Source organism: Lampetra planeri, unplaced genomic scaffold (genome assembly GCF_965212315.1).
Source record: "Lampetra planeri unplaced genomic scaffold, kcLamPlan1.2.h2 scaffold_461, whole genome shotgun sequence".
NCBI classification, from domain to species: Eukaryota; Metazoa; Chordata; class Hyperoartia; order Petromyzontiformes; family Petromyzontidae; genus Lampetra; species Lampetra planeri.
Window position 1 is genome coordinate 1 of NW_027615284.1, and position 52,568 is coordinate 52,568.

A 52,568-nucleotide genomic window follows, 5' to 3' on the forward strand; every position below is an offset into this window, starting at 1 on the left:
GTATCATGATCAGTTGACATGGGATCTCTTCATGAGCACCATGAGATAACGTTTGTTCTCATTTGAGGTTTGTTCATAACTCATCTCCCGCTTGCTCCTGTTAGGGATTGCAGTTATGCCGGAGCCAATTCCAGCAGTCAATGATCAAATGAAGGAGTAAACCGGACAAATCACCACGTCATTGCACGGCCAACATGTAAAGACAGACAACCATTCACACTCACATTCACACCTATGGGCAATTTAGAGTAACCAACTGACCTTGCATGCTTTTGGAGGGAGAGGAACGCACACAGATGCAGACTTGAAAGAAAAACAAACCCTCAGACTATAGGGGTTTTGAGCTCATACGAACTATATCTTACCGTACAAAAACCCTGAAGAACCTCAATAAATATTAGATATTTTTCAGCAATAGAAAACATGTATTACGGGGGAATGATGGCGATGTTTAACTTTCGGCTTTAACTAAATTAATATAATAATAATAATATTTTTTATGTGGCATATTTATTGAATAAAATGTGTATTTCTGTGCAAAAATAAGAACCACAAAAAAGAAGAACCCATTCCAGTCCAGTTTCTCTCTCTCTCTTTTGCTTATGTCTTCACTGTCTTCAGATATTTCTCCTCTGTTTCTCTCACATGTTCAAAATAAATTTGCCAAATATTCCAGGGATCATATCAGAGCCACATTTCCAATGTCCAGCTTTTCTCTTTGTCGTTGGATGAGACTATGGAAAGGATCAGCTGGATGCTCTGCTGCATTCTCATATGCAGCATATTGCTTTTACTCAGCTCTAAAAGAAATTAGGTCAGCGCATGAAACATTCATAAAAGATACAAAATGTGTAAATGGCAGACAGATGAACTCCACTTGTGTCCTCCAGCCCGAGATCTCAGCCTCTGCATGCTTTATGAAGACACTGCTTTTGCATCCTATAATAAAACACTGATTATCATTTTACATGCAGATTAAACACATCTGAGCCGTCATTTTAAAATCCTACTGTATGTGTGTTTCCTTGTTGAGATCCAACTATGTGTAGTTGTTGGGGGAGGGGAAGCAGATTGTGTGTGTGTGTATGTATCTGTTTATCTGTGTATGAAGGGGGGCTTGGCAAGCCCCCCTTTGGACAGAGGGTACAGCAATGTGTGGACTGTAAATTCCATCGAGACAATTGTAAATTTGATGTTGGGCTATAGAAATAAGTTGAATTTAATTTATTTATTTTATTTGAACAAAAGTGCCACATTTTGTGTTTCTAATCCTTTTTACTTTATGAAAAATCTATACAGTGGCAATAAAGGGTTCTTGTTAGGAAACTCAGCTCTGTGCACCACTGGACTTCATGATACGTAGCTCTTCATTATGCTCCAACACCAACAAACACATGAATGCAGGGAGGTGACACAACCTCACCCATGGTGCCAAGTTCTCTTTTCAATTATTTTCCAACTGTCAGACACAATGTAGCAAAGCATGCTGGGAAACCCCACAACCGCCCTCTCCAACACGCTACACTGCCCCCTCCTAGATGGTTAGTCGTCCGCAGATGTTCTATTGGTGGCTTCAGGAGGTGGAATGGGCGAGTGGATGGGCTGGTACTCACCTCTGCCTCAGATTGGACCAAGTGATGGTAGGGTGCGAGCCTGTCACGGCGGAGCACTACCACACGGTTCCTTTTGATCAGCCGCACCCTATACACCACGCCCTGACAGTCTCTCAAGAACAGTAAAAGGTCCCACCCACTGGCTTTAGGGGAAAGACCCTTCTTCCGCTCAGGGCTGTGGACCCACACATGGTGCCCAGGAGCAACGTCCTGTCCTTTACAATGGGAATCATAAGCCCGCTTCTGCTACAACCCAGCATCAGAGAGGGTCTTACTAGTCATCTTATTTCACCAGCTGAAGCCATTCCCAGGGACTACAGAGGTAGTCCAGGCCAGGTGCACCCTCCAGCTCCGGCTCAGGAGGGGGCCCAAACACCAAGTCCACAGGAGTGCAGAGCTCATGCCCAAACATGAGGGTGCATTTTGTGGATTCCTGAACTGCCATCTGGTACGCCCACAGAACCAAAGGTAGGTGCCGGTCCCAGTCTTGCTGCCGGCGGCTGGTCAGGATTGCAAGCTGGGTGGCCAGGGTGCGGTTGAAGCGTTCAACCAGTCCATCACTCTGAGGGTGCAATGGTGAAGTCCGGGTCTTCTTGATGCTGAGCCTCTGGCAGACCTCACTGAACACGTTAGCTTCGAAGTTCCATCCCTGATCACTGTGCTGTTCCTCTGGTACACCAAAGCCGCAGAACATCTCATTGACAAGGTGCTCAGCGGTGGTGGATGCACTCTGATCAGGAACCGCATATGCCTCAGGCCGTTTGGTGAAATAGTCCACGGCCACCAGGACGTAGCAGTTCCCCAGGATGTCTACACCCACATTGGGGCCCCCACCTGGTTCTGGAGCATGTGAGCGCTGAGTCTGACCCTTTTGACCAGTGCAACAGTCACACCGATGAACATAGAGCTCTACATCCTGATGACACCTCTGCCAGTAGAATGGTGACCGGAACCGGTGTAGTCTTGGCCACTCCAAAATGGCCTGCCCCCACTGATCCACAAGCTGAAGGACCTTGGTGTCTCTAACAATCATGCCAGCTGTCCTTCTGGCTCCTTAAAGTTTAGAAGCCACGTGAGGGAGGCATGGTCAGTGTGCAGGAGAAAACTCCCGTGGTATGGCCTGAAGTGAAGGAGCCCAAGAACAACAGCGAGCAATTCCTGACAGGTGACACAATAGTTCCTCTCTCTTTGGTTGAGGGAGCAGTCCTCACTCCACTGTTCCAATGGAGTAATAGCGAGCTAATAGCTAATAGCAGTAATAGCTAACTAATAGCACTACTGGAGAACGGCTTCAGTAAATCCCAAAGCTTGCATCTTTGGTCCCTCTCCAGGCCCTCACAACTTCTCTGGTACAGGTCATCAACAGCTTGCGTGGTTTTGACTGATGACACTTGGGGTGGCAGCGATGTGGGAACCCCCTTGACTCTGGCTGGTGATGACGGCACGGAGGGGGCCCAAGTGTTTGGTTGTCGAGAGGAGACAACGCACAGTCCCTTTTGACTGTTGGGGTAAAGTGTCAAAGCCTCAGAACTCAGATGAAGTGTAGTTCCGTGAATACCAACCACAGCCTCCCACTTCGCCGACACATCCAGCCTGATGATGCATGGCTCTTGTATGTTGGCCAGCCAGAACTGATTAATTGCATGGTTAGCAACAGCCACCTGAAGAGATCCTATGCCCTGCATTCTGGTGCGTTCACCACTGTGGTCCCAGTACAGTCCATTTGTCTGGCCCAGGCGACCCTTGCGGCACTGGCATAAAACGGGGATCTGCAGCATATGCACCCAGACTCTCCCTCATTTCTCTCCGTCAGCTGACAAGCTTGTCTCGGGCATCATCGGCATGGGCGTGGCAGCCAAACGTTTTATTGCCCTTGGCTTGCCCATGGCTGGCTAGTTAAACCTCTTCTCAGGTTGGAGGTCTGTGAGGATCTGCAGGGCTTTTCCCTCCACGACGAAACAATGAGATCATCTATTTCCTGAAGTGTCGCTGCCTTCCTGGATCCCACTTCTGACACTAGTGTGGCGATCTTGGTTTCTTTTAAGTTAACTCAGCTAAGTGCACCACTGGACTTCATGAAACGTAGCTCTTTATGCTATATGCTCCGACACCAACAAACACATGAATGCAGGGGGGGTCATCACACAAACACACAACCTTACCCATGGTAAAGCGTGTAGCATGCTGGGAAACCTCACAACCGCAGATATAGATGTATATACGTATATGGTCGGTTGGTACAGGGCTGGGATTTTATCACCTCACTTACAATTCATTAATTACAGAATAAATGACACAACAAAAAAAATAATGCATTTAATCACAATTTACAGACAACACGGAATGTCTGTCATTTCCTGGACCACCAATCACACTGATGCACAAGACACGTTAGCTAACATGGAGGAGCCTGATGAGAGCATATTGCTTGGAATGATGGCAGTAAAGTGTTGTTTGAATAAAAAAAAAACCCTATGGGAGCATAGATAAGAGTGTGTTTTGTGCAAACTGTGACAGAAAGAATTCACATACCAACATCAATCTTACGGTACCATCTGAACGCGAAGCATGTTGCAGTGAGCACAGAAACCGCTGGAGCTGCTAGTGCTAGCTATCCTGGTCCAAGTGCGAGCAAGCGGTGTTGGCAACTCACACTGGATCAAATGAGTCGATTCAGGGCCAAGATTCGCTGGCGAAGTTGATTGCTCTGGACTGTAGACAACTTTTGGTGGTTGAAGATAAGGGGTTACGAAATGTGCTGCAGTTGGCAACATCTATTTTAACTTTTCAACTGCCGTGCAGAAAGACTATTTCGAGCAAAATCCAACAGCTTTATGAAAAGAGAAAGAAATCTCTCACAGAATCTAGTTGAATTTCTGGCTCTGACTGGGGATCATTGGACATTTGCAACTCTAATTACGTTGGTGTCACTGCATGATTGGCTGATGTCACAGACGGGAAATGGCATCTTCAATCTTCTGCCCTGACTGTAGAGAAGACAAACACCAGACACTATGCTGAAAACTCCGCTGCACAGTTTCTGTGGAACAGAATATGGCTGCTATGACGGCTGCAGCAAGATACCAACCATTCCAACGCATGCCTTTTTTTGCTCACATCTAGCAAAGAACCATCACTGTTAGAATAGATGACAGTGGGTTTACTGATGTGTTGACAAGACAGCCCAGTACATGATGCCAGTACATGATGCCTCGACCCACGCTTTAATGATTTAAAGTGTCTAGCAAGGGCAGAGCGAAAAGGGTTTTGGACCAACCTTGAGGTTCTGCTAAAGGAACAATGTAAGAGAGATGCTCCACACCCCACAGAGGAGCCAGCAAAGAAATGTCTTTCTTCAGTGTTTGGAGACTATGATTCAAGTCAAGCAGGGGTTTACCCACAGCTGTCTGTATCTGACCAGCCCTGACACTTTTGTCCCTTGTGAGAGTCTGTTCTCACTTGCAGGTCACATAGTAACAAAAAGAGCTGCCTTGAGATGTGAAAATGCTCTCACCACCTGCTCTCACCATGAAGTCAGGGGCCGTGGGTGTCTCTCTGACATAGTGTGTGACACCATCTGAGGTGAGTTGGCACAAAAACTGCGTTCTTTTGAATGACTCGCTCAGCCAAAAAGAATCAATGCTGCACCAAAGAACCAAGGACAAAACTCACTGGTCATTTATTGTCCTCGGTCAGATTCTGTAATTCAAAGTTTATTAGAATTTTCAATCTCATAGTCGGAAATTTGTTTGACTCGTCCATGTCGCATAGTTTCAACTCTTATTAACATTTGTGGTCCAAGAGTTCCCCTTTTGGGGGGACATGGAGAAGACTTGGCAAAAGGGCAAAATAATGCAAAAGAATATAGTGATGTGAAATATCTAATTAAAGAACCTGAAATAACAAGAACATGTAAGCCTTTTATACCTCTTGTTCTTCATTAGTAAGAAACACCCACATTTACACATCTGGACAATGAGGTATACCCATCACAAAAATTACCCCAGGCCGTCACACAAGCAGCAAGAGTTGGCCTTTGAATCAGCACTGAGAAGACCAAGTACACCATTTGTATTTTACTCCTTCGAAGGCAATGGATCTGCAATACCGTGAAAGAATGTTAGTTACAGGTATCTCTGCGGTACAACAATGCTCCTTAAGCTGACACCTGAAAATAATCAGGGTGATTTTGTTTCTGACCAGTCCTGATTACATGATGGTTCTTAACATGACACCAGCTGATTTTGTGCTGTGAGGTGTGTTTAGACTGATTCACCCGCCCTTAAGACCATCAGAGCCAGCTCAGTTTGAGACTGAAAATGTTCAACATTTACAATCACAAATGAGGTAAACACAAAACTCTGCATGATTTTTTTCCCCCACTGTGGATCTTCAATCAACAACTCCCCCACTTGTGTTTGTACACACACAAACACCTCTATAAAAAATGATCCCATCTGTCATTATTTCTCTTGATCTGGGATCCCCACCACCTCTCAGCTAGGAGGTCCCTGGTTCACTTCGTGGCCTGGTATCTTTCTCCGTGGCGTTTGTATGCTCTCCCTGTGTCTGTGCATCAGCAGCATACATCCCGCTACTCCCACCTCCAAAAGCATGCTCTGGTTAAACGGTCATCCTAAATTGCCCTAAATCGCCCTTAGGTGTGAATGGTTGTTTGTTCTGTGGCCTCACGATGACCTGGCGACTCGTCCAGAGTGGACCCTGCCGTTCGCCCATTGACAGCTGGTATCTGAGACCCATAACGAGAGCAGGTGGGAGATAATATTTATATAATAATATTAATGCATCAATCTTATATGTCACTTTTCTAGACAACCAACGACGCTTTACAGTCAATACATTATTCATTCACTTCACATTCATACCCTGATGGTGGTTAGATACATCTGTAGCCACAGCTGCCCTGGGGCAGACTGACGGAAATGTGGCTGCCTATTCGACCACCACATATATGTGTATACATTTTTTACATACACACAGAGTGTAAATAAATATGTAATAAATAATCAGGGATAAATTATATGAGCAATGGTAACTGCAGTGTTACTATCCCAGATTGAATACCCCAGTAACATGAACTGAAATTGCACATTTCAGGCCTGATATGATGTTTTGCCCGAATGTTCGTATAATTTAAGAAACAGGTTTATCAAGCAATAGAACAGGAATGGATTATCACAATAATGTGGTATGAGTAAGTATACGCACAAAATCACTGTGACTGTAAGTGAGAAACTTCTTCTTCACACATTTATGGCATTTCTATCTCCTATAGGGGGTGTTTCTGTCCATCATGGATGACAGCCTAGCCGTCATCGCCCCCCACACAAAGTGACACCTGTCTGACCTCCCAGTTGACTGGCAGAGCAGTCGGTGTTCGTTGCCGCATAGCATCTAAGCCATCTTTCTCACAATTATAGTAATGAACATCTGGCTTTCTAGCTCGATATGGAAAAAGGTTGGGTAGCAGCATGAGGTCCTGGTCTAAATATGAGTACCTGAATAATTAATTACTCCAGTCAACCAGACTGTCATGTGATCATATCTGAGAAACATTTACTCATGCTGTCAGTACTCCTTATGGCATCAAAAGGACAAAATAAGTTATCCCTCAGCATAAATGACATAAATTATAAATAAATAAAACAAAAAATTCAATAATGAAACTAAAATGTAAATCATCCCGTTGAAAAAGAAGTCTGGAGTGAGTTAAATAATTTGCTGACATTAACCCTCATGACAGAACCAGTGTTGCCAACTTAGCGACTTTGTCGCTATTTTTAGTGACTTTCTGGACCCCCCTAGCGAGAAAATTAGACAAAAGCGACTAGCGACAAATCTAGCGACTTTTTTTGTTGATCAGAGATCTCCAAGATCGCGGAAGGGGGAAAAAATAATTGCGCCGGGCGAACCCTTTCCCCCGTTCAGAGAAAGAGACAGAGAGGGGCAGTGGAAGAGAGACACAGGTAGAGAAGGGCGGAGGCGGAGTTGAGAACAGTGTGGACTGTCGCTTCCTTGCAACCCCCCCCCCCCCCACACACACACACACTCTCACGTTTGGATTGGACCGCTCGCTCGTCTAGCGACTTTTAGCGACTTCTGGGCGGGCCGATAGCGACTTCCGATGCTGGGGAGTTGGCAACACTGGACAGAACTGTTTTACTAACTTAGTGCCAGGATCAAAGATTTAAGGAGATGTCAAGGCTAAAAAAAAACCAATACACATATCCTGCACAGGAAAAGCTATGGATAAAGTCTGCTGCCGAAAAGGGTGAATTTTAGATTTTAAAGGAATGACCTATGTCACGAGCAGTTTAGATACCAACAACCTGAATTGAAGGCATGGAGACACGAGTATCTGCTGGAAGATCCCTCTGCAGTGTTCCTGTGACCTTTATGTCCAAACACTGGACATCCTGCGAACAAGACTGAGTACAGGCCCATTTCACAAAGCAGGTTTAGTGAAAATCCTGAGTTGGTAAATCCTGAAATGGGGAATCCTGAGTTATCACTTCTTTGACAAAATCAAAGTAAGCTTTCAACTACGTTGTGAAACTGGCCTGTGCAGCCATTTTCTGTAACTGCTCGTCAGTATAGTAGATCACACCGCGTCACCTGTTCATGTAACATGCATGTCTTTGGATTGTGGGGGGAGGCCAGTGTAAACAGAGAAAACTCATGGACACATGCAAACTCCACACCCTGAGTCGAAATCAAACCCATGACACATTGCTGTGAGGAAGGAGCGCTAACCCACAGCTAACCCACAACGTGCACCCGTGTTCAATTAGGTGGTTCTGTAACTAAGCCTCTTAATTGTATACGTTCCATGAAATCACTTAACTCTAATGTATGTCAGAGACATTGGAGCTGACAAAAGTTATGTTTCATATGCTTTCATACTGCTGCTGCTCCAGTGGATCATGGTGAATGTTTCATTACCATTTACACTCCAAGCATCATCTCACTTTCAAATACTCTAAGTAATGAATTGCATGTGTAAATAATAACAACAACAAAATGACCCATAAGTGAAGCAGACAAACACAGGGTCAGTGTTGGAGGGGCAAGCACTGCATTCTGCTATTTGAATCGCCATAGAAACAGTGAATACACAACAAGCACTGGAATCAGTTGCAACACACTGGTTGTTTTTCTTCATAATCATACAAAAATGGGCCCATTAAAATACACACACGTCCTTAGTTGTGGTGACTGACATCATGACGTGCAAGTAACCAGCCACTATATTAGGGTTATTCATCAGAAATGAGCAGTTTGTCTCTTGAAGCTGTATTGCTGCCACTAAAATATAAATAAATCCCATACGGTGCATGCGGATTCCTGGTACATCATGTCATTGTGAGCATCATCACATCCACACATGAAAGGACACACAGCAGCGCAGTGCTTGTGTGCTGGGAAATGACGCACCGTAATGGTGCGTAAATATTTAACGGGATCGTTCTTCGCATCGTGTCCTAACCACTGCGAAACCCGCAAACTGAAGAGCAGGCGACAAATGGCCCACATGCGTGTGCACCCCTTCCCTCCGTCCACCCTACCTGCTCCGTGCGATGCACTCAGGCGGACTTCGGTGATGCTGCTCGGGTCGCTCTGAGATCGTCCCCGCTGCATCACGCACTGGTCCTCCCGTTCGTCAGATGCAGCCATGGCGGAACAGTCAGTGGTTTGAGTCCAACAGCCTGCCGATCGGGCAAGGTGCCTTCAAGTGGTGGTGGAGCAGATGTGATGCTGATGCTGCTGCAGCTCCTGCTCCCCGTTTGAGAGCAGCAATGCCGTGGAAGGTAATTGCGAGCTTAGCAGCATCATGCCGCCTTCAAATGCTTTTCGTAAAACCCCACTTTCAAAAAAAAGATTGTGAGATAGGAAAATCTAAACTATTAATTAAAAATGAGATAAAAAAAATGACTAGAAAGACTATGCCACATCAGGTATGTATCTATTGTATCATCGCTCACAAATCCACCAAATGGTGGCTGTGTCTTTATGTGTCCATGTAAACATTAAAGTACAACTTAGTGTTAGAAGAGTCCATTTTCATGGTGTATCTGAGGTGAGAAGGTATATATACATATAGACAAATTCACCTGTGCAACAGATTGTTTTTCTCAGAACTAAAAACATCTTACAGTGAACAGTGAGTGAATCAGAGAAATCAGTTACTGACTTGAAGAAACAGGACTAAGGCTTCCTGTCTTTGTGCTGATGATGGGACGTGTCCTGGCGCTCACTAAAAGAAAGGTTCAAGACTTTCTGGTACCAAACTTCTTGACCCGTTTGGCCACTCTTCTAGTGGGAGTGGCCAAACTTATGGCTTAAGTGTCTTGCTCAAGGACCAGGATTCTAACCAGTAACTTTCAAATAACTGGACGACTGACCTGCCACAGCCGCCCACCTGCAGTCAAGTGTGTAGGAAAAAGTGGACATTGACACTTTTGATGACGCATTGATTGAAAATCTTGATCACAATGGAAGGTGCTGCTTGTGAGCTGATCCTGACTTCAGCCAGCGCTTCTGGTTTTGAGGGGGTTTCTTGGTGTCTTGGGAGTCTCCACAGTGTTGTTGCCAACGGGGTGAGATACTGAACTTTTAACCAACAGTAAACACATAGTGCTTCATATGTCACCTGTTGGTCTTGTACTTATCTTCTGTATTTGCACGAGTCCTTGCCACACCCTGCTAGGCACTTACATAGAACTGAGGTAAACTATGATCATGTGGTCTCTGGCTCCATCTGGTGGCCGTGTAGTGGTACTTACTGCATGTAGTGCGTAGGAGTATGTCTGCTGAGTAAGCAGTTAGGTTTGGTGCTTAGAGTGTTGCTGTTTTGATTTATGTGCAGTGCCGCAACTGAGAGATGTGGTGGATAGGGTCATTTTTTTGGGTGGCAGCATTTTGCCCATCCAGCTCGACAGGGCGGCTTCCTGTTCAGGGAGTCCAGTTGCTTTTGAATGAACTTTTGTTCCTATAAAGATTTATTTAGTTCTGTTCTTGTACTCGACCACAGTGGATGAACAAAGCAGCTTCTGTTACTTTAGACCTGTAGCAAATTAAAGTTTAGCACATGTTTAGCCCAGAAAGTAGCTTGGAAATCCAGACACACAATCAGCAAATTTTGGATTTGCTCATGGATGGAGCTCATTAACTATACCTAGAATTAGATAAAGACCAACCTTAATGGGTCGATCTGACAAAGACGGGCACAGAGCGATGTACAGAGTCTGTGGGCGGGGCTTAAAAGGACAAAAAGAGTGTTGCTCTGTTGAAGTGGTTTTGAACAAAAATGTCTGCGGCCATTTGAATCGTCAACCTCGTACTCTCACTGTGAGTCAGGTAAGTTTTAGCCGAGATGGAGTGAAACCAGTTTCCCCCTGTCCACCCACCTATCTGTCACAAGGTGCTTTGTAAAAATGCTTCACCACATGTTTTACTGGGCATTTGAGACATTGTTATTACACAACACAGCTTATTGTTATTACACAACACAGCTTTTGTTTTCTTTCAAGTCTTTTTTTATTTGTTTTATGTTGCTTACAGAAGACCTACACTTACTGGAACTTAGATGTCCCACCTAATGACATATAATGACCCCCTTACCATTTAAGAGTTACAAATCATGGCTCATAAAATTAACCCTTTAAAAGACATTGTTTGAGTTAAATGTCTACATTAGTGAACAAAGCCACCTCACAGTGAAATATCAAACAAATTCTGTAAAATCATGACAAATGATAATACAAATTCCTTATTCAAGCACCCTACACCATCAGATTAACAGCACCACTGCTTGCCGTGTTCAAGCAGCCAGTCAGCGATCACTTCCCTAAGGATAAAGGAACAAGAGAAAAAATAAGAGATTTCACAGTCCAGAGACATCCACCTGATACCAGATTGAATTTTAATACTCACAGTAAACTGGTCCAACGGTGAGATCGAATGGCATTTCGTTGGTTACAGAGCGATATGTCCTCTGGCTGCAAAACTGTGAGGTGAATGGTAGAATGATAAAACAGAGTTTAGAAAAAAAAGCACTGATTGATGGCTGATTGTTTGTGAGTAAGAGGTTCAGTGTTTGACTCACTGGAACACATCTGTATTGTCTCTTGTCACACAGGTTTAGTTTGCAGTGAATGAATAGGGGCTGACTGTCATCTGGGACTTCCACAACCACAGCAGAGAAGTGAGCACTGAGGGACACGCCATTCTCACTCACGCTGACATGTTCTGGGTTCAGTGGACACCTGGGAAAAAGTCACTGGAATTATTATGACTTTAACTTAACGCAACTTTCTTTAATGGAAGAGAACAGTATTCCGAGCACGTTCAATGATTGTGTGACAACCAGTGCAGCCTCCATAGTCGCATTGTACAAAAGGTTAGTGAAACCCCCAGAGATGGACGGCATGAAGAAACATATGGTTCCAGCAGTATTGTTGAGTCTCATGTGGAATTAGAGGCATACCCGTTCTGAATGAAATAGGTGTCCACGGGATCGTCTGGTTTTGAGGAGTGGGTTGTGTAGCAGTTCTCCAGAATAACTGCAAGGCTTGAATCACTCTCATCAACATATACTCCTACATACAGGGCAGAGCCAGTTGGCAGGGTGACCTGGCCTGCTGGATAGCTGGATGTATAGCTGGAGTCATGGAACAGATACATGTTGGCTGGGGCTTTGGCACCTGAACTGCTCAGGCTGCCTGCAACGCTGCAGAGAATATATGACAAGAACGAATGAGTGTCATCCCATGTGTTGTCAAATGTCTATTATTTGTGTTGATGCAGACAATGGTAACTTTGCTCACTGAATACTAGCGTCCAGGCTGGTGTCTGTTTCCAAGGGATAGGCACATGAAAATGGAACTATGTCAGGTAAATCAGAGGACTTGTTACTCAGGGGGTAGAAAAACAAGTTGTTGGAGTAGATGGCGTGGGTTTTGTTTGTCTGAAAGAAATAATTATTGATTAAAATGATGTCATATAGAAAACAGCATTTGACATTGTTCAACATACATCCCCTTATATGTCCTCATACCTTTGTGCTTGCTCTTTGACAGAAAGAACTGATGGCTGTCACTACTTCATGATTTCTGAATCAGTCAATGAATTGTTCAGTTGTCATTGGTTTTATGAACTTTGACCTTACCTTTGTGATTCACAGTGAATATAATAATAATAATAATAATAATAATAATAATAATAATAATAATAATAATAATAATAATAATAATAATAAAAAAATAATTGAAAGTTCATCTCACCATCAGCACATTTCCACAGCTGCCTGCCTGACGTGATACTGCATACCACACAACATCCTCATGCATTGTATGGCTGGAACAGTGAGCGACTGCCAGGTGACCAGAGTGTGCATTCAAACCCGCCCTCAACAGGCTTTCCATAGGTACACCAATCTTGATCTGATCCAAGGAGCAAATGAGCTCAGTAGATTGGAGAAGGAGATGCTGCTCTAAAAATATAAAGAAAAAAATAGTTTAAAGAAAGAATGAATTCAATACTGAAAGAGTTGGCAGAATATTAAATATACACAATTTAAATATAAATTACCTTCACAGATGACACTGGCATCTTCATTGTGAGCACAGTTGTGTGATCCATACTCCGAATGTGCACATTCTTTTATTGCTGACTCACTTCCTGAGCACTCAACATCGTCCAACCAGATTGGTCCACTTCCCTCCCCAAAATGTGCACCACCATGTGCTGACAGAGCTTTGCCACAGCCCAGCTCTCGACAAACCACCTCAGCATCATTCAGTCCCCAGCTATCATCACACACCGTCCCCCACTGGTTGTCGAAGTAGATCTCTACTCTACCAGAACATTCACTGTCAGAGTCGACCAGCCTCACCATAGAACTGGGTGGTGGTGGTGGTGGAGGTACAGTTGTGGTTGGAGGAATGACGGGTTCTGGTTGAAGACAAAGACAACTTACTATGACAGCGCATAATATTGTATTTTACTAAATCATTTTGACTATAGATCAGAATTTGCAGATGATGTTGTAATATTGCATTTAGTGTTGCTTATACCCCGAAGGATGTTGAATACAACAGCAAAGTCTTAATGGCAAACGAATGGGACAAGAGTAATCGTCCAGTTAAACTTTATGACTTAGATCCATCTTCAAATGTAGATCTACATAGATGTGAGCTGTGTTTAGAATTCATGGAATAATTGTCTAATCAGTGTTTGTAGGTAAAACAATACAGTCCGCATTGTGACCAGCACAGAGATGTACACACTTATTTCAAAAGCAGTCATCGAGAAAATAACCAAACAAACATTGGCTCTGTGTTTTTGTTCATGACGGCAGCACAGTACATCACGGCATATTGCAACAAAATCCCTATTTCAAAAATGTTTGTGTTGATGCTAGATTCATGAAATGGTTCAGCTACTTTTAACTTAAAAACTTTGAAATGGTATCATACTAGTTCATACTCATACGAAACACTTACCTTCACAGACGACACTGGCATCTTCACTGTGAGCACAGTTGTGTGATCCATACTCTGAATGTGCACATTCTTTTATTGCTGACTCACTTCCTGAGCACTCCACATCATCCAACCAGATTGGTCCACTTCCCTCCCCAAAATGTGCACTACCATGTGCTGCCAGAGCTTTGCCACAGCCCAGCTCTCGACAAACCACCTCAGCATCATTCAGTCCCCAGCTATCATCACACACCGTCCCCCACTGGTTGTCGAAGTAGATCTCTACTCTACCAGAACATTCACTGTCAGAGTCGACCAGCCTCACCATAGAACTGGGTGGTGGTGGTGGTGGAGGTACAGTTGTGGTTGGAGGAATGACGGGTTCTGGTTGAAGACAAAGACAACTTACTATGACAGCGCATAATATTGTATTTTACTAAATCATTTTGACTATAGATCAGAATTTGCAGATGATGTTGTAATATTGCATTTAGTGTTGCTTATACCCCGAAGGATGTTGAATACAACAGCAAAGTCTTAATGGCAAACGAATGGGACAAGAGTAATCGTCCAGTTAAACTTTATGACTTAGATCCATCTTCAAATGTAGATCTACATAGATGTGAGCTGTGTTTAGAATTCATGGAATAATTGTCTAATCAGTGTTTGTAGGTAAAACAATACAGTCCGCATTGTGACCAGCACAGAGATGTACACACTTATTTCAAAAGCAGTCATCGAGAAAATAACCAAACAAACATTGGCTCTGTGTTTTTGTACATGACGGCAGCACAGTACATCACGGCATATTGCAACAAAATCCCTATTTCAAAAAATGTTTATGTGTTGATGCTAGATTCATGAAATGGTTCAGCTACTTTTAACTTAAAAAACTTTGAAATTGTATCATACTAGTTCATACTCATACGAAACACTTACCTTCACAGACGACACTGGCATCTTCACTGTGAGCACAGTTGTGTGATCCATACTCCGAATGTGCACATTCTTTTATTGCTGGCTCACTTCCTGAGCACTCCACATCATCCAACCAGATTGGTCCACTTCCCTCCCCAAAATGTGCACTACCATGTGCTGCCAGAGCTTTGCCACAGCCCAGCTCTCGACAAACCACCTCAGCATCATTCAGTCCCCAGCTATCATCACACACCGTCCCCCACTGGTTGTCGTAGTAGATCTCTACTCTACCAGAACATTCACTGTCAGAGTCGACCAGCCTCACCATAGAACTGGGTGGTGGTGGTGGTGGAGGTACAGTTGTGGTTGGAGGAACAACATGTTCTGGTAGAAGAGAAAGAAATGATTTGAATCATTAATAATCATTAATTTAGTTATTAAGTTAGTTAGTTAAGTTAAGTTTAGTTATTAATAATCAATTATTACAATCACAGTTTGCGGATGAGGCTTAATACTGCGTTTAATCCTGATCAGTCCTGTGTTCATGGTGAATGAATGGTCAAAGGTGAATCATCCTATTAATCTTAATGACTTAGATCAGTCTTAAACTGAAGACATTGTGATTCTGTGAATTCCAGACACATCTAACTGTTAACTGCTCTAACTGAGCAGTACAATTAACATCAACATTTTTACAACACGGCATCTTGCAACATATGTTGTGATGGATAGATTTATGAACAGGTTAAGCTATTTTTATGCTCTCTACAATCCAGTCAATGTACCTTTGTCTCTATCTCATCAAACTCATTTATGCAGCAATTCACTGTCCGATTAACAGTCCAATTAAGTGTACTCAAAAGAAACATAATTACCTTCACAGATGACACTGGCATCCTCACTGTGAGCACAGTTGTGTGTTCCATACTCATGATGTGCACAGTCTTCTAGTGCTGACTCACTTCCTGAGCACTCAACTTCATCCAACCAGATTGGTCCAGTGCCCTCTCCAAAATGTGCACCACCATGTGCTGCCAGAGCTTTACCACAGCCCAGCTGCTGACAAACCACCTCAGCATCATTCAGTCCCCAGTTGTCATCACACACTGTTCCCCATTCATTGTCGTGGTAGATCTCTACTCTGCCAGAACATTTGCTGTCAGAGTCGGCGAGTCTGACCATAGAACTTGGTGGTGGTGGTGGAGCAGGTGTGGTTGGATGAATGTCACTATCTGGTTTAAAAGAAATAAAACTATGTGAAGGATTGGAATACTCCATGTGTTCAGTAATTATGTGGAAATATTTCTCCAACTATAGCACAAAATGCTAATCGATTTATCCATTAAACATGAACTATAACTGGACGTATCAATCTATAGAATGAAGCTTCAATAATAGACTATAAAAAGGTGAAAAGGGACTATTTTCATCACAGTCTGGGCTACATCCACAAAAACACCCCCATCCACTATTTCTTCATCAATTTGTAATGAATGGAAAAAACAAACAAACAAACAAACAAACACACAAAACCCACAAATCCTATGGAGACATTTTTCAATCATAAAAATAAATAATGAATGAAACTTTAGGAATATAACAATTTCTCCTTTTTATGATTTATTTTTTATAGGATTTTTATTTTTTTAGATTGAGACCATAACTATGTCCACCAAGTTTAAATAGTAGTTACTCTTTCTAGACTGCTTCCATTGTCAGGTAAATAACAAAGGCATTACCTTCACAGATGACACTGGCATCCTCACTGTGAGCACAGTTGTGTGTTCCATACTCGTCATGTGCACAGTCTTTCAGTGATGACTCGGTTCCTGAGCACTCAACTTCGTCCAACCAGATTGGTCCAGTCCCCTTCCCAAAATATGCACCACCATGTGCTGCCAGAGCTTTACCACAGCCCAGCTGATGACAAACCACCTCAGCATCATTCAGTCCCCAGTTGTCATCACACACTGTTCCCCATTCATTGTCGTGGTAGATCTCTACTCTGCCAGAACATTTGTCATCAGAGTCGACCAGCCTCACGTGATAGCCTGAGAAACATTTAATTGGAATAATTACAAAACAAAAAATGGTGCCATTTTATCATTGTGGGGTTTTGACACTGTATGACATCAATGATGAAACAAACAAAAGACAATTCAGACATAAATCATTTTTCCCTGACATAATTCAGATAATACATGACCAAGTCATAATTTACGTGCTTTGTTCAACTAACACAGTTTTTGGTCAACTGGACATGGGTGGTCTTGTCAGTTGTGTTAGATTGATTGTGTGTGGATGACAAATATAGTCCCCCCTTGTTACGTATGCCAGTGATTCATTGCTGTGTAGAGCAGGGACTGTACATTATTTAGTTTGAATCAGATCTTTTGATAATGCTGTGATACCTCATGGTGTTGCGGCAGATGTAATCCAGACCAATTCATGTACATCATGCTGCATTACAAATCCCATAATCATAGTAAAGATGATGGTCCCAAATTTATCTCAAACTGGTGCCAAATTGCTCACTGCCCAAATCTAATGTTTTCATTGGCCAAAGTTGATGTTCTGTTTACATTAATGCTTAATGAAGAAAAAATCTGAACAGTTCTAGCCTCACATGTCTGAGACTTTTGAAATTCGAATGTTCATTTTAAACCCATTCCCCAGCTGGTATTTGAATTAAATACAAAAATAATAACAAAACAGGGAATCCTCAATTTCTCTGAACTTGCACTGCTGCAAAAAATGGCTTGGCCTCTTAGAGTAAAAATTTCCAAATTTGGACTAAATTTTAAACCAAGCATGGATGAATGCCCTGCTTCATGATCACTTTTTTACTGAATGTGTCAAATGCTCCAGTAAAGCACAACAACTTCTCACCTAATGAATTAATCTAGCTGTTGTCTGGTTTGTGGTCTGTTTACCAGTGAGTCAACTCACTCAGCAGTTGTGTACAAGGTAAAGATGTTTGATGCTACAGCTGCACATTAATTGAATAGTAATTTTGTACCAAAAACTCCAACACTGTCATGTATTCTATCTGCTGCTCAGTGTCACGTATATTTCTAGAGAAACAGCCTCCTTGACAGACACAGTGTGAAAGTATAAACGTACCTTCACAGATGACACTGGCATCTTCTTTGTGATCACAGTTGTGCATTCCAAACTCATTATGTTTACAGTCTTCTATTGATGATTCACTTCCTGAACAATCAACATCGTCCAACCAGATTGGTCCACTGCCCTCCCCAAAATGTGCACCACCATGTGCTGACACAGCTTTGCCACAGCCCAGCTGATGACAAACCACATGGGCTTCATCTATTCCCCAACTGTCATCACACACCGTCCCCCACTCTTTATCGTGGTAGATCTCTACTCTACCAGAGCAGCTGCTGTCAGAATCAACCAGCCTCACATCAGACTTTGGTGGTGGAGGAACGGGTGTGGTTGGATGAATGTCAGTTTCTGGTTGAATATGAAGAAACATGTATGTGAGTCTAAAAAGTCCAGGTTCAAGACACATTTAGAATAAATAGAATAAACTTGCAGTCATGTTGATTGGTTGGCAAAAGGGTGTTCAATCAATGTCCAAAAGAGCAACTTCAGAATTCTGTTATGTTGAAAAGTAACCAGGCTTTTTTTTTTTTTTTTTTTTTTAAAGCCTGGTTACTTGATTTTGTCCAGATGCATAGTGATCTTGAATAAAAAGCTTCCACTGTTATAACTATTAGATATAATGACACATTTGCAGACACCAGACACATAAGACATGGACTGGTATCAGGGTCAGATACATGAGACTGATGATACTTACCTTCACAGATGACACTGGCATCTTCTTTGTGATCACAATTGTGGGATCCCAATGTATTATGGTCACAGTTTAATAGCGACGATTCACTTCCTGAACAATCAACATCATCCAACCAGATTGGTCCAGTGCCCTCCCCAAAATGTGCATCACCATGTGCTGACAGAGCTTTGCCACAGCCCAGCTGTCGGCAAACCACGTCAGCTTCCTCTGTTCCCCAGTTATCGTCACACACAGTGCCCCATTGGTTGCTGTGGATGATCTCTACTCTACCAGAACATTTGCTGTCAGAGCCGACCAGCCTCACTTCAAAACCTGTGAAAAACAAATTCGATGTAAATAATAAGTGACACTTAATCACATCTGTGTGCTAATTGCAGTGTGTGTGTGTGTGATAACATTGGAAAGGTCTGACAAAAGAGAGTAGAATATTTTCTGTAACAATCTCTAGATACTAGGCCTTACTTGGATAAATACTTAAAAGGACATCTAGCTGTTGACTGGTTTGTTTTGAATGGATGCATTTGTTATCAATTCAAAGTAAAGATAACCACTTATTCAACACAGTAGGGGTGTCAAGAACTCCATGTTTCACCTACATTTCCAGTGTTGGAGTCTTACTGTATGTTAATGTTTCACATCAATGAAATGTAAATGTACAGTTTGGACGCTTGTAAAACCCATTTAAAATACAAAAAATGTCACCTGGCCATGTGAAAGTAACACTTTGACTGGTATTGAGGTCAGGAGAATGTCAGTGGAACAGTATAAAATGGCACACGTACCTTCACAGATGACACTGGCATCTTCTTTGTGATCACAGTTGTGTATTCCAAACTCATTATGTTTACAGTCTTCTATTGATGATTCATTTCCTGAACAATCAACATCATCCAACCAGATCGGTCCACTTCCCTCCCCAAAATGTGCATCACCATGTGCTGACAGAGCTTTGCCACAGCCCAGTTGATGACAAACCACATGGGCCTCATCTATTCCCCAACTGTCATCACACACCGTCCCCCATTCTTTGTCGTGGTAGATCTCTACTCTACCAGAGCAGCTGCTGTCAGAGTCGACCAGCCTCACTTGATGACTTGGTGGTGGAACGGGTGAGGTTGGATGAATGTCAGTTTCTGGTTGAAAAGCAATATATATTTTAATATTTACATTGTATTTAAACCTTTAACTTGTAGATGATTCTTAGTAAACAGTGTGTGAGAAGCAGTTATCTGACGTAACAAACATGCTGTTGCTAATAGTATGAGATTAATAAGACATTTGCAGTGACTTGACTTGTATATACAGTAAGTTGAATTGTATATAAGTTACACACTTACCTTCACAGATGACACTGGCATCTTCTTTGTGATCACAGTTGTGTGTTCCAAACTCATTATGTTTACAGTCTTCTATTGATGATTCATTTCCTGAACAATCAACATCATCCAACCAGATCGGTCCACTGCCCTCCCCAAAATGTGCATCACCATGTGCTGACAGAGCTTTGCCACAGCCCAGTTGATGACAAACCACATGGGCTTCATCTATTCCCCAGTTGTCATCACATACTGTCCCCCATTCATTATCATGGTAGACTTCTACTCTACCAGAACACTTGCTGTCAGAGTTGACGAGTCTCACATGGGAACCTGCCAAAATATTGGGTTCAAACTGATTCAGTAGTCATACAGTACCAAAGACTCCATTAACATGACAAATCCACTCCACTGTTCAATGTCAAATACATTTCTTGAGTCACAGGTGACAGTGACAGTATCATGTCATAGAATTACCTTCACAGATGACACTGGCATCTTCTTTGTGATCACAGTTGTGTATTCCAAACTCATTATGTTTACAGTATTCAATTGACGATTCACTTCCTGAACAATCAACATCATCCAACCAGATTGTTCCACTGCCCTCTCCAAAATGCGCACCACCATGAGCTGACAGAGCTTTGCCACAGCCCAGCTGCTGACAAACCACATGGGCTTCATCTATTCCCCAACTGTCATCACACACCGTCCCCCATTCTTTGTCGTGGTAGATCTCTACTCTACCAGAGCAGCTGCTGTCAGAGTCGACCAGTCTCACTTGATGACTTGGTGGTGGAACAGGTGCGCTTGGATAATTGTCACTTTCTGGTTGAAGAGAAACAAAACTATGTCAACCCAATCACACTGACACTGGACTACATCAATTGACTACATCAGTCTCAGCAAATTATGTTTAATATTACTTTTGGTTTGTATTATCCTTATCTCAATAAGGCAGTTGGAATTGTGAAGTAAAATCTATGTATGTATGTAGGAAAAAGTGAAATGTGCCATTACAGATCTTGGCTTAAGTCCATCATTAAATGTGCACATACTATAGGTAATATGAAACCTTATCTTGATAGACACAACAAGAAATACTGGAAGGCCCACTGTGAGAAGATACTTGAAAGATACTTTTTTATTTTAACAACATAGCCTGTTGAAACTCAGTCTTCAAACTGTAGAATGCTTTTCATTTTTGACATGTCTAATCTGGACACTCAGTTGGAGGAGGTTTTGACATGTCACATATTTTAAGTATGATTAGGATTTGGCACAAAACACCAAATTAGTGTTCAAAATTCTGGTTTTGAGTAAAGTTTCCTTTTCAATGACTTAAAAAAAGAAGAAAAAAAAATCTTACTTTCATTTCCAGATCCAATGATTGGAGTATTTTTTGGTCCAGTCCCACTGTCCAACTTTTCTCCTAACACAGACATTTAATTTAATTTATTGATGTCATCACATTGTTGTCTTTGACTTTAATTGGAACATCCTCAAAAGAGGCTGACACTATTTCCGCTGTTTCACTATACCATTCCAGCTCTATGCAGTTCGACTCGCTTTGGTTCCAGATGTGTTTTCCAATACCGTTCAGTACCTCCTTGGTGTGACTGGGGTTTCCAGCAACCCTTGCCTGAAACTGCCATGGCAGCGTTTTATATGTGCCACATAAACAATGGAGGACATGGAGGCAAGGCTGGAGCATGAGCTTTGCGTCTCCCAGTTCCACTCCGTAACATCTGCACACCCTGATTGAATAGCAGTGGTGATTGCTCTAAGACTGCAAGGGAAGCGCCGCTTACCCTAAAATGTCTACAAAATAATTGGTCAAATATGTACTCTTGTACTATCATGTATCATTGACTAAATATGCACTAGAACATGTTCATCTTTCGTCCAGAATCAGCTACTTATTACAGGTAACCGACATGACCTCCTTCTCATTCATCCCTGCAGGTCACAGTACTTTACACAGTGCAGACGCCAAGTGTCCACTGACTTCAATGGGGAGGCGTAGAGTGGGTAGTTCCACTGCTGCATAACTAGACGGTCATTGGATAAACGCTGGGCTTTGTCGATGATCTGTCTGAGCCTGAGTTCCTATTTGTTTGACAGCGAAATGAGCGACTCAGCGATCTTCAAGTATAAGGCTCCACCGGAGCGTATTTCAAGTTTTTCATTCCGTTGTTCGGAGTTGATCTAAAGACGTTCCTGATCCTCAGTGGCTTTGCCTTTGTTAAAAACGACTAGTGTTGTGTTTGGCGACTCTCTTCTGTCATTCTGCCATTTCTGTAACCAATGAACAGTGGGAGCTGCAAAGCCTCTCCCCTCGTCACGATCACTCACACTCACAGGTGGCCACAGTGCACAGGCTGGACTATGAATCGGGCAATACATAATTTGACAAATTTTCTGATTAGCTACCCCTCTTTGAAAGACCAGCAGCCACCACTGTTGGATAGTGACGCATATTAAGGGTGAGGCCTTGTGTAGGCACCTAACAGAAACAACTGCACTTCAATTATGGACCACAGTGTATTTTTTTTTGCACAAATCATCCATGTAGCGTTACCATGAGACGAGGAATAAAGATTGGATGTTGTATCACTATTGCTGGTTATTAAAAATGATGTTTCAGTCTTGTGTTGACGGTAACACTTGGGATATCCCTCTTTCCCTAGTGGCAATCTGGAGACGTCACATTCTAGCATTGGCTCAGCTTGGAACCTTGACAAAGGAGGCACCGAAGTAGTATGCACAAATCAGAGGGAGAATTGAAAGAATTTGATTAATTTGACTGGACTGGAAGATATAATGCAAATAATATGATTCTAATTACAAGTTATCTGATCATATGTTTGCTGCAAGGCATGTGCTTAGTGACCCACAGTCCATGACCAACCTCACTTAAAAAGAAATCAATATTTTAAAGAAAGGAAACATTTTAAAATAGGATGTCAAGAAGTTAATTTTGGTGAATATTCCTATCGAAACGTGTATGATATGAAGTAATTGTTTTGATGATGTGCCAGATGCATAGTTATCTTTACAGCAAATGTTCCACTGCTACAAGTATGAAATGAAAATAGACATTTGCAGACACCGAAATGCAAAAGACTTGGACTCGTATTTAAGGCACACAATTACCTTCACAGATGACACTGGCATCCTCTTTGTGATCACAGTTGTGTGTTCCAAACTCATTATGTTCACAGTTTGTTAGTGATGATTCACTCCCTGAACACTCAACGTCGTCCAACCAGATTGGTCCAGTGCCTTCCCCAAAATGTGCATCACCATGTGCTGACACAGCTTTGCCACAGCCCAGTTGCTGACACACCACATCAGCAGCCTTCATTCCCCAGTTGTCATCACACACCGTCCCCCATTCGTTGTCATGAAGGATCTCTACTCTACCAGAACATTTACTGTCTGAGTTGACCAGTCTCACCTCAGCACCTGTGGATATTAATTCCATGTCAGTTTCACATTGACTGAATGGTGTTGCAGAACCAACAATGCCAAAACTAGGATGGACCCTCCATCCACTGTATAGTGTCATATACAGTGGTGGCCAAATTATTAAAAGGCCTGGCAGATTGGAAAATATCGGCGGTTTAACATGATTTAACTTCATACCATTAATGAAATATGCAGATGGTTGCTGTGAGCACAAGACATGAAGTCAGTCAAACTGACATTCTAATCCTATCAACTTGTAAGTTATGTCAGTATTAATATAAATTGATATGTCCACCTTTTTCTCGAGGGGTTTGAGGTTGTTTTTGGTTTTTTTTTTGTGAGAAAAATTGGGAAAATCTCTTTATGGATCTATTCCATGGTTTATAGAGCAGAATGGTGACTTTCTGAAAACATCTCAAATATGCAAAGTGTTCCATCAAGTTTGGCCACCATTGTATTTCTAGAGTCACTGTCTTCTTGACAGAGACCATGTAAAAGAATACACCTACCTTCACAGATGACACTGGCGTCTTCCTTGTGATCACAGTTGTGTGTTCCAAACTCATTATGTTTACAGTCTTCTATTGATGATTCACTTCCAGAACAATCAACATCGTCCAACCAGATCGGTCCACTTCCCTCCCCAAAATGTGCATCACCATGAGCTGACAGAGCTTTGCCACAGCCCAGTTGATGGCAAATCACATGGGCTTCATCTATTCCCCAACTGTCATCACACACCGTCCCCCATTCTTTGTCGTGGTAGATCTCTACTCTACCAGAGCAGCTGCTGTCAGAGTCGACCAGCCTCACTTCATGACTCGGTGGTGGAGGAGGTGAGGTTGGATGAATGTCAATTTCTGGTGGGAGAAAAACAAAAAACAAAAATGAAAAACTTTGTGAACCCAGATGACAATAGAACCGGGATGTCATCCGGCCCACGGACCAAGCCTGGCCTGTCAGAGGGTTCAATCCGGCCCAGACGTCAACTACAATTTATCAGTAAAGGTAATGGTGTATGCTTCAGCAAGCACCAATAGAAGAGTTGAATGAGGCATCAAATACAGAACTAAGGTTAGTTAAGAACTGGTGTACAGGAAATAGATACGCTCCCACTTCCGGGTTTCCTTTTCCAGTTCAAATGTGCCTGAACGGAAGCATGCACCACAATGGGGACATGATTTAATTCCATCTCCAGGACGGGTGCAGTGAATACCTGCAAGGGGTGTTGGGTTTGAAGAACTGTTTTGTATTTATTCATATGGTGAGCAAAAGTGTATTATGTATTTTGGAATCTGATATATTGTGAAATGTTAATAGTTTCAATTATCCTAAAATGCATATTTTTATTCTAGTTCTACTAATAATAATAACTAATACTGTGGGTCAAGTCGGGCTAATGTAACGCCCACCCCATGACTTTGTGGTTTGGTTTAATTGACGCAATATCTCATTATACTCTGAAGGGAACTCATTCTGTGTTGGGAAGTATGAGGGTAGGGGCTGGCTTGCTGCGAGGCCAGAACCAAGTTCGCCAATGTATGCTGCGCTGTGCTTGGCTCGGCTAGGCTACACTATGCTTAATGGCTGAAAGTGCTTGTGACACCTGAAGATATACTTTGAGTCCTAGATTTATTTTGGTCTGTTACTTTTTGTTCGGGAGGAAATTCCTGTCCTTTTTCCAAACTGCATTGCCACCCCTTGTGTTTGTCTACACTGACCGGTCCATTGTATGTTCGTAGTATGTATTGTAAAAACATAGGTAATTAAATGTGATGATGTTCATAATCATCCTTTATAATAATACTTCTGTACACTGAAATAAAGGTATACATCAAGTTGTCCTTATTTATTGATAATGATGCTATTATTTTACCTAGCTGACCCACATGCGATCAAATTGTTGAAGGTGGCCCCTGAACTAAAATGACTGTTTGACACCCCTGCAATCAAGGGTTTCAAAAAGTAATTCATCTGTTTGACCATTTCTTTTCCTTTTCAAAATATGTGAACCTACATAACAATTCAGAGTATCGTGTAGCAAGAAATATAATGGTATTATTTTGTGCTTTTTTTCATTCAGAATCAAATACAGCTCATGAACAGGAAAAATCCTGTATCCACACACAGATCTGGATCTGGAGGTTTAGGCGGACCTTTGAAAACACTGAATACAAAAGAGTTGGACCAGTTTCAGGGTCTGATATATTAGACAGGTATTTACAAAACACACGTACCTTCACAGATCACGCCGGCATCTTCTTTGTGATCACAGTTGTGTGATCCAAATCCATCATGTTTACAGTCTTCGATTGATGATTCACTTCCTGAACAATCAACATCGTCCAACCAGATTGGTCCAGTGCCCTCCCCAAAATGTGCATCACCATGTGCGGACACAGCTTTGCCACAACCCAGCTGATGACATACAACCTCTGCATCCTTCAAACCCCACTGGTCGTCACACACCGTCCCCCATTCATTGTCATGGAGGATCTCCACTCTACCAGAACATTTGCTGTCAGAGCCGACAAGCCGCAATAAAGATTCTGTGGAAATGAATTGAATGTGAATCACGATAATAATGCAGCTGTTTCATATCAAGTTCTTACAGAAATATTGTAAAGTTCTGTCAATGAAAAAACATTTTCAAATTTCTCCTATTAACAATTTTGAGTTGCTTTCAGTTTTCTAGTTAATAAAGAGATAGTTCATTCAAAATACTCAGATTGGGACTGAGGTCAGGAGAAAGTAGAAAAAATGACTTACCTTCACAGATGACACTGGCGTCCTCTTTGTGATCACAGTTGTGTGTTCCAAACTCATTATGTTTACAGTGTTCTAATGATGATTCACTTCCTGAACAATCAACTTCATCCAACCAGATTGGTCCACTGCCCTCCCCAAAATGTGCACCACCATGTGCTGACAGAGCTTTGCCACAGCCCAGCTGCTGACAACCACATGGGCTTCATCTATTCCCCAACTGTCATCACATACTGTCCCCCATTGGTTGTCGTGGTAGATTTCTACTCTACCAGAACAGCTGCTGTCAGAGTCGACCAGTCTCACCTCATAAGTAGGTGGAGCAGGTGAGGTTGGATCAACGTCATGATCTAGTGGAAGAGAAACATGAGTGTGAACCCAAACAACATTAGAACAGTCTACATTTGACCTACTCTCGATTACTGCCACTTATGCCATAGTCATTGTGAGTGCTCTTTTCCGATTGGCTGACAACCATACAAACAGTTAATACAAACGTAGTCCGGCTCATGTTTTACATTTCTAATATCCATCTGAGGCGCAAAATGTTAAACAGCGTTAAACAACATTTCTTTCAACACAAGTACAAGTACACAAACTTGGATGTATGGGATACTGTGCCTAGGTGTGTGTTAAAACGGTTTTAAGACGCAACATGGGGGTGAAGAACTGCCCGACGTGAAAAACAGAAACCAATGATTGAGCTGTGCCTTAAAACCTTTAACGCACACCTAGTCCCGTTCCATCAGGTTCAGAGGTCAGACTGGCAGATAAGGTTCACATTCACCTTCACAGATGACACCGGCATCTTCTTTGTGATCACAGTTGTGTGTTCCAAACCCATCATGTGCACAGTCTTCTATTGATGCCTCATTTCCTGAGCATTCAACTTCGTCCAACCAGATTGGTCCAGTGCCTTTCCCAAAATGTGCATCACCATGTGCTGACAGAGCTTTGCCACAGCCCAGCTGCTGACAAACCACATCTGCATCCTTCAATCCCCAACTGTCATCACACACCGTCCCCCACTCGTTGTCATGGTAGACCTCTACTCTACCAGAACATCTGCTGTCAGAGCCGACCAGCCTCACATGGGAATCTGTGAAAAATAATATTATGTACAGAAAAAATCTTGTAACATACTGTTTCCTTGATGGTGCATTCAGGGAACATCACTGTCACATCCATTTATTAAGTGACAGTAAGTCTGCTGTTGAACCTCCTCGAATATCAAATCGATAAATGCTGGAAATTGGTTTACGAGTTTTGAAACGGGGTGATTAATCTGATTTTGTTCATTTGCCCAAGTTGTTCTTATTCAATTATTTGACATTTTCTTGCAAACAAAAACATCTGACATCTGATTACAGTCAACGGTATTGGGTAGTGTAGTGTAGTGTACTACTTTCCCTGGGTTTAAGGTCAGTGAAATGTTTACTGGAATATAATGAAATAATAGACCTACCTGCACAGATGACACCGGCATCTTCTTTGTGATCACAGTTGTGTGTTCCAAACTCATTATGTTTACATTCTTCTATTGATGATTCACTCCTGAACAATCAACATCATCCAACCAGATTGGTCCACTGCCCTCTCCAAAATGTGCACCATCATGTGCTGACAGAGCTTTGCCACAGCCCAGCTGCTGACAAACCACATGTGCTTCATCTATTCCCCAGTCGTCATCACACACCGTCCCCCACTGGTTGTTGTGGTAGATCTCGACTCTACCAGAGCAGCTGTTGTCAGAGTCCACAACCCTCACCATAGAACTTGGTGGTGGAACAGGTGAAGTTGGATGAATGTCAATTTCTGAGAGAAAGAGGAGTTAAAGAGAAATTATAAGTACACTGATACACTGCTAGGTGTTTTTTTTTTCTCAAGTTTTTATTTTATTTTTCAAGTGTGCCATTTTAATTTCTGGACACATACCTTCACAGATGACACTGGCATCTTCTTTATGATCACAGTTGTGTGATCCAAACTCATCATGTGCACAGCTTGTCAGGAAGGATTCACTTCCTGAGCACTCCACATCATCCAACCAGATTGGTCCAGTGCCCTCTCCAAAATGTGCACCACCATGTGCTGACAGAGCTTTGCCACAGCCCAGCTGTCGACAAACCACCTCAGCATCCTTCAGTCCCCAGTGGTCATCACACACCGTCCCCCACTGGTTGTCAAAGTAGATCTCCACTCTACCAGAGCATTTGCTGTCAGAGTCGACCAGCCTCACATGAGAACCTGTGAAAATCATGAGTCTTATTATTTTCCCAATAGCTTATGTCATCCAAGAAAACGCTTCTACAGTCACAGTGTCCTGTTGTGTCCTGTATGTGGATGTCGTTATGACCGAATTGTGCTAATCAGCCTAAAACATTTGACATAAGACCTTAAAAATGAAAGTAATGAAAATGGGTTTAAAATAGAGATTACTCATATTCTAATTAATTTAGCATGTTTCTAATGCATTGCATATTTTCCTTATCTTTGTCAACACTATTCAGATAAGACGAAGAACTTGTGGTTTTTCAATCATAACTAAAGAACTCAGATTTGGGATCAACGTCAGGAAGATTACTTACTTTCACAGATGACACTGACATCTTCCTCGTGATCACAATCATGTGTTCCAAAAGCATCATGTTCACAGTTCATTAGTGAGGACTCATTTCCCCTATACAATGAACATTGTCCAACCAGATTGGTCCATTTCCCTCCCCAAATGATGAGTTGTGATGTACTGACATAGCCTTGCCACAGCCGAGCTGCTGACAAACCACATCAGCTTCTTTCAATCCAAAGTCGTCATCACAAACTGTCCCCCACAGGTCGCTGTGGTAGATCTCGACTCGACCAGAGCAGCTGCTGTTAGCGTCAGCCAGCCTCACTGGAGAACTTGGTGGTACAATGGGTGAGGTTGGATACATGTCGACTTCTGATTGAAGAGAAAGAAAGGTCTAGTTCTAGTTTGGCAACATCACATTAGCTTCCTGCTCAATAATTGTTTTAATTAAGGGTATAGTGACTTGGGGCCTTATTTTGATGATCTAAAGCAAAAAGCACCAGGCGTGCGGCACATGCTTGCTAGTTAGACAACGCTTTTTTTTTAGACTTGTGCCATGGTAGAGAAGTCGAAAAGGGTTGGACTTACATTTAGGAAAATAGCAGCATTTTACATCAAATTATTCAGATTTTTCTTGTCATAGAGATTATCTGCGACAGAGTAATTGAACTCTTCTTGTAATGGGGACTATGTGCCCTGTGCCATGTGCCATGTACCATCTAAATAGGGCCCTTAATTTTAGCCATGGACCAGATTGTATAATAACCTAACCACTCACTCTGGACTGATTCCATACTATTCACATAATGAAACACACTTACCTTCACAGACAACACTGGCATCTTCTTTGTGATCACAGTTGTTTGATCCAAACTCATTATGTGCACAAGTTGACAATGCTGATTCACTTCCTGAACACTCAACATTGTCCAACCAGATTGGGCCAGTGCCCTTCCCAAAATGTGCACCACCATGTGCTGACACAACTTTGCCACAGCCCAGCTGTCGACAAACCACTTCAGCATCCTCCAATCCCCAGTTGTCGTCACACACTGTCCCCCATGTGTCATTGTGGTAGATCTCTACTCTGCCAGAGCATTTGCTGTCAGAGCCTTCCAGCCTCACTTTAAAACCTGTTAAAACCAATTGTGTGAATAATTTTAGCAGACATATTGAGCAGGTTGTAATTAACTCATCAGTTCACTTGACTGAGACTGGAGAAGTAAAACAGACAGGTGGCAGGAAGAACACTTCCTTGTTAAGATGGCGCCAACCCTCCACACCGCACAATAAGCCCCACTATTTCAGGAATCCTGTTCACAACCGGACCTGGTCGTAAGTAAAGGAGCAGGATGACAGTAAAGGTACAACTACTTTCTTGAAATGGCACTAGATTGCTGACTGCCCTGTTAAATGTAATATTTTCATTGGCAGGAACATCTAATACAAGTATTCAGGCAAACAAGGCAAGTCAAGTTGCCCTAAGCAGCACACAAATCATATGCTCTTATACAAAGTAAGAAACAAATAAAGCAGGACAATCCACAACAATCAAGGTCGGTTAAAACTCAACATCAGTAGTGTATGAGGAGGATGTCTTTGGGGATAGAATTTTGGGATTATTAATGGAAGATAACTGTTTTATGTTTGTTGTTTGTCAGCCATTTTCTTGTTTGTTTTGTGATGGACTCCGTTTGGTATTGTGTTGCAGTGCTGCACATACAGAGCAGTATTGCTGATTGCGAGCCACATGCAGAGTATTAATTTGACTTTTATTCTTGTTATTTAAACATAATATTAGCACCTATGATCACTTTAAACACTTCATACGTAAATCGTTTGCCTCGGAACAGGCTGAGAACAATGATAAAACATGAATACACTGACCTTCACAGATGACACTGACATCCTCACTGTGACCACAGTCATGTAATCCAAACCCTGGGTGTATACATTCTGTTATTGATGGCTCATTTCCAAAACAATCAAGATTTTCCAACCAGATTGGTCCACTGCCCCTCCCGAAATATGCGCCACCATATGCTGCCACAGCTTTGCCACAGCCCATCTGCTGACAAACCACATGGGCATCCTCTATTCCCCAACGGTCGTCACACACCGTCCCCCACTGGTCGTCGTGGTAGATCTCTACTCTACCAGAGCAGTGGTCGTTAGTGTTGGCCAGCCTCACCGGATGACTTTGTGGTGGAAACGTAGGTAAGTTTGTATCACCATTTTCTGGTGAAAGAGAAAAAGAGAATTCTATGTGAACCTATATCAATATACACACACACACACACACACAGTTTATATATATATATACATATATATATCTATATATTCAGGTCAGGAAAACAAACAAATAAAAAAGGAATACTTTCCATTAAATGGTTTAGCCCTATAATAATGATCGTTCTGACCATGAGATTCAGATATTGAGTCTTTTATCACTTTCTGAATTGATTCCTCACTTTAAACTTCTTTAATTGTTTGAAAGGGACTTACCCGTCCTGTCTGAGCATAACTCTGCTCACAGCTTGATTTTAAAAAAAATGCAGATAACTGGGTGGAGCTGAGGGAGCGTGAGGGAAGGAAGGGGGGCGGGGGGGATTCCATTCATTGGGCAGGCGAATGGATGAGGAGGGTGACGGGGCGAATATTAAAAAAACAACACACATTATAACTCCAATTCAGACCCTGACAAGCTATGAAGAGTGACCACTCAGATAATTGTGTAGACACCTTTGTGTCCTCTACCTCATTTGAGATGGAGGAATTCGCTCCTCCTGTATCCTGTCAGCCAGGATAACAGTCCAGAGCCCGATCAGTTTGAGCCGCTACAACAACCAGTCTGTGCTGAGGCGGCCGGGATTGAGGACATGGAGGGGGAGGAGCGGATGGGAGATGTCCGGTAGATGATTGGTCATCATTGACATCATCATGATTGGTAGTGGCTGGATTTAGTATTGAGTATTTTGCACAGCTGATCGCGCCTGATTTCCACGTCCTCTATAAACAGGTGTCGTCCAGAGACGGCTGTACAGCCGGGATATGAACACTACCGAACCATTTTGGCAATTAGCTAAAAAAGCTAACTGACCTGAGTACAAACGACTATCTGAAACACACGAAGTAGCCTCAATACTATAAACACACTACTAACTGTCAACTTACACTAAAATACACTGTGCTAACAATACAATCTGATACAATCTCACTATTCTGTCTGTTCTGAATCCAACCTACTCTCTAGTTTGATAGTGGCGGAGGCAATCTTTTTATAGTAATGGGAGCAGAAATGGTTTCAGGGTGAACTGTTGGTGGTGTCAGATACCACCAGATGAAGTGAGTTACCACCAAATGCATTGTGAAGTGAATTTAGATGTAATAACCAGGTTTCAACCTGTAGGTGGCACTCCACATGTATATTTTTTAACATAAAATGTAGATTTTAAAACTATTTTCACTAAAATGTTAAGATTAAGACCAGAATTCATCAACATAAAATCTACTAAAGTTAAAACCCCCAGTTAAAACAGTTTTCAGCTTCAAGTTCTGGGGGTAAGTTACTCTTTAAGAAGTACGCCTTGGACTGACACACTTACCTTCACAGATGACACCAGCATCTTCTTTGTGATCACAGTTGTGTGATCCATAACCATCATGTGGGCAGTTTGTTAGTGATGATTCACTTCCTGAACAATCAACATCATCCAACCAGACTGGTCCACTGCCCTCCCCAAAATGTGCATTTTCCATTGCTGACACAGCCGCACCACAGCCCAGCTGCTGACAAACAACCTCTGCATCATTCATATCCCAGTTGTCATCACACACCGTCCCCCATTCGTTTATTGTGGAGAACCTCTACTCTACCAGAGCAGCTGCTTGTCAGAGTCAACAAGCCTCACATAAGAACCTGTGAAAATAAAAACTGATTATCACACCCATTTTACATCATTTAGGGCAGTGTGTAATACCATGGTAAATTTCTGTTGAGAAAGGCAAAATTTTTAGACACAACAGAATGGTCAGGTGTGGGTGTTAACTTGACCTGAATACAGTCATATATTTTCTGATTGCAATGTAAAAATATTTGGATTGAATCGTTTTCACCAGGAAATGGTTATAATTGAATGTACACACTTACCTTCACAGATGACACCAGCATCCTCATTGTGATCACAGTCGTGAGATGCAAAACCATCATGTGAGCAGTCGATTATTGATGACTCACTTCCTGAACAGTCAACTTCGTCCAACCAGATGGGTCCATATCCCTCACCAAAATGTGCGCTGTCGAATACAGACACAGCCCTTGCCACAGCCAAGCTGCTGACAAACCACATGGGCCTTCATCCATCCCCCAGCCGTCATCACACATCGTCCCCCACTGATAGTTGTAGTAGATTTCTACTCTGCCAGAGCATTTGTTGTCAGAACCCACCAGCCTCACCCCAGAATTTGGTGGTGGTAAATCAGGTGCGTCTGAATCAAAAACCAATTTCTGGTAAAAGTGAAAGAAAAAAAAAGAAAAATAATTAATTTGCCTTCAATTTAACCACCTATTAGCTCCATATACAGGAACCAAATAGATCTGGGTGTTTACCTTTTTACATAAACGCTTTCTCTCCCATGAGAATCAGTGAATGAATCCCTATAATTTCAACATCTAAACCATTAATTTGTCTAAATAAATTTGTTAATTAATTTGTTAAAGCAACCTAGGTGGTGTAGAGTTGGAGTCAGCAACTCTCATGCTCTTTTGCGCAATCTCATGTGCAATTTTATTGGTCATTTGAATGTATTTATGAACTGTTAAATCCCATCCTTCCAGAATACAGACTGCAATGCCCATCAAGGCATTATAATTTGTGATGTAAGACAATAAAAGCACAATACAAGCATATACAAGTAAGGTTCCACCTACCTTCACAGATAACACAGACATCCTTTGTGTGATCACAGTTTTGTGATCCAAAGTCACTACGTGAGCATTCCGTTATTGTACGACTCCATTTTCCAAAACACTCAACATTGTTCAACCAGACTGGCCCAGTGCCTTCTTCAAAAACTGATTTTTGATGTGTTGACAGAGCTTTGCCACAGCCCAGCTGTCCACAAACCACCTCTGCATCCTCAATGTCCCAGTCATCATCACACACTGTCCCCCACTCATGGTTATGCAGGATCTCTAGTCTGCCAGAACACCGGGCTGATAGGATTGACCAGGCCTCACATGGGAACCTGTCTCAAATATGGAAACATTATCACTCGAAATGCATTCTGACATAGCATGACCCCTTTAAAGGTTTTCAGTGTCATTCAGTATTCCAACAATTTATGTTTTAATGCTTTGAAACAAACCGAGACTACTTTGAGGTCATAAGTGATGATGAAGTTGAGTTCTATGATACAGCAGCCTATCAGTATCTACCTTCACAGACAACACCAACATCTTCACCATGACCACAGTTGTGGTTTGCAAAACCTGCATGTGCACACTCTGTTATTGATGACTCTTTTCCCCGAACAAAAGATATCATCCATCCAGATTGGCCCATAGCCCCTCCCAAAATATGCGCTATCAAGTACAGAAAGGGCCCTGCCGCAGTCCAGCTGCTGACAAATCACATGGGCTTCGTCCATTCCAAAGTAGTCCGTCACACATCGTCCCCCATTGGTGGTTGTAGTAGATCTCTACTCTGCCAGAGCAGGTGGAGGTAGAGGTCACCAGCCTCACCAGAGACCGTGGGTGGTGGTAGATCAGGGTTGTCTGAATCAAAGCCAATTTCTGTTCAAAGGGAAGGAAAGATTTTTGTGAACTCCGTTGTTGTATCCCAGTGTCATCACAACACAGTGACAAAAAACCTAAATATTGATTGCAGCTTGACCAGAGCCCACTAATAACAGCCTCAGTAACTTGGTTCATTGTGAAGGGGCTTTGCAAACTACTTTAAATGCAGTATGTTACACTAATGATCCTAATGTACATGAAAAATACTATTTGTTTGAAGGTAACCAATGTCATTAACTCATTTTAGTCATGTAAAATCATTGTCTGCTGTAAATTGTATCAGATCCCCTTGAATTTACCCTCCCTCCCCCTTTTGTACCAAAAGGAGGCGGATCATTTTGTACCATATTGTTGAATTTCAAAATGTTTTCTCAAAACTTCTATTTATTTCAAATCATTGATTGAGCATGATTATTTTATCAACAGTAAAAATGGGCATTGGCTATATTTTATAAAGCTGTGTGAAATAAGAGCAGATGTCATATGCAGGAATGCATATAAATGCAGTAAAATTACAATGTGACAGATACACAGCAAGAATACTTGAGGAACTGAGAAAAGAACAGACTGTTTTAGTTCTCAGGTGCACACTAACCTTCACAGATGACGCTGGCAATCTTCACTGTGAGAACAATAGTCGTAAAACTCCAGAGTACAATCGCCAAAAATGTGTCTCATTTCCTGTACAGTTCGTATAATCCACCAAGATTGGTCCCAGTGCCCTCTAGGAACAGTGCTGAATATTCTGCTGATAGAGCTTTGCCACAGCCCAGCTGTCGACAAACCACCTCAGCTTCATCGATACCCCAGTAGTCATCACACACTGTCCCCCACTGGTCATCCATGTGAATCTCTAATCTACCAGAACACTTGCTTGGGGTTTTCGTTAACCACCCTCACATGGATACCTGGGGAAAAAATGTTTTGTAAATATAATAAACCAGGAAAATTGTTTCTCAGCATAACGTGGTTTTGACATTTTTCACTTCAGTTTCAGTTCAAATAACAAAGAAAGATTTTTATGTGGCCTGCAAAGTCCACACTTGTCTCCCAGGTGGAATAAATCACTCAGTGAGCACACAGTGTTTACTTATATTTTTTTGCCCGAGATGTCAATTCGGGGGTTTTTATACAAGCCTAATGGTAGCCCCTACACTGTAAAAAAAGAAAACGCTGAGAAAATATCAAAGTCAAGGTGATGCAAGACAGTTTTGAGACTGAGTATATATTTTCCTTCTGTCAGTCACATAACTTATCTAACCTCTTTCTGCAGTTATTTGACTATAGCTCTGTGTCCTTAATTTCCTTTATAATATATTAAGAAGTACACTTACCTTCACAGATGACGCCAACGTTCTTCACTGTGATCACATTTGTGGTCTGCAAACCCGTCATGTGAGCAGTCAACTATTGATGACTCACTTCCTGAACAGTCAACGTCGTCCCAACCAGATGGGTCCATATCCCTCACCAAAATGTGCGCTGTCGAATACAGACACAGCCTTGCCACAGCCCAGCTGTTGACAAACCACATGGGCTTCATTCATTCCAAAGTCGTTATCACACACCGTCCCCCATTGGTAGTTGTAGTAGATCTCTACTCTGCCAGAGCAGGTGCTGTTAGAGTCAACCAGCCTCACGTGATTCTCTGGTTCGGTAAATCTGGAGAACTTGTGTTAAAGCCAATTTCTGTCAAAGTGAAAGAAAAGTTCACATCACATTAGAAGACTGAACACAAATACTTTTTTGAAGGACTAAAAATAAAACGACAAGGTCTCACCATGTGCAGTTGATGTATTATGTATTAATTATTATGTATATGAAAATCAGAAGTTTATTATATGTAATGAAGCTACTTCACCGCCCCAGCAAGCAGATTGGTTATGTGTTCCAAAACCAAAATAGCGAGACAAGAGAGACAAGTCTTATTGATTTTTTTCAAACTAAGATTATCCAGTGAAGCTACGGACTAATAGAACATTTATTAGGACATAATACCAAATCTATTTCTGGAGCCTATCTCTCCTGGGTCCGTGGTCACTGAGCGTCATATTCCAAAGGTCCACACCTACCATCACAGATGACACTGGCATCTTCATTGTGATCACAGTTCCATGATCCAAAGTCATCACGTGAGCATGCTGTTATTGATGACTCATTGCCGAAACAGTCAAGACGGTCCAGCCACACTGGCCCAGTGCCCTCGAGAAAAAGTGCATCATCATGTGCTGCCAAAGCTTTTCCACAGCCCAGCTGTCGACAGATCACCTCAGCGTCCTCCATGTCCCAGCTGTCATCACAGATTGTCCCCCACTGATTGTTGTGCAAGATCTCCACTCTGCCAGAACACTGGCTGTTAGGGTTGACTTACCCTCACCTGAGAACCTGTCAAAAATAAAAAAAAAGTGAATGTAAATCAGAAAAAATTTGTTTTTGGTTTTGTGCGCCACACTCATATGTTCTTCTTTAAATTAAGATATTACTTCTGCCAGGTGTGTTCTTACATTTTATAATGCCTGTAACAAGTCAACATGGCAGCTCACAGGTTTTATGTTATATTATGATCTTATTTTGTTTTGCACCAGGCGAGGCACATTTACAACAATTTGCTTCATGATCTATGTACTGGCAAAGGAAGATGCTAGTGTAATGCACATCTCATTCTGGAGAGAGAGAACTGCAGTTTTGTTGCTTTTTGGTTTGTGTAAGTCAATGTCCTCCAAAATCCTCTGTGAAGTTGATTTTGAGTTGAAGATGAAGTTACATCAGGGCCCTGGGGCATAGGCAGTATAGGCAAATGCTAGGGCCGTCATCATCCATGGGAGGTGGGGGAGGGCAAAAACGCAGACTCCAGCAGCCAGAATGAGTATGTGAATTCAACTAAAGCACAACACAACGCTGCATGTGCACATAGACCAATAACGACAACGATAGTGGCACCAAAAAATAAAAAGTACTTTAATCACTGTTTACTAGCGATTTATCTCATTTCCATTTGTAAATAAATACAAAAATCAAGGATTGAGTGTAACATAATTGGCTCTGTGATGTTATTGCATATATTTCACATTATCGCAAGCTCAATGGCAAATCAAAGTAAAAAGTAGCAGATTTATGAAGTTGTACACTCACCTTCACATATCACACCAACATCTTGACCATGATTACAGTTGTGGGATGCAAACCCATCATGTGAACAATCTGTTATCGATGACTCTTTTCCTGTACAATCAACGTCGTCCAACCAGATTGGTCCATAACCATTCCCAAAATATGAATCATAATGAACCGACAAGGCCCTTCCACAGTCCAGCTGATGGCAAACCACATGGGCTTCATCCATCCCAAAGCCGTCATCACACACTGTCCCCCATTGGTAGTTGTAAGTAGAGCTCTACTCTGCCAGAGCAGCTGGTGTTAGAGTCAACCAACCTCACCAGTGTACGTGGGTGGTTCTAAATCAGGCTTTTCTGAATCAAAGCCAATTTCTGGTCAAAGTGAAAGAGAAACTTCTGTCAGATCAAGTCATATCTCAAGAAATAACACACATATTTTGTTGAAGGATTTGAAACTACAAGTGTCACTATGTGCAGTTCATGTTAAACTGTATGTATTGAATGATTGTGCTGCCATCAAGATGCGACACAGTGATTCTTCCAATTTAAAGGCCTCCAAGAAAACATCGTCACAATATTTGATATACAAGCAAGACTAAGGCCACGCTATGTAAGCTTGAGTTATGGTAAAAGAGTTATCAAGAAAAAATAAAGCTGTTTCTCAGTCGTCTGTGGCGAAATTGGGTGGGCCTGTAAAGCTTTCATTAAAACAACAATTGCACAGCTTCATTTTAATAACTGAGAAAAAAGACCTTGACAATTTTAATCTTGTATTAACGTATACAGGAGTATGGTCATACAGTGGGGCAAAAAATTAGGCAGCCAACGATTCCGCAAATTGCCCCACTCAAAAAGATGAGAGAGGTCTGTAATGATCTTCATAGGTACACGTCAACTGTGAGAGACAGAATGTAAAAGAAAATATCCTGGAAATTGCTGTGTATGATTTTCAAAGAATTTATTTGCACAATGGTGCAGAAAACAAGAATTCTGGCCCTCACAGACCTGTTACTTCTTCATGAAGAAGCTCTTCTATTCTCCACTTGTTACCTGTATTAATGGCACCTGTTTAAACTCATTCTCTGTATAAAAGTCACTTGTCCAAACCCTTAAACAGTCAGACTGCAACCTCTCCACCATGGCCAAGACCAAAGCTGGGACAAGACTGTACAGCTGCACAAGACTGAGATGATCATCTTAGAAGAGGTCATCTGTGTGAGCAATTATTAATAGATGAAAAATACAACATTACTGACAATCTCCCTCAACCTGGGGCTCCATGATCAGGGGCTCCAAAGATCTCACCTTGTGGGGTACAAATGATCTTGAGTACGGTGAGGAAATAGCCCAGAACTACGCAGGGGGAACTGGTCAATGACCTGAAGAGAGCTGGGACCACAGTAACAACGGTTACTATTCGTAACACACTCTGTCGTCATGGATTAGTGATCCAGAGGAGGACTGGGAGAATGTCATGTGGTCGGGTGAGACCAAAATGAAGCTCTTTGATATAAACGCCGCTTGCCGTGTTTGGAGGGTGAAGAATGCTGAGTTCGTTGCAATGAGAGCATTGAGGATGAAACGTGGCTGACAACGATCCCAAACATACCACACGGGCAACGAAGGAGTTGCTATGTAGAAAGCATTTCAAGGTTCTGGAGTGGCCTAGCCAGTCTCCGTACCTCAATCCGATAGAGAGCCTGTGGAGGGAGTTGAAAGTCTGTGTTTCCCACTGACAGCCCTAAAATATCACAGCTCTTGAGAAGATCTACATGGAAGAAGGGGCCAAAATACCAGCTACAGTGTTTCCCATAGGAAACATTTGACCTCTGTCATTGTCAACTAGGGTTACATTACAAAGTATTGAGGTGAACTTTTGTCACTGACCAAATACTTATTTTCTGCACCATTATACAAATAAATTCTTTTAAAATCATACAATGTGATTTCCTGTTTTTTTTTTTTTTTTTTTAAGTTGAAGGGCACCTATGACAAACGTTACATACCTCTCTCATCTTTTTGAAGTGGGGACAACTTGCGGAATTGGTGGCTGCCAAGTTTTTTGCCCCACCGTATGCAGAAATGTACTTACAGACTAAAATTGGAGTCAGAAAAAAAAAAAAAATTCTAAGAGACACACTTACCCTCACAGATGACACTGGCATCATCACCGTGACCACAGTTTTCGTTTCCATACCCCGTCATGACCACAATCTGCTAAAGATGTCTCGCTTCCAGAACAATCAACATCATCCAACCAGATTGGTCCACTGCCATTCAGAAAAAGAGCCTCTTGCTCTGCTGCCAGAGCTTTGCCACATCCCATCTGTTGACAAACCACCTCTGCATCATCCATATCCCAGTCGTCATCACACACTGTCCCCCACTGATGGTTGGTGGTAGATCTCTACTCTACCAGAACACTGACTGGGGTTTCGGGTTTACCAGTCTCACCTTTGTACCTAGGGGGAAATGTGATGTAAATATTATAAATTAGGATTTTTTTTTAAAAACTTTACTATGTGGGTATCAGTATCAAGGCATGTTGTGATTACTTGCAAATACTTAAAAAACAAAAACAGATTATTCTTCACACACATACTGAGTGTGTGTGTGTGTGTGTGTGTGTGTGTGTGTGTGCTTGTGCTTGCGTTTGTGTATGTGTGTGGATCTAGAGCTAAGTAAACCTAACTAAATCATAATGGCGTGCGCTCACCTTCACAAATGATACCAACATCGTCACCATGATCACAGCTGTGGGTTGCAAAACCCATCATGTGAACAGTCAATTACAGATGATTCACTTCCTGTGCAGTCAACTTTGTCCAACCAGATTGGTCCGTAGCCCTCCCAAAGTATGCATCACCATGTACTGACACAGCCCTGCCACAGTCCAGTTGTCCACAAATGACATCAGCTTCGTCTGTTCCAAAGTTGGTATCACACACCGACCCCCATTGGTAGTTGTAGTAGATCTCTACTCTGCCAGAGCAGCTTGTGTTTGAATTTGCCAGCCTCACCACAGATTTCGCTGGTGGTAATTTAGGGTTGTCTGGATCGAAGCCAATTTCTGGAGAAAGTGAGAACGGAAATACACTGAATTCGTTTTTATGTCATAAATAGTCAAATGCATTGAATGGATCTGAAGCCTGGAAAAAAAAGGGTGAGGGTTTTGGTCATTGTCATTTCCAAAGAACACACAGTGGGCTGCAGTCTCTCAGTACAGGAGCAAGCTGGAAAATGCTGTGTGTGTGTGTGTGTGTGTGTGTGTGTGTGTGTGTGTGTGTGTGTGTGTGTGTGTGTGTGTGTGTGTGTGTGTGGAACCTGTCAATCAAAGGTTGTGTAGGTGTGTTCTGCCTTCTGGCTTGGCTGCTGCATGACGATTTGGACAGTCCACTGACTGAGAGTGTTTTATGTGTATGTGTATGCTGTAACATAAAACCTCTATTGGCAAAGTCTGTTGAACTTTTGCCACCATAAAATGAAGAAATAAACACCAATTCCAATGGCACACACTTTACCTTCACAGATGACACTGACATCTTCATCGTGACCACAGTTGTTTGTTCCAAATTCATGACGTTTGCACTCTGTTATTGATGACTCAGAGCCATCACAGTCCACACCATCCAACCAAACTGACCCAGTACCCTCCAGGAAAAGTGCATGTGTTCCACTGCCAGAGCATCACCACAGCCCAGCTGTCGACAAACGACCCTCAGCATTATCCATATCCCAGTCATCATCACACACCGTCCCCCACTTGTGGTTGTGATAGATCTCTAGCCGACCAGAGCACTGACTGTTAGGGTTAACCAGCCTTATTCGGGAACCTGTAAACATGTAAATGCATATGTTAAAACAACATTCATGAAAGGTTGGGAATAAATATGATTATTGCACTTTTTTATTATCAAAGTTCAAATGCAAAATGTAAGAAACTCATTAAATTTCCATCACCAGTATACTGGTGTAACTATACTAAAACAACAACAAAAAAACTTTTTTTTTTTTTAATGACGTACATTTACATATTTTTTTCAATTTTATATCACTTTAGCTTAATCTGAACACTTTAAAAAGGTATTCCATGCAGTTTTGTACACTGCACCTCAGTTAGCCACCATGTAAAGTTACCAGATTGAATATGTTTATGTGTCACTGGGGATGTGCAGCGTTTCATAGTACTCCTGCAAGAGTACTCAAATGTCAACGCTCTGGAGTTAAAATTTAGAATTTTAGTATATCAGTCAGCGCCCTATAAAGAGTTCAAAATTCTGCTTTTCCCAGGTAGTTATCTTTGAGAAGCAAACTTACTTTCACAGATGATACCAACATCGTCAGTGTGATCACAGCTGGCTCCAGGAGAATCATATGAACATGCATACAAGTCTGTCTCTTTTCCAGTGCAATCAACCTTGTCCATCAAGATGTCGCCGCTGCCCGCATCAAAAAATTCAATTGACAGGGCCTTGCCACAATCCAGCTGTCCACAAACCACATCTGCATCAATCCATTCCAAAGTTGGTATCACACACCGTCCCCCAGGTGCTTTTGATAGAGACCTCCAATCTTCCAGAGCAGCTGCTGTTAGCGTTGACCAGCCTCGCCCCCTGTGTGATCCTTAAAAATTAAGCATGTAATGTAAAATATTACAGGTGAGATCAAGCAGACATGTAAACATCCCTCAACATTTTTGGGAACTGGTTCTGGGGAACTCATATCCACTCTAGCTTAATCTGAACACTGATTTAAAAAAGCTATTCTGTGCAGTTTTGAAAACACTGCATCTCATTTAGCCTCCAGGTAAAATGACCACAGTGATCGTGTTTTGTGTGTCACTGGGGATGTGCAGCTTTCATAACTGGAACATTCCTGCAAAAGTGGTGACTAAAAGTGGTGGGTACCGGCAAGCACCAAAATCAATGCCTATGCTGAAATGACAACGGCCTGGAGTTTAAGTTTTAATTTTAGCATTTCAGTCAGTGCCCTATAAAGGGTTCAAAATTCAGCTTTCCCAGGGAGGTATAATTGAGAAAGCAACACTTACATTCACAGATGATACCAACATCGTTAGTGTGATCACAGCTGGCTCCAGGAGAATCATATGAACATGAGGGTAAATCTGCCTCATTTCCAGTGCAATCAACTTTGTCCATCAAGATGTCTCCGCTGCCCCCACCAAAAGATTCAATTGACAGGGCCTTGCCACAATCCAGCTGTCCACAAACCACTTGTGCTTCATCCATTCCAAAGTTGGTATCACACACACCGTCCCCCAGGCACCATTTATGAGGACCTCCACTCTTCCAGAGCAGATGCCGTCGGGGGTTAACCAGCCTCACCCCTTTGTGATCTTAAAAAACAAGCATTTAATGTAAATATTATGGGTGAGATCAAGCAGACATTTGAACTTCCCTCAACATTCTGGGAACTGGTTGTGGGAACTCATATCACTTTAGCTTAATGTGAACACTGATTTAAAAAAGCTATTCTGTGCAGTTTTGGAAACACTGCATCTCAAAAATGACCACAGTGATCGTGTTTGTGTGTCACTGGGGATGTGCAGCTTTCATATATTTAACGTTCCTGCAAGTCCTAAAATGACATTGCTCTGGAGGTCAAATTTCTCTCTCTTTTAGTATTTTAGTCAGTGCCCTCGAAAGGGTCAAATTGCAGCTTTCCCAGGAAGATATCATTGAGAAGAAACACTTACTTTCACAGATGATGCCAACATCTTGAGTGTGATCACAGGTGGATGAAGGTGGTGACAATTGAAATGAACACGCAGACAAGTCTGCCTCTGTTCCGATGCAATCAACGTTGTTTAACCATATCACCTGGCTTGCGCTGCCTCCACCAAAAGATTTAATTGACAGGGCCTTGCCACAATCCTGCTGTCCACAAACCACATCTGCTTCTTCCAGTCCAAAGTTAGTATCACACACCGTCCCCCAGATCCCGTCCTGGCGGACCCTCCACTCTTCCGGAGCAGCTGTTGTCGGAGTTGACCAGCTTTGACAAGTGAGCTTAAAATTTGAGAAACGAATGTAAATATTATGCGCGACATCAAGCAGATATTTCAATGCCCCTCTTCACTCTTGGAAATAGCATCAGGTATTAATGCTGCATTCATTAAAAATAACTGATTTAACCCTCCTACAGGCTGAATGCAATTTTCCAGAATCCAGTGCTACCTTTGGTGGTGTAGTTTGGTGTTTGTCTAGCATGCATCATTTTTTTTTTTCTGTTTTGGAGAGACGTCCCTACTGCTGCTATAAAGTTATTGATCCAGATGTGAGTTATTAGGGGATATGCCTAGACCAATAGACAGGAAAAGGACATACAGACCTTGATGACAAACAACTTCTTTCATTAGATTCTGAGAAATCTGAGGGACATTTGAGTCCAAATACATTTCAACATTACAAATACAAAATCAACATTACCTGACAATGTATTTACACTAGCTGGCTTTGCCTTTGCCATCATACACCCTAAACAAATTTTGTGCCGGATATTCGATTTGAATAACCAAACTCTAATGTATCAAAGGTAGCTGTTAAAGAAAATGAACCATTTCCGTCTCAATATGTACTGGTTGAATTCTTGGCCAGTGTTCTGCCACAGCACAAAGCTCCTTAAGACGTAATCTGGTAATCCCACAAACAAATATTACATTTTAAGCAAATGTGTGAAATAGAGAGATAAATTCCAGACAATTTACCTGCATTTGCTTTAAAAGTCTGCATTAGCAGCAGCAACAACATCACCTGAAGTGCCTTCATGGTGGGCAAAACCCAGGACTGAAGACACTAAGTTGCTGAAAGGTGCAAAGACATTTTACAGAATATTAATGGTTCATTATATATATGTATGTGTATGTGTGTGTGTGTGTGTGTGTGTGTGTGTGTGTGTGTGTGTGTTACACAATATCTGTCATCATCAAAACTGTCATCATCATATAGTTCACTTACCTTTTTTAGGTATGGTACAAGTTGTTCTTTGTGATAGGTGACTAACTACTTACAGAACTGCAGAAGAAAAAGCTAAAGCACCGATGGTTACACGGGAATTTATAGGAGGCAGTGTAATCACTCTGGTATTGAGCTTGTGTCGTTTGACATATATGACCCAAGACTAATTTGAATAAAATGTTGATTTACAGGTCATGTAATGACATGGACACATGCTCACAAAAAAAGAGATAGATCAGGTAGAGCTAGATCACATAATAATTGTGCATAATGGCTATGTGATTAATTAATATTCATTTTGTGACCGATTTTGCAATTCAATAACAAAACTCAATCTTGTGTTCCTTGGCTGTTGTCCTCGCAGAAATGAGTTGGATTGTTTTGAGCAATGAGATAATACCTCATGAATTTTCATGGATTGCTTGGATAATTATTGGTCTTATTTTTGTTGGGAGAAATGTGCTTCTGCTCAAAAGCTTTACAATACCAATCACAGCTGCCTGCATTATTCTCATTTTTTGTTCTTTATTGTGATTTTATTTTTCATTCTTCTCATGTTCATTTTAATTTTTGTTTATTATTTACCTTTGATGGTTTACATACTTCATGATTTAATGACCGATTTATGTTGATTTTTTAAATTGTATTATTCATGTTATTTTCTTATTGATTTTAATTATCTTATTGTTTCTTTACAGGGTTTTATCCCTATGGTGTTTTCCTCAGTCATCATAGCCAACTGTGATCGGTCAAATTATTCTGTAAATGTAACTATGATTAGGAGACAAAAAAGCAATTAAAATTTCTGTGACAGGTAAAACCAGGTGTTTGACATTCAAGTGCTTCAATTTAAAGTTAAGAAACCTGTGTCTGGGCTATTTACTGAATATGCAAATGTTCAGTAACCGTTGCCGTCAGTGTAGACTTTGTGGGAATGTTGTGAGACAAGTTTTCACTGAGTGTTCAATGTATTTTCAAAAAAAATAATAATCATAATCATCAATGCAATCTATGAAATATTTGGTGAATAAAATATTAACAGTCACCCATCATATCACATAAGAACTTTTTATTGTATTGCTGTATTGGGTTGAATGACAATTTTTTCAAGGATTTTGTTCAAAACTGGTGACAAGCCTGAATTCCCCTCCTTGACTCTATGTAGGGTGTTGTAGAGATGTTATTTCTGCCCATTATTCAAGGGACCCCCAGAGCTTTCTCCCCAACATATTTTACATTATTTATTCCAGTCTCATCATATATTTTTTTGTTCTATTCAGTTTAGTTACCTCATTTCTTATTTTACAACATAACTGCCACCTGACAGATCACCAGATGTTGTTGCTGCCCTTTTTGTTCTGTCTCTACCAGCAGTGCATTTCGTTAGCTCCTCATCAATCCATGGTGTGATCACAGTTGTTACAGTTAATTTCTGGTGGTGCATGTGCATGTTTATTCATTACTGGAATTAATAGCGTCATAAAAACCTCATGTCAAACATTTCAATCACTCTCCATAAAAACATCAGACCAGCACCTGATTCTTAAAGTTTGTATTCTTATCTCCCAGTAAATACATCTCTCTATTTTCATCACATGCCTTGTGAATCACTTCACACATATTGTCTACGGCAACAACCAGAGCTTGGTAGCGTTTAACAGTGTCCCACCAGCAGAGGGTTTTCAATGGGGTAGATGAATTTGTAGCATGGGGGTACATATACCCACCACTTAAAACAAAAAAAAAGACAGTTATGAAGTTATGAAACTATGGCAACGATAGTGGAGTCGTTGCATGGTGCTTTTACAACACAGTTCCAGCTGTGGTAGATGTAAAAGTACACACCGGTTTGGAGTCTCTAAGTCACATGTCATTGTCTGTCTCCCAGGAGGAATGAATGGGGTTTTCTCTCCAGAGCAATGAATGGAGATAAATTTAAAAAAAAAATTGTAAAAACAATTATATTACAGGCAGCTAAGGCAGATGTACAAGTACACACTGGTTGGAGAGGTCAAGTGCTTTTCCAGCCACAAAGGGAGATTGTGACTGGAACAACATTCAACAATTGTACAGAATAAATTAGTAAAAATAAATTGGAAAAAAAAATTGGAAAAAAGTAAAAATGATGATATATAACAAGAATACTTGGACTAGAATCAGAGTCAGAAAAAATCAACAGTTTGACTCTTACCCTCACAGTGTCACTGGGATCCTCACTGAACAATATGTTCACAATCTGTTAAATATGTCTTGTTTCCAAAACAATCAGAATTGGAGACAGTCTGTGACAGTGCTGTGGCAGTAAAACCTCCAGGGACATTGACTGAATGAAAAATGTTCAGTGACTTTGATGACAGTTGGAATGTTGTGAGACAACTTTTCAGTTTCAGAGTGTTCAGTGTGGCAGTCCTTGTTTTGTCCAAAAAAATCTCATCTAAGTGCATGTTTTTTTGTTGTTTTTTTTTGCATGGACTTAATGTTGGCCTTCCAGTAGAACTTGTGGTCGATGAAAAACCCAAATAATTCATATGCTCTTTCTAATGCAACGTTGTCATTTCCACTAAAACATCTTCACTTCTTTGACGCTGCCCAAATCAATGTTTTGTTCAAATTCAATGATAACTAGGGGTGAAACAATTCCTCGAGTAATCTCATTTCCTTAATTACAAAAAAATCATCATTTAATTGTGAAGGTCAAGAGGCCGCACAGAATACTTTAATGCGACACAACGTGCTTACGTCACCTATGCATGGGAAGGAGAACTTTATACATAGTATATTTAATCTATAAAAGACAACGCTGTGGAGACAATATAAATAAAAGTCAAAACATAATAAATATAACTGAGCAGTTATCAAATATACTACTACTTCACTAATCAGTAGCTGATCACTTTTAGCAGACAATATTGTGTGGTGGAACAAGGAAGTGTGTGTATAGTCTGAATTAATTTAATGTAATTTAAATATTAGTCTTAATTTATTTTGAACTCTGCAAAAACTCACAATCTTATAATATTTGAACTTTCTCCTAGTCAGCTGTTGTAACTTCATACATGCACAGCCATGAAACTTCTCTTAGGGTTCGGGTTGAGGCAGGAACCAAATGCGAGACACAAGGGAACGAGAGGGCTGTCTCAGGAAAGAAAAGCTTTCTTCCAATAACGGAAACGAAAAATCCTCCACGGTCTGTGGTGGAGCTCAAACGGCAGCAGCTGGCCAGGAATCTCCACAGGGGGGCCAGCTGGGCAGGTGGGGAACAGCACCGCGGGACCGGGTCTGTGGAGTTGCAAAGAGAGGGTCAAGGATAGCAGAGGGGAAAGTGTGATCGATAACGCTGCAGGTCCAGCACGTTCGATCGGAAGGACTCTCAGCTATACTTGCCGCGTTAAGATATGGGAAGATCTGGCGATGAGTGGGCTGCAGGACCAAACACTTATGGATGGGGGTGATGAGATGATTGGCAACAGGTGCGCGGTGCCGCTCTGACGCTCACGGCTGGGCAGGGCACGCCCCGGTCGAGCAGGCGGGGGCTGCACTGGTGGCCACGCCCCCACGGCAAGCATGATGGTGTGGGAGGTGAGGAGACAGGAGAAAGACCGTAACACCTTCTATATCATTATGCCATTTAGTCATAGTAATGTCTAATAATAATTATTCATTTTTCTTTTTCAGTAAGTTGTCACAGTCATGGATGGACAAATTTATCTACAAAGCACCATTATCTGGCATTTATGTGGTTTGAATTTGCCTCTCTAGAAATGTGTCAAGACAAGACAAGAAACTGTTGATGATCTAAAGGGAAACCAATTGGTCCTTCATTATTTAAATGTAATGTCTTATTTTCTCTTGTCTATTTTTAATTGGTCTTTTAACAAGCAAAAATATGCTTTATCCGATTGATTACTTGATTAATCGACAATACATGATTACTGAAATATTTGAGAGCTGCAGCCTTGATAACTTATTTGTATCAAACATCATTTTAATTTATGCATTGCTTTTGTCATCACTTTTACAACTAACAAGTCACATGATCAGCTGCACATGATGGCGCGAGGCTTTCAGCTCCTGGTCCAGCCTAGACAAATTCTTGATTTTCTCGTGCTATACTGGCGATTTTTTGGTTCATGTCCTTGGGACTGTGTAGTGTATGCTTATGTTAAATTCCTAAATGGTTGGCTTATTTCCTTTTGGCTTTTTTGTTAAACTTACAAAACTAAACTTATAAAAATGTTTTTGCCAAACAATATACCTGTATGTTTTTGAGAACAGAGTTGCAAATATACAGGTCCTGTAGTTGGTGAAAAGGTGTTTGTCATCAACTTCATCAACTTTCATTTTATCTGGAAATATTCCTGATATCAATGATAAATCAAAGAAATGTGTTAGTGGATCCACCATTTCATTTCCCAGGCATTCCCAGGGCACTCCCCCCTCAGAACCCAAATGAAGTGTAGTTCCATGAATGTCAACCACAGCCTCCCACTTCGCCAACAGATCGAGCCCAAGGATGCAAGGCTCTTTTATGTTGGCCAGCCAGAATTTGCGATTAATTGCCCTTGCATGGCCTCCAGACAAAAAATGAGATCAATTATTTCCTGAAGCGTCGCTGCCATTCTGGATCCCACTTCTGACACCAGTGTGGCGATCTGGGTTCTTGTCAGGAAACTCAGGAAACGTAGCTCTTTATTCTGCTCCAACACACAATCTCACCCATGGTGCCAAGTGCTCCTTTCAGTTAGTCCAGTCCAGTTCAGGAGACACATATCTGTGGTCTGGAGCCAACAATGAATCGTTTGTGTTGACGTTCTCCAAACACCATGACCCAATGTATGAACTCTTGTAAACTACTGAGAAGGAATGTATCATGAAGTTAAAGACTAGGTATCCTAGTATACCGAACTAAACATCATTACTCATCTAATGATAAGACAGAATCAGGATCTGCTTTTTTTAGATTACATATTAAATAGTTAAAGCATACTTGAATGAACATACTAAAAGAAAGAACATCAAGAAAGATGTATCGGCATGACACATTTCACTGGGGGGTCAAACTGAACTCAAAACATTTTCTTGAGCAAAACTGAGACTCTGAGATTCCTTTGTTTCATTTGTAACCTCACAAGCTCTTTCCTCTAGTAATTTATAATCCTTCTTACAGTCCCTCATAGTATTATTTTTGTATTTCTTTTATTTAATCTTCGCTCTTTTAGTTGTCTATTTTAGTAAATGCCAAAAAGGGGACCAAGAGACCAAGTCGGTTTGGAATGCAGGTAGATAGTCAAACACAGTAGGGAACAAGTTCATGAAACCACAGAAGACATTGTGATGTGCTCATTACACTGGTGGTGGTGCTGTTGCTGCAGTTTCTCTTTCTCTCGCACACACAAATTCTGGGAACAGGTAGGACAGTTGGTGTAGGTCTGTTGTGTATCCCAGCAGTGCCTATATTATTCTTTCTTTATTTTATATTATATTTATTGTCCACACAACGCTGCACCACACAGTCATACATCCACATGTACACAGATGTCACTGACTTACACTCATGAATTAGTCATGTAATATATTTGGTTTGTTGCTGTATTGTAGAGCCCTGTGAAAGACTTTTCTGCATCCCACTCCTGTCCGCTCCCATCAAATTTCTGATCATTACCACCCGCAACTACAATGTGTTTGCTACACTGGAAATCTTTTTTTTGTTCAAAACAAAGAAAAATACACAGCTCTGATAGAAACTGTCAACTTAAACAGCTGCGACACGTCCAGGGTGTACCCCGCCGCCCACCTGTTGACAACTGGGATTGGCAAAACAACAAACATGGCCTAAAACAAGGCCATTTTTTAAAATAATTAAATTTCACAACATCACAGCTTTAGTTTTATTTATTTTTTTTATTGATTTTAAGTTGCTGACAGAAGACTCATCCCCACTTCAGTGCCCACCCCAAACAACACGAATGCATATGACAAAACAATTCCATTAGCTTACATCACTGCACCACATAACACCATCCTTGACATAAATCAAATGACCACATCAGCAAACAAAGTTCACCCCACAGGGAAAGATCGTTCAATCTGCATCAGCATACATAAGGACCGACAGACAGAGCTAAAAGAAATATATACCAATACCAATACTAATTCATATTTATACGATATATTCATACACCAATACTAATTCATTATTCAATCACCCTACACCCAGTTTACCCCGCCAGTCCGTTATCCCTTCCCTGAATGTAAACAAGAGGAAAAAAAATATTATAATTTCCACAGATATGACAGTCCAGAGACATCCAGACTGAATTTAATACTCACAGTATGACTGGTCCAACGGTGAGTTCAAGTGGCATTTCATCGGTCACAGAGCGGTATGTCCTCTGGCTGCAAAACTGAGGGTTGAATGGTAAAATGATAAGACAGCGTTTGGAAAAACATCACTGATTCATGGTTGATTCTGAATGTTGAATGTTTGACTCACTGGAACACATCTGTATTGTCTCTTGTCACACAGGTTTAGTTTGCAGTGAATGAATAGGGGCTGACTGTCATCTTGGTACATCAACGACCATGGCGGAGAAGTGAGCACTGAGGGACACGCCGTTCTCACTCACTGTCACATGTTCAGGATTCAGTGGACACCTGAAAAAAGTAGTTAAAATTATCCTATATCATTACAGAATTTAAATTCCAGTACTTTACATTGTATTTATATTGAGGATGTATGTTTGTTGTAGTATGGGCCAAAAATACAACTGTCGGTCAGATGGAGTCAAAATTTGAGAAAAAAAAAAATCTTTAAGTCTGAACTAAGTATGAATTAATTATTTTTCTCGCACTTAAGCCACTTTCATGCAGTCTTATGTGAAGGTTCGAAGTAAGACACAAAAGAGACAGTGGTTAGTGAAAACCACCTGAGATGGCAGCATGAAGAAACATATGGTTCCAGCAGTATTGTTGAGTCTGATGTGGAAATAGAGGCATACCCGTTCTGAATGAAATAGGTGTCCACGGGGTCATCTGGTTTTGAGGAATGGGTTGTGTAGCAGTTCTCCAGAATAACTGCAAGGCTTGAATCACTCTCATCACATATACTCCTACATACAGGGCAGAGCCAGTTGGCAGGGTGACCTGGCCTGCTGGATAGCTGGATGTATAGCTGGAGTCATAGAACAGATACATGTTGGGCTGGGGCTTTTGGCCACCTGAACTGCTCAGACTACCTGCAATGCTGCAGAGAAAATATGACAATTACAAATGAGTGTCATCCCATGTGTTGTCAAATGTCTCTTATTTGTGTTGATGCAGACAATTGGTAAACTTTGCTCACTGAATACTAGAGTCCAGGCTGGTGTCTGTTTCCAAGGGATAGGCACATGAAAATGGAAAAATCTCAGCGTAAATCAGAGGATTTGTCACTTAATGGATAGAAAAACAAGTTTGTTGGAGTAGATGGTGTGGGTTTTTGTTTGTCTGAAAGAAAAATACAACAGCATTTGACATGGTGAAAACAGCAATCCCCTTTTTATTTATAGACCAAAGATTATAACCTTTCTCTTCTGTTAGGGGCTGGTGCTGACAAATGCAATAAAAGAACCACATAAATGTGTTATGGCAATCATTTTGACTTGGTCAGGTACCTCCATTTCAACAAAATAAAACGAAATAAATAAAAAAATACATT

At 41.5% G+C, this 52,568-nt stretch overlaps 1 protein-coding gene and 1 pseudogene across 1 annotated transcript; both read right to left on the minus strand.

Moving 5' to 3' along the window:
• Positions 1-9,362: 9,362 nt before the first annotated feature.
• LOC144741203 (scavenger receptor cysteine-rich domain-containing protein DMBT1-like) lies at positions 9,363-29,346 on the minus strand (annotated as a pseudogene).
• A 6,769-nt stretch (positions 29,347-36,115) lies between these two features.
• LOC144741204 (scavenger receptor cysteine-rich domain-containing group B protein-like) lies at positions 36,116-48,438 on the minus strand. Its single transcript, XM_078623805.1, is given in 10 exon segments — positions 36,116-36,223; positions 36,225-36,414; positions 36,848-37,132; positions 37,965-38,167; positions 38,169-38,224; positions 40,022-40,103; positions 40,105-40,287; positions 40,289-40,322; positions 48,080-48,151; positions 48,257-48,438. Coding segments are annotated over 10 exon segments (1,395 nt in total).
• Positions 48,439-52,568: the final 4,130 nt, after the last annotated feature.